At 39.7% G+C, this 72089-nt stretch overlaps 3 protein-coding genes and 1 pseudogene across 24 annotated transcripts in view; 2 read left to right on the top strand and 2 right to left on the bottom strand.

Moving 5' to 3' along the window:
- Positions 1–17243: 17243 nt before the first annotated feature.
- On the bottom strand, positions 17244–43160 carry SLC19A2 (solute carrier family 19 member 2). The gene is made up of 6 exons (XM_004269738.4): positions 42717–43160; positions 35929–36531; positions 23167–23389; positions 21879–22071; positions 21402–21543; positions 17244–19203 (listed from the first exon to the last, which is right to left on the bottom strand). The coding sequence occupies exons 1-6, from the start codon at positions 42915–42917 to the stop codon at positions 19075–19077; spliced, it is 1491 nt and encodes a 496-aa protein (XP_004269786.1). The 5' UTR covers positions 42918–43160; the 3' UTR covers positions 17244–19074.
- Positions 29009–32486, top strand: LOC125965625 (putative POM121-like protein 1). The gene is made up of 2 exons (XM_049716069.1): positions 29009–29097; positions 29328–32486. The coding sequence occupies exon 2, from the start codon at positions 29394–29396 to the stop codon at positions 30177–30179; it is 786 nt and encodes a 261-aa protein (XP_049572026.1). The 5' UTR covers positions 29009–29097; positions 29328–29393; the 3' UTR covers positions 30180–32486.
- On the top strand, positions 30807–30912 carry LOC125962824 (uncharacterized; annotated as a pseudogene).
- Positions 43161–69265: 26105 nt separating the features above from the next.
- Positions 69266–72089, bottom strand: part of F5 (coagulation factor V) — an 86193-nt gene continuing 83369 nt past the window's right edge. For all 22 annotated transcript variants that reach the window (XM_049715232.1, XM_049715274.1, XM_049715233.1 and 19 more), the window contains 2 exons: positions 71481–71663; positions 69266–69771 (listed from right to left, as the gene is read on the bottom strand). In XM_049715232.1, the coding sequence (XP_049571189.1) occupies positions 69628–69771; positions 71481–71663 (327 nt within the window). In that variant the 3' untranslated portion in view covers positions 69266–69627. The remainder of the gene's footprint in view (positions 69772–71480; positions 71664–72089) is intronic.

Raw genomic sequence — 72089 nt, 5'->3', positions numbered from 1 at the left:
CAAAAAAAATTTTGGGGGCGCAGTGGTTTAGAGTCCACCTGCCGATGCAGGGGACATGGGTTCGTGCCCTGGTCCAGGAAGATCCCACATGCCGCAGAGTGGCTGGGCCCGTGAGCCATGGCCTCTGAGCCTGTGCATCTGGAGCCTGTGCTCTGCAATGGGAGAGGCCGCAACAGTGAGAGGCCCACGTACCGCAAAAAAAAAAAAAAAAAAAAAAATTTTGGTGGCTGCCCTAGAGTTTACAGTACATTTTTAACTAATCTAAAATTAATTTCAAATAACACTACTGCTTCATATGTAGTGCAGGTACCTTATAAAAGTATTCCCAGTTCCTTCCTCTGATCCTTGTGACATCGCTGTCATTCATTTTACTTATCCATATTCTATAATCACTCAATACATTGCTTCTATTATTACTTCTATTATTACTTCTATTATTACTTTAGTTTTTAATAAATTAAGATTAAATAAAAATTTATTTTACCTTTATTTATTCCTTTTCTAACATTCTTTCTTTCTTTATATAGATCCAAGTTTCTGACCTATATATCATTTTCCTTCTCCCTGAAGAACTTCTAATATTTCTTGCAGGACAGAACATTTTAATACTTCTTGCTTGCACTGAATTCTCTCAGTTTTTAATTTTCTGAGAAAGTCTTTATCCTGAACAAAAGGATAATTTTGTTGAATATAGAATTCCAGGTTGATGATTTTTTTCCTTCAATATTTTAAATATTTCACTCAACTTTCTTTGTGCTTCTATGGTTTCTGACAAGAATCTGCTGTAATTCTGTAGGTAAGATTTTCCTGCCTCTGGCTTTTTCAAGGTTGTTAACTTTGTCTTTGGTTTTCTACAATTTGAATATGACATACCTTAATGTAGTTTTTTCTTTCTTCGTGTTTTTTTTGTTTTGTTTTGTTTTTTATCCTGCTTGGTATTCTCTGAGCTTTCTGGATATGTGGTTTGCTGTCTTTCATTAATTTTGGAAGGTTATTCGGCTATTATTACTTTGCATATTTCTTCTGCTCTATTTGTTCCTTCTCCTTCTGGTATTCCAATTACATGTATGGTACATCTTCTATAATTGTCCCACAGTTCTTAGGCATTCTATTCTTTTTTAAATTCTTTTTCCTCTTTGCCTTAAATTTTGGGAAGTTTCCACTGACCAGTCTTCAAGTTCACTGGTTCTTCTGCTGTGTCAAGAGTAGTGATGAATGCCTTTTATAGAGTCATCAGTTCTGTTACAGTGCTTTTGGTTTATAGCATTTCCTTTTGATTCTTTCTTAAGAGTTTCCATATCTCTGCTTATATTACCCATCTGTTCATGCATGTTTTCTTACACTTTCCATTAGAGCCCTTAACATAATGACCATAGTTAAATTCCCAATCTGATAACTCTAATATCTCTGTCAAGCTGGGCCTGGTCCTGTTGCTTTCTTTGTCTTTTCAGACTGTGTTTTTTCTTGCATTTTAGCATGACTTGTAAATTTTTTTGTTGAAAGCTGGACATGGTATATCAGATAATAGGGACTGAAGCAGATAGGCCTTTAGTGTGAGATTTTATGTTAATATGGTTAGAAGTTGGGCTGTGTTTAATGTTTTCCATAGCTGCATGTGCCAGGGGGTTCAAATTTCTCTAGTGTCCTTCTTTTTCTCTCTCTAGTTTTTGGGCTTCCATAAGAACTCCTCCTCAGAGAGCTTGCATCTCCTTCAGCTGTAATTCACTGTTATTCTACTAGAGTCCTATTGGTATGGTGGTAAAGTATGGAAGAAGAGAATCATTCTATAATCTTATGATTAAATCTCACTCTTTCAGTGGGCCTTGGTCCCTGGGCTGTGACCTTCACAAGTGTTTGTTAGCTTCCCCCTCTATCTATTTAGGTGAGACAGAAAGGCTAGAGGGAACTGGAGTTGAAGAAATGCCCTTCCCTCACATAAGATAAGGCTCTGGGAAAGTCTTTTTCCCTGGAGATTAGGCCTTTGTTATGAAGAATGTCTAGGCTTAGATATTCACAATGGTTACTTTCTGCCTCTAGCTACAGAACTTTTTCATCTTCCCCAAATGAAAATTTGTACCTGTTAAACATTAACTCCCCATTTTTCCCTCTCCCCAACCCCTGGCAACCACCATTCTACTTTCTGACACTATGTAGCCTTTTGCATCTGGCCTCTATCACTAACATAAAGTTTTTAAAGTTCATCTGTTGTGTAGTATGCATAGTATTTTGTTCCTTTTTAACACAAGATAGTATTCATTGTGTGGCTATACCATCTTTTGTTTATCCACTCCGTGGGTGATGAACATTTGGGTTGTTTCTGCTTATAATGACTATTATAATGTTGCTTTAAAAATGTGTGTAGAAGTCTTTGTGTGGGCCTATCTTTTTCATTTCTCTTGGTTAGAGTTCTATGAGTGGAATTATTGGGCTGTGTGTAATTTTTAAGAAACTACCAATCTGTTTTCAAAAGTGGTTGTGCTGATACATTTCCACCAGTAATGTATGGGAATTCCAGTTTCTCTATATCCTTACCAACACTTGGTATTTTCTGATGTTTAAATTATACCTTCCTAGAGGGTGTGTAATGGCATCTCATTTTGAAACTGCACAACTCAGATGGGGTTCGAACCCAGCCAAAACTCAGATTGGTTCTTGAACCCACAGGCTTAGACTTTTACTCAGCCAAAACTCAGGTTGGGCCTTGAACCCATGGGCTGAGACTCAAACCCACTGTCTTTTTTTTTTTTTTACGGTACGCGGACCTCTCACTGCTGTGGCCTCTCCCGTTGCGGAGCACAGGCTCCGGATGCCCAGGCTCAGCAGCGGCGGGCTGGGCTCACGGGCCCAGCCGCTCCGCGGCATGTGGGATCTTCCCGGACCGGGGCACGAACCCGTATCCCCTGCATCGTCAGGCGGACTCTCAACCACTGCGCCACCAGGGAAGCCCAAACCCACTGTCTTTTAATTGAAATTGCACACCTGGTCTCAGGACTTAATGAAGCTCAGGTTCTTTATGTCTCAGCACAGAAGGAATTCAGCGAGAGGCAAAGTGGTAGGTAAGAAGTAGATTTATTGCGAGAGATACACATCCCATAGACAGAATGCAGTCTGTCTCAAAAGGCTTGAGAGTGGCCCAAAATACGGTGTGGTTAGTTTGTATGGGCTGGGTAATTCCACAGGCTAACAAGTGGGAGGAGTATTCCAACTGTTTTGGAGAAGGGGTGGGGATTTTGAGGATTTGGGCTACCACCCACTTTTTGGCCTTTTATGGTCAGCCTCACACCTGGTCATAGCTCAGTAGCATGCTAATATATTACAATGAGCATATATTGAGGCTAAAGCTCTACTGGAAGTCAAATCTTCTGTCATCTTGGACCTAGTTGGTTCTAACCAGTTTATGTTGTATCCACAATGGCTATGTCATTTTTTTAAAATGCTCCCTTCCTTCCTGTTTCAATTTGGTATTAATTTTCATTTCCTTAATGCTACTAATTTGAAGTACTTTTCATATACTTGTTAGCCATTAGTGTGTCTTCTTTGGTGATCTGTCTATTCAAGTCTTTTGTCCATTTTTAAACTGGGTTATTTGTTTTAGGATTGAGTTGTAAGGATTCTTTATATATTCTGGGTACAAGTCCTTTATCAGATATTTGATTTATAAATATTTTTCCCCAGTCTGTGGCTTATCTAATCTTGCTTTTGGTTTTAGATTTTCCTTTGTTTTTCTTCATTAATCCACCCACCAGCTCAATCTTCAGATGATTCATAAATCAGCATTACCTCTGATCCAATGGGGAATTTTTCAAGGGAGAATTGAACTCCAGAAACTACTACCTCTGGAGCCAATCTCAGCTGAGTTATAGCCCTTCTTACAGCACGGTGGCACCCATCACAACTTGAGGCAGTGTTCTTTTCTAAATTGTTGATATTTGTACATAGCAGACAATTTAGTAGAGTATGAAATCAAACCATCAGTGGTGGATTGGCATATATTAAGAGCTTCACTAGTATATATTCTATCCCTCCCTGAGAGTAGCTCACAGATTTATCAGTAATAAAGCCAGAATTTTCTTCAGTCACTGGCTTTGAGTGCACAAGATCTAAAGCATATTTCCCAAAGATATTTCTTCCATGAATTCATATCATCTTTAGCAAAAGATATGAACCTTAGAAAAACTTAAAAATCTCCACTTTAATCAATCAATTCAATGAACATTTATAGGGTGTTGTGCTAGGTACTAAGAGACAAACAATGAACAAAACAAGTTTCTCCCCTCAAAGAGCTTAAAGTGGATATATATACATACAAATAACTGTAATACATAGCTGTATGTATATGTGGTAGCGTAGAAATATTGGAGAAGGCTGCCTATAAAAAGTGGCATTTGAGCTAATCTTCACAAATGAATTGGATATCAAAGTCAGAAATCGGGATGAGGGCATCCCAGACACAGGGACTAATATGTGCAAAAGCATAGAATCTGAGGCTCCTGAGTAATGTCAACAACAGCAAGTATTCTGGAATAGTGTAGGATGCCGCTGTGAAACAAAGCTGGAAATTCAGGTAGGGAAAGGCTGTGAAGAGTCTTAAATTCAATCCATTAGAAGTTTATTGACCACCTACTGTTCCCAACATTGCTAGGTAATCTGAGGGAATGGTTCACAAATTTTTGTGTTTGTATTATCCCACAGTTACTATTCTATCAAAAACCATATCTTCCTCTCAATTGTAATCAAATTCTAATTTTTATGAAGACATTAATGAATTCACAGGTACTATATTTGTCATTTATAATTAGTTTAAAAGGCATTAATGTGCAACGTAGCGTACCTGATAGTAAATTTGTAACTGGGTATTTTTGAAAAATTAGTCTTAAAAATTATAAGGAAAATTTTAATATTTTATGATAATTTCCCAGATTGTCTATAAAGAAGGCCCACTTTTTTAGACATTGATAAAGTCTTCTCTTCACATATTTTGCTAAAGAACACTTCAGACATGTTACTATGAGACTGATTTTAACAAAATCTATTAGATGTGTATCAACTAGTTACATACTATATTCATGGTTTTTTGTGAATCATTAGCTTTGTTTAAAAAGATGGCTTTTGTATAAGTACATTTCTGTTTTTGTGGGGGGGAAAAGGTGACATTAAACCTGCCCCAGACAGAAAAAAAATGGCTTGTTAGGAATATGTTTTGTGTTAGTGTGAGTTACTGTTGCTGTATTTGTTTATTGTAAAGGTAGTTGGTTAATATTCAGTGTACTTTACAATAAAGAGTAATAAAAATTTCTAAGTCCTGAAATTCAAGAACATCTCAATGTTGATGAAAAATTAATCAATAGATCAAGAAACAAATGGATAAACACCAAGGTCCTACTGTATAGCACAGGGAACTATATTCAGTATCTTGTAATAAACCATAATGGAAAAGAATATGAAAAAGAATCTATATTCATATGTATAACTGAATCACTTTGCTATACAGCAGAAACTAACACAATGTTGTAAATTAACTATATTTCAATAAAATAAATTTAAAAAATAAAACAAAGCAAAAAGGAAAGAAATGGAAAATTTTGAGCCAAATTTGATGATTATAGCCCAGGAACAGCATCTCATAAAGCTCTGAGAGGACTTCCCTGGTGGCACAGTGGTTAAGAATCCATCTGCCATTGCAGGGGACGCGGGTTCGAGCCCTGGTCCAGGAAGATCCCACATGCCGCGGAGCAACTAAGCCCGTGAGCCACCACTACTGAGCCTGCGCTCTAGAGCCTGGGAGCCACAATTACTGAGCCCACGTGCCACAACTACTGAAGCCCACATGCCTAGAGCCCATTCTCTGCAACAAGAGAAGCAACCACAATGAGCAGCCCACGCACCTCAAAGAAGAGTAGCCCCCACTTGCCACAACTAGAGGAAGCCCGCATGCAGCAATGAAGACCCACACAGTCAAAAATAAAAAAAACAAATTTATAAAACCACAACAACAAAAATCTATTAAAAAAAAGAAAAAGAAAACTCCGAGAACTGTTCTGCCCGTTAGAAATCAAGGCACAGTTATATAAGTTTGTTGCTACAGAGGGCTACACATTAAATAATGTATTATTGACAGTTTACACATTCTAGATCTAAGCATCATCATGGCCCCTTACAAGATCAAGAAAGAATGTTATCTTTTAAGGAGTTGTCTTGTTGATGCTAGGAGAATGTTGCTCTTTATGATTGAGCAAGTATTTCTACCCATGGGGGAGGTTTGGTTGATGCCTAATGCAGATACACAATGCATAGTAGAGGGGGAGAGAGGAGGCCAAAGGGCAGAAAAAAAGTATCTACTTGAGATGTTAAAAAGCAACTAATTTTCAAATAGCCAATCTCTAATTCCATTACTCCTGGGCTCAAACATAAGCAGTTGTTGTTTTCTATATACCTGTTCCATAACCAGATTCAAGAATACTGACAATTACCTCATGTGACAAAAAGTTTAATTTTAAGAGTAGAAATTAATATAAATTTTGCTGTTATAATAATTGTAAAGCACAAAGATAAATAAAATACAGTAGCATTATTAATAAACAAGATTGATAAGAGGTGGCATAGAAGTAGAAATCCTATAGGCTGAGTGCTTGAAATTCGTAACTACTCTTATGCCAATCTTTATTTGGCCTAATATGGCAGTGAACTGAATTAATTTTGATGAGCAGAGAGGAAGGTGTTTTGATGGTTGCCACTCTCCTTTTTTTCTTCTCTTCCTTTTAAGGGAGCAAGAAACATGTAGAGCAAAACAAATCATTTCTGTCCCAGGCTCTAGCCCATTCACTGATTCTAGACCAACCAACTCTCAGGTAACAAGTATAAATGAATGACTTCACAAAGAATTACATAATACCTGAGTTGATGCAATAAGAGAAAGACGGTATGAAAAGATGGGGAGAAATATTGTCAATAGGATTTGCTATCCATAGACTGAGGGGAGAGTGAGAGAAAAATAGGAGTCACGAATGACTTAATGCTTTTGTTTAGCTTGTGCAAATGAAAGAATGAAATGGCACTTTACTGAGATCTAGGACAAGCAGGGTACAAATCAAGAGTTTGTTTCTCCAGTGTTGTTGTGATTAGTTAGGCAATCAAGTAGAGATGGAACTGAGCAGTTGGATATAGAGCCTGGAATTCAGAGAATAGGAAAGGGATATACATGACACACAGGGAGGGGATGTAGATGAGGAGGGAAACAAAAGTTCAGAGAAGTAAGCCTGAGAGTGTTCCAACATCTATCTAGCTGTCAGGAAGAAGAGGAAGAGCCAGTAAACAAGACCCTGGTGCAACCAGTGAGTTACAGAGAATCAAGAGAGAGTTGTGTTCCAGAAGCCAAGGGAAGGTCTTGTTTAAAGAAGGGATGTTCACTGTTTCAAATGCTGCTGACAGGCCAAATACAATGAGGACTGGGAACCACAGTTTTGACAATAGTTGTGTTTTTTTGTTTTTTTTTTCTGTGACCTTGGGCAAGTTAGTAGTGCACTTATGCTCTGGACCCTGTTTTAAAATGGGGATGGACATCTATTAAGGCTGTTGGGAGGAATGACTAATACATGATTGGGGTATAATAGAAGTGGGGCAGGTGCGGGGTTGTTAGCAGTGACTGGTAGCAGTCCCGCTCAGCCATTGGTCGGCCATTGGTCACAGTGGGCCCCTCCCGGAAGCAGACCACCGTTGGTGAGCAGCCATTAGGGAGCAACCCTTAGAAGGCTACCGTTAGCAGTCCCAGTCAGCCATTGGTTGGCATCGCAGTGGGCCCCTCCCACTCCCCTTCCTCTGTATAAAGGAGCCCGAATTGGGACTGAGGGAAGATTTTGTTGGGGTGGACTCTAGTCTGCCATCTTCTTGATCTGCTAGCTTTCTGATTAAAGTCATTATTCCTTGCCGCAACAGTTCGTCTCCCGATTTATTGGCCTGTCTGTCGTGCAGCGAGCAGAGTGAGCTCAGTAACAGTTTTAGAGGAATGATGGGATCCTGAACAAAATAGAAGAGAGTAAGCAGAGACAGCAGCATTGCCAGTTCACTTCAAGGGGTATTGCTGTAAAGGGAAGAGAAGAAAAGGGACAGGCGCTAGAAGGACATAGAAGTTCAAGCAGAGGAGGATTTATCATGAAGCTAATAAAGCTTACATTTCAGGGCTTCTCATCTGCACCGGCTTCTTCTATGGCCCTAGGAAGGGCCCTAACAATGTGTTTCTGTGAAAATATGTTTTTGTAAAATTTCCCAAGATAAAATATTTTAATGACAATGAACCAGTGTCTCCTTCCATTCTAGCTTCCCTCCATCAAGTGTTCTCTACTTTTGTCTGGCTGCAGACACTGCTGGTATTTGAGTAAAGGAGAGTTAAGTTAGGAATACAGGTAATTTGGGTTCATGTTTTGTTTTAACTCTGAACAACAAAAGTGTTTTCAAGTATAACAAAAACAATGATTGCATTGAATTGAGAATTACATTTCTTCTTCTCTACCACTTAAATCCTGAAGAACTTGAGTGAGAAAAAATAAAACTACCTATCCAACCCTAATGTACTGTGAAAATAGAAGTACCAAGACTTGCAGATTTCTGGTCACAAAGTTATAAACCAATGCAGTTATTCTGGGCTCTAGATGCGTTAATTTTCATTTTTTGAAGAAATGTGTAATCATGTGAAGCAAAATAAATTTGAGAAAGAATGTAAGGATTTAAAACAAGAAACGCTGTGAGATAATAATGAGACAGGCTGGGACCTGGAACCTGAGACCCTTTCCTCAGTCCTTGCACCTGGACAAATGTCTCCTTGAGCAACAGAATACAAAGAAACTATAAAGGACTAAAGATATCCACACACATGCACAGTCGGGACAGTTATGAACAATAGGATACAAAAGGCCAAAACCCAGCTGCTACTTCTGAGGTGCCAGGAGCAAAAGCAGGGTACTGCGCATGATGCCTGCACACAGCACCACCAAGAGGGTGGTCAGACCACCTAAGCCACGCCTCAGGCCCCACCCACAGATCAACCTGTACCCTCACCCCATTTAAGGAACCAGCTTACCCCGCCTCAGGGACTGAGCAAGTGAACCTGTTGCTTGTTTTCACTCCCTCGTGCTGCAGCAGTAGTCCTTATAAAGTCTTGCGTGAATTCCTTGTCTGGTCTCGTATCAATTTCTAGTGATTAAAGAGTCCAAGAAACCAGGTCAGTAACAGTAAGGAAGGTGACTCAGCAAAGTATGCATCCTTTTACAGTAAATGCCTACTCGGAGAACCAAACCTCTTCGTTAAATACAGTAAAATAGAAAAGAAGAAACTATCAAGAAGTTATATTTCCATTAGAATTTTTAAGACTTTCTTAAAATAACTAGACAGCCACAATTTCGTTAATGTTAATTTGAACCACTCAGTGGCAAACCAGTATCTCTGTAAAACATAGTATTGTGTGAACACTACCATTTGACTACCACTTTGTTGCAGGAAAATGGGGGGCTCAAGAAGATGGTCATGTCCCAGGTTTTAGGCGAGTGAGTCCATGGGGCAGGCCACCAGGTGAGGGTCCTTGGCCTCCTTTAGGAAAGAATCCAAGAGCAAGCCACGGTAAAGTGAAAGCAAATTTAGAGAGATACACATTCCACAGGCAGAATGCAGTCGTCTCAGAAGTCGAGAGCAGCCCTGGGCTGAGGGTGTGGTTAGTTTTATGGGCTGAGTAATTCCATACACGAATGAGTAGGAGGAATATTCTAACTATTTTGAAGAAGGGGCAGGGATTTCCAGGACTTGGGCCGCCACCCACTTTTTGGCCTTTCATGGTCTGCCTCAGAACTGTCTTGGTGCCTGTGGGTGTGTTATTTAGCATGCTAATGTATTACAATGAGCTTCAAGGTCTACTAGAATTTGAATCTTCCACCATCTTGGGCCTAATTGGTTCTAACTAGTTTATATAGTATCCTCAACAGCTGTGTCATTCTTTTAAAGGTTGTGCCCTGCCCCCTTTCCTCCTGTCTCAACTTGATGCACATTAAGTAGTAATAAGTGTGAAACTTTATTTCCAGAAATATTGAAATAAATTTTCCTAAACTGCTGGATTTGTATACAACACTTTCCTAGTGTAATATACAAATACATGGTCGCTCAGCCTCTCCTAGAAGAACATGAGGGACACAGAACAGCCACTTTCACAGGGGGCCCATATTTTTGTTGCTTACTTACTCTGCTTCACGTTATAGCAAGGAGCTCCAAGACTACAAACATGGAGCAGAGTCTGTAACCTTAGAGAGGTTGCTCCCAAACTCACTCTCCTTTTCGTTGTTACTCTTCTCCCTCCTTTCCTCCCAGTTCTAATCTTTTGTTTTGTACAGGCATTTGGGGGGGGGGGGGGCAGGGCGGGGAGTGAATACTAACATAAATATTTAAAAGAGCATAAAGTGAATGTCCCTTCCTACAAGTGGGCATCTTCGAGGAAATGCATTCCTGAAATCTTGATCACTACAATAGGAGCAAGAGAATAAGACATCTGCATAGCTAGGTGAATTAATTTTGAAATTACCTTCACCTTGCAGTGGTGGGCTTCTTAAAGTGCACCAGACTCCTCCATCTGTATGACACATGTGGATTCTCGATAACCTTACTCAAGTTGTTGCTTTTGGCGCCTCTTCCTTCCTTAGGACCCAATAGATGCATTCTTGAAACTGTTGCAAACCCACAGCTGACAGTTTCCATTTTAAGAATGTCTTTTCATTGTTTTCACTACAAAACAGCCTTTTTTTTTTTTTTTTTGCGGTAGTCAGACAAAAGCATAACTTCTTTTAGATGTATTTTTTCACTTCATAATGTTTTTCATCAGGAAAAAAATGAAATCTATATTTCAATACTGTCGGAGTCCAAACTAGACAACCAGGAGGTATGGATATTTTGTCTCCTTACCCTACAGGATGAAAATACCCTCACTCATTTGCCCACTTTAAGTAATGTGAAGTTTCTATGATTGTAGGTAATTCCACACAAAATTATTTGCCAACTCTAAAAAAAATTACAAAGAGATAAAATATTTTCGTATTTTTGTATTTGTTCAGATACTTTGCAGAATTGCTGCATTAATTGTGGTTTATATTTGGGGGTTAACCAGACATTAGGGAGAAATTAAAAGCTTACAATAAAAGAAGGCAACTATTAGATTTCTCCTACTCAGGAGAAAATGTTTCCTTCAGGGTCTCAACTATAATTGATTTGAATTCTGGCAAGTGATGCAGAAGGATGATAGAAATACTGATCAAAATTCACAGGAAGTTGGCAATGATTCTCTCTCTGAAAAAATATTATATTTGATACACACGAAAGACTATATATACAATATGTATGTATATTACAGTGTAATAAAAGTCACTTACCAAAATAAGAACATTACAAATATTCATGATCTACCTACACCATCTCCCTATCTTACCAAAAAAGGTAACCACTATCACAAATTTTTAGTGCTTCGTTATGTTCTTTTAAAAAAATTTGTTTACCACTTATGTATGTTGTTCTTAACCAAAACATTGTTTCATTTACTTGCTTTTGAGCTTCATTTTTTAAATGGTATAATGCAGCATGGACATGCCAGCTATTTGGGTTTTTTCTCACTGAACAGTATAATTATTTTCTAAAATTTATAAATGTTTTGCACATTATTATGTTTGTATTTTTGCCACTGTATAGCATTGCATTAGTACAATATATCAGAAGTTTTCTATTCGTTCTCCTGTTAATGGCATTTGGGTTATTTCATGTTTTTCTTTTTATGTTTTGTGTTTAAATTGTCATTTAACAATTTAATAATTCTTCATTTTTCTTTCATAGTTGTGATTTTATTCAATCATGTTCAGATATTATGAATAATCTGTAAACAAATCTTTAAATTTAAGTACCAAAAATCTAAAAAGTCATGTAGGCCAAGATTAGGGAGCAGTTTTCTTTAGAAGCAATTCTCTCTCTCCCTCACTATATCTATAAAATGGCCTGGAGACAGACATTAAATAGTTTGAAATATTTCAGGCATATTAAATGAATAACTGTGACTCCAAGTTGCCTTTTAGTTATACTTCAAGGTATAGGATGTGAAAACTGCCCTCCTTATCAAGACAGTCAAAACCTCTCAAATAAATATCCCCACATGTTTTGGTTGTACAAAAAAAAAAAGAATAGCCAGCATGTGAATTCTTCTTTTAAAAAAAGTATGTACACACACACACAATTGGATGTGGTGGTATTCATTCCTTCCAAACATGTGATTTTAGAGCTATTTTTTAAAAACTTGCATTTACAAAGTAGGTGATAAAAATATTTTTCTGGATTGTAAAAAGGACACAGAAACCACCAAGACTTGGTAAATGATATTAATCAGACTGACGTCTCTCTCTCCTGCTAACTCTCCTCATTTCTTTCTTCAACGTCTGCAGGTTATTTGTCTTTAGTTTCCTGGATAGACATTTCAGCCTGTTTCCCTTTTGCTCTCTTTTTTCATTTGTAATTTTTTGGCAGATGATTTATTCTTTCTCACTGCCCTTTTGAGTTTGGTTTCAATGTCTGCAAGAATTAGTTTAGCTGAAAATCTTGCCAGTCTCCTCTAGAGCTCTTCTTTTACTGTCCCTTCAGCTAAATTGATCTTCACCTCGAGCTACTTTGGCAGTGGTTTGTGGTGGGGAGGGCAGGTGTCTGGGTGCCTATGGCCACAGCACTGTGGGAAACTTTACAAAGCCAGCTTGCATGGTTGTTGCTGCTAAAATCATTCCCGTTTTGTTTGCTTTTACTTTATTTTATTTTATTCTCTCAACTGTTTAGTAACTTATACACTCTAATTTTACTCTTTGCTATTCTTTAAACCTTACTGTGATACCTAATTTAACACAATCTCATCTAATCTGTATCTTAATATTCCTCATGAATAACATAAGGAATTTAGAATACTTCATTTCTAAATATCTCTCATAAGAGCTGTCAGCTGTGTTCTTTTACAGATGCTATGTCTTTTCTCTCTGGCTGCTTTTACAGTCTTCTCTTTTTCCTAAGTTAACTGCAATTTTACTACTATGTGTCTGTAAAAGTCTCAGTCATATTGTAGCATATTGCCTCACCTCCATTCTATCTGCTCATTCTTTCTGAGGCTGTGATGTAAGATCTTCTCATTTCCCCCAACATATCTTAACTTCTTTTTACATCTTTAAAGGGCTGTCTGTTTACTGCATACTAGATAATTTTTTAAGTTTTATTTTCCACTTCACTAATTCCCTCTTCAGCTGTGTTTAATATGCTATTTAACCTAGTTATTGAGTTTTTAAAGTGTTTTTAGTGTGAAATTTACTGAACATACAGAAAAGAACATAAAACATAAATGTATAATATAATGAAAAATTATATCGCAAGCACACATGTATCATCTTCCAAGCCAAGAAATGGCTGTGTGCCCCTTAATCATACCTCTTTGCACTCCTCAGCAGTAAATACTTGCTAGACTTTTGTAGCAATCATTTCTTTGTTTTATACTTTTTAAAATCACTTTATGTATATAGATTTAATCAGTATAGTTTGCTTTTGAAAACTGGAATTGTATTGCTATATTCTTTTGTGTCTTACTTCTTTTGCTCAAAATTATGTTTATAAAATTCATAGAGGATTTCCCTGGCGGTCCAGTGCTTAATACTCCACGCTTCCCATGCAAGGGACGTGGGTTCGATCCCTGCTCAAGGAACTAAGATCCAACATGCCACGTGGTGTGGCTATAAATAAATAAATATTCATTGAAATTATTTCTTGTAGCTCTGTTTTATTCATTTTCATTCCTGTGCAGTCACATTTCTATAGGAATGGAATTGCTGGGTCATAGAGGATACAAAATCTTTGATTTTAAAGGGCCATGCCAGAATGCTATTCAAAGGGGTTGTACCAACTTACGTTGCACCAGCAATTTATGAGACATTATTCATTGAATTTTTTTTTATAAATTTATTTATTTATTTTTGGCTGCATTGGGTCTTTGTTGATGCACATGGGCTTTCTCTAGTTGTGGCAAGTGGGGGCTACTCTTCGTTGCAGTGCGCGGGCTTCTCGTTGCAGTGGCTTCTCTTGTTGCGGAGCACAGGCTCTAGGTGCACGGGCTTCAGTAGTTGTGGCATGCAGGCTCAGTAGTTGTTGCACACGGGCTTAGTTGCTCCGTGGCATGTGGGATCTTCCTGGACCAGGGCTCGAACCTGTGTCGCCTGCATTGGCAGGCAGATTCTTAACCACTGAGCCACCAGGGGAGCCCTATCCATTGAATTTTAATTTCAGCATTTCTATTTTTAATTTCTAAAATATATCTTTAGGTTCTTTTTGAAGTCACTCTTTTCATTTTTGTTAGTCTCTTATTACTTGTTCAATTTTGTGATTTCATCTTTTATATTTAAAATTTTATAGATATTCATTTTATACTCTGTATATGATCATTCCAAAACCTAAATCATTAGGACTCTTATCTGTTGTTTTTTCTGCCAGCTCTTATTTGTGGTTGCTTATGTCTCTGGTGATTTTTAAAATAATGTATTTAATTTTTAATAACTTAATTTCTAAAATAAATATTTTATATATTTATTTGATCTGAGCATGATCTGCCACTAAGTGTCTTATTAACTACTTATGCTCTATTGTGGTTTCCTGGGGGGTGTGAGAGGATAAAAATCATGCATATGGGATTAGAGTTGACAGATATTAAGAGTAACCATTATTCCTTAAGCTTTTTTACATTTCCCAAATTTCCTACCATAAATACATAATACATAATACTCTGAAAACCGGGAAATAATGTTAATATAACCATGGAACCAGAATACTTGCCAACCACAAATAAACTCAGCTAGTAAAATTTTATCATACATTATGAGGTAGGATTTTAGGTCACTTCTTAGGAGGCTATTTATTGAAGATTAAGGTATCTTCTCTATGACTTTCTATTCCATAACTCTGTCAGTGCAGGGGCTTAAAAGGGAATGCTATTCTCTAGAGATTATTTTTAAATATTGTTTTTAAAATTCTAATATCAGCCAGGGATTTCTACCCATTTGGGACCACATTAGCTCCCACCTAGATCCCTGACTTAATGCTGGAGTCCTTTCTACTAGACATAGCAGGTCTTTTTTATTAAAATGGATATGGAGGAATGGCTTTGAGTAAGTATGAAATGGTTTATACCTAAGGAAAGGAGACGAAAATGCAAAGAAAAAGTCAGGGTAGGGAGGAGAGAATCAAAAAACTATAATTGTTCATGGGATTTAATTAAAATAGTTGGAGATAAAAACAGATCTTTAAGCCAACTTGGATACTCTCTCACTACGGATACATTCTCTGGCCTACTGCCTCTTAATCAGTCAAACACAAGACACAGGCAGGAATTTCTAGATAGCCTTTTCTGTCCAAGTGTTCAATCTTTAAGTACTGATCTAGAGTTCAAGGTCGACTTCTGGCAACACTCCCAGAATATGGCAGGTGGGTCCTCCAGGATTTTTGGCATCCTGCAAAGAACGATGGTCAACTCTTGCAGTTTGAAAAATTAGAAAGAAGGGGTGGTGGCTTCCCAGCTTGGCTGGGAAGTTCTGATTCATCCACCGTATTCACTAGATATTGCACCTTTGGATTTCCATTTATTTCAGTCTTCACAAAATTCTCTTAATGGAAATTTCCATTCCCTGTTAGACTGTAAAAGGTACCTGGAACAGTTCTTTGCTCAAAAAAAGTTTTGGGAAGATGAAAGTATGAAGTTGCCTGAAAAATGGCAGAAGGTAGTGGAACAAAAGGGTGAATATGATGTTCAATAAAGTTCTTGGTGAAAATGTCTTTTATTTTTACTTAAAAACCAAAGGCACTTTTTGGCCAACCCAATAAATGGTGAGGGGGAAGGGAACTGATTTCTCAGTCCCTTATTGTGTCTGATGTGCTAGGTGCTTTCACATATGTTCTTTCATTTCTTCACACAATCTTGTGAGGTAAGTATCATCCCCACTTGCCAATGAGGAAACTGAAGCTCAAGAGTGACTTCCCTAATGTATCAGAGCTTTGAGTGGCAAACCCAGTATTTTGAACTCTCTTCTATCAGCATTACTTAATGAAAAAAGTAGAGAAATTAGTCCTACTACAAGATGCTTTTTCCAGAATCAACGGAGATGATGTTCACAAATACCTTTTCCAAACTAAAACATGTTAAACAAGTAAGGTACTAAGTATGAGGATGCCATAATAAGTAAAACAAATAGATATCCAGTTTCTATCATTTGAGCATAATGCCTTGAATAAAGCATCCAGTGGACTAGGGATCATTGATAGGCATTTAAATCTTAATGTTTTACGTTGATGTACCTTTTTCAAAATAGCATTTAGCTGTTGTATTGGCAGGTGGCTATGTTGAGTCCATATCATTTGTATAATTCAATATTCATAGCGCACAAACACATCACAGGGTGTGTTTTGTAACAAAAGACAAAAATAAGGCATGGTCCCTGCTTACAGCAGGCTTACAGTCTGAAAGGCCTTAAGATACAGGGGATATAACTATAGGGAGAGAAAACTTTATCTTTAAAAAACGTTTTTGCATGAAAAATTTCCAAGTCTTTGGTGATAATCAATGAAATGCCTTAATGAAGCAGGTTTTGGAATGGGAATTAAAGAGAAGGTACCCATTTGGATACTGTGAGAGAAGACTGATTTGGTTTCTAGGGTATAATGAACAAGTGATTCTCAACTAATGGCAAGAAGATGCTTCCCTGGGTATCAGAATATTTGGGGTTGGAACAAAAAGGCTATGATTTTTCAAAACAAGATGGTACCTTATGCCTTTGATTCAATTTCATTTCGTTTACTTAAAAAATCCAGTTAACACTGAAGGGAATGTAGGTCTTTTTGGTTTCTAAATGGGAGAATGCTTTAAAAAAGTAAGAGGTACCAAGATGAAGACCAAGAAAAATAAACAGTACAATGTGGTGTTAGAAGAAAATTGGAAAAACAGAAATGAAAGGGAAGAGTCAAAAGTAAAGATCACAAAGCAATGGAAGAATTAACAGGATGACTCTGGGTTAGTTAGTAAAGTCAGGTGAGGGGAAGGCTTACTCTGAAATTTGTCCTAGTCGAAACAACTAAAAGATTTAAAGAAGTAATCCAAAGCTCCTAATACAGCAAAAGATAAATTAAAAACAATTCTGATTAAAAAGGAAAAATATACTGTAAAATATTTATTTAATAAGTTTATAATCTATACAGAATTGAATAAAAAGTACAACAAATTATTTTCACTTCTTTACAAAACTGCATACAGTACAACTTGCAAATTGGGTTCAGCATTCTACAAATAGGGCCACACACCAAGATGTAAACTTATTATTGTCTTAAATAAGTAAAGGCTCTAACTGTGTACCACAAACTTTGAATTAAATTCCAGGGAAATACTGCTTTAGTATTGATTGTACCACAGTCTATTTTATTTAAAAAATTAAATAAAATTCCTCAAATACCACTTTTCTACTTGTTTCTGAGTAAACAATTCCCTATGTAGCAAAATAAAACACAACAAAGACAAAATATAAAATTAGAGGCTGCTATTTACGATATCACTTCCTCTTCCCTTACTTAGCTAGTGTTCTTTTCCTTTCCCTTATTCAGAAAGGAAGGTGAGTGGAAACTGACTTATTCTTATCATTCATTTGCTTCTAAAATTCCTGCTTACATAAATGAATATGTCAGTTTTGGAATCCTGACACTATTATTCAGTGTTTACCTATGTCGTTCTAAAAAAGTTAACCTATTTTTTTTTTAAGATTAGGCAACAAAATTGGCTTCAAGATAGTTACGTCTCAGGCTAGCAGCCACTTGGTAGACTAACTTCCCAATTAAATGTGCACAGAATAACATTTTTTTCAAGTAACCTGGAAATGGAATCAATAGCAATTCTTATTTTAAGCAAATATTCAAGATGATCCACCTTTAGAAACAAAGGCAGATTTAATGTACAAAATACAGGAACTAAGTCTATCCTAGTTCCTGTCCCACCAAAATAATTAATAAGAGTCTCAGTTTGTGAAAAAGACCTTGGAATGATCCAACTCTTAACGACATCTTTATCTTGAATAAGAAGGATAAATAATATAAAAGCTATAAATGGAGATGAAGTTATTTTAAAAAAGACTTTTCCATTTTATTTTGGAGATAAAAGTGCAAATACAAAATGGGTTAGTTGTATCTTTAGCCCATTTAGTAACTTTTCATCATAGAATTAATAGTCCTTCATACTGAAGAATAAAAGACAAGCAAACCTGCCTTAAGTTTTCTGATTAGGTCACTTAGATTTTTAGCAGGCCTCAAAACTTGCCTTACTATTTAACTAAATTAGCTTCTCTAGGAAGCATATGAATAATGTAAAAATGAAAAATCCACACAAATACATAATTGTCAAGATGGGAATTGAGAATATTTACACAATGAATTTTTTAAAATAAATTATTAACGACACATATTCCTTATAAAACACCAAACCAGAGCACATATTGTCAGTGATAGGAACAACTTTCATCTGCAGAAACACAAATGCACATGAATAACACAGAAATAAGAATTAAGTTGAACAGAGGCAGGTGCTATTAGAACATATTTCTGTTCTGACCTGTAACACCTGTGGCCCCTGTGAAGCCCTGGTCCCACCAGGCCAAGCATCTGGCTAATCTGATACAGAAGTACTTGACCTATGAAACACCAGACTCACTTGCTAGCAAGTATACACCACCACGTGCTGCTTGATTGCTCTTGATTACTTGGTTTTCAAAAGCAAGCTCACTTTCAAATCAGAAAAAAGTCATCCTTATATTGGCTCTCGTAAATAATCCATGAAGTACACTTCACTTCTGAACAGTATTCTATTACTCTAGGAGGACAAGGTATAGTCAATTGGCTGCTTTGAAGCCATGAAATGCACACTCATAAATATGTGTCTACACTTTAAAAAATTAAATACATCCAGGCACAGCTGCTGTGCAGAGTTCTTGTGATAAGAAGCTCATTAGCAGTGTGTTATGAAGTGGTCACTTGAGAACTTGATTCTGGATCTTGGGGCTTTCTGTATTTCTTCAAAATATTGACTGCACCATTAGTCAGGAAAACCACAGCAATGAGTGCAAAATAACCAGCGTAGATGAAGAACTAAAGAGGGGGAAAGAATAATTTATAGAATTATCAATTAGAAGGTAAGCTCTTTTATTACATATATGTGAACAGACTCCATAATTAAAGGTATATTCAGTTTCTCTATAAAACTTGAAAAAACATTGTGTGCTTAAACAATGTGCCAGGCACTGAGGATACAAAGAGGCAGCACAGCATGAAGGCTGATTCTTGGGTGCAAATCCCGACTTCCCCCTTACTAGCTGTATGGCCTGGATTGAGAGACTCAGTCTCTGAACCTCAACTTCATTTGCAAAACATTTTGTAATTCATAATATTTCCTAATTGCAGAGTTGTTGGGAAAGGATGAGATTATGTATGCAAATGTTTATTAGCACAATGCTAATGCTGTTAATACTATTGTTTTTATTTTTGTTGCTGTTATAACTGAATCTTGGTCTCTACCCTCAAGCTGATATGATTAACAGGCCAAATTCTGAATATCAAGACCTCTACTCTTGCCCAGAAGAGGGCAGTAGAAGGTCAACTATCAATATATTCCATTATAAGATTACTTTTTATAAGAATCTTTTCTAAGCCAATTTTTTTAAAAATTTTATTTATTTTTTGGCTGTGTTGGATCTTCGTTGCTGCATGCAGGCTTTCTCTAGTTGCGGCAAGTGGGGGCTACTTTTCATTGCGGTGTGCGGGCTTCTCATTGCGGTGGCTTCTTTTGTTGTGGAGCACGGGCTCTAGGCACATGGGCTTCAGTAGATGTGGCACGCGGGCTCAGTATTCGTAGCTCACGGGCTCTAGGGCACAGGCTCAGTATTTGTGGCACATGGGATTAGCTGCTCTGCGGCATGTGGGATCTTCCTGGACCAGGAATTGAATCCGTGTCCCCTGCATTGGCAGGCGGATTCTTAACTACTGAGACACCAGGGAAGTCCCTCCGAGCCAATATTTTAATGTAACTATGTTGTTTATCAACATCATCATCATTTTTCTTCTTAAAATAACTTACTAACTACTGATAAGCTAACACTCTGAGCCAGGTCCTTTAAAATTCTGTTTCATTTTCCTATAGGAAACTCATTAATTAATCATGGCAGTTACAAGTTTCAGCACAGCCCACAAAATTCTATTATTCTATACATTTAAACCTACCACTTCTATAGCAAGATGACAAGCACCTAGTTACTCTTCTACCCTCCACCCCAAATGAAAGTACCTAGCCCTTGAGAGGTCTTCTCAAGGTTTTTATTGCAGGTAGTAACTGGGAAATACTTAAGTAATTCTTACTTAAAAGAAAGTAATAAGTTCCCATTCCTCTGCTCTGTCCACCCCCTCCCCCATCCTTTTGTGAGGCAGCATGATGCAGTGGGAGATGCCTAAGCTTTGGAGTCAGATGCTGGTTTGAATCCTGGTTCTGCCATACTATTATTGAGTGTGACCTTAAACAACACAACATCTCTCAGACTCATTTTCTTGATGTCTAATCCTGATAACAACGCTGCACAATTCTATATAAAGTACCCGGCACATAGAAAGCACTCAATGCACATTACCTATTTCTCTTTTAGACCTCCTCAGTAAAAACAAAGTTACTTACTGCTAACATGTTAGGTCTTTGTATTCTAAGAAAACTAATATGTAAGGAAGGAAGGAATAATGGAGATGGAATCATTTGGGCTGAGATGAGGTAGGGTAGGCACTTTTTTATTCAATTGCCCATTTTGCTGAAGTACAGAACAAGCCCTACCTACAACTCACAATCAAGAAGGCATATACAACTATACAATTCCTGAGTGAATAAAATTATTCACACTGTCTCTGTTTGTGCAGGTGTTTTCTCAATAGGTCATATGTTAAGAATCATAATGCTATTCAGCAACAGGAAGCCATTACCTTGGTATTTGGGTGAGGGGTGTTTTAAATAAAGAAGCAGGAGACTTAGAGAGCTCTGAGGTGAAGCATGGCATCTCAAACATGAGATGTAGTATTCCAGGCACAGAATTTAAAATGGAGGGAAATAATGGATGAGGAAGCAGAAGGGCTTGGCCTGGAAGGAACCAATATTACCTCTCAGCTCCACCAGGCTGGTTAATTATACACAGAAATGTTCTAGGGCCTCATCAAAAAGATGATATTGTTTGAATTTGTTTCCATGAAGCATGCTCCACTTCTGTTACCCTGATCAACTCATAACATCTTCAGTACCGAAACAGAGATCTTACCTGAGGGGTAATTTCCAAGCCAAGGCCACTGGCATCTACCACAATTAGAGTGAGCAGAGTCTGCAGTGCCAGAGCGATGAAGGTATTTACACCAAACACTAGGGCGTAGCGCTCCATGCTGAGGTTTGCAGCAATCTGAAAACTTAAAAAATAAAAAGAACGCATAGACAAGAATTACTTCCAGGATAGTGTGAAGAGTAGCCCGTACTTTCTACTGTCAATTCCCTTCCCAACCAAGTGAAGAATATTTTGTTGCTAAATGATGTAAACCCCATGCAAACATCTGAAAACAGCAGGAACATTTAAACAAGGAAATAAAGAACCTTGCCTAAATGCTTCCTCAGGAGAAAAACTGGCAATACACATATAATGCTTCCTCCCATTTGCCTCTTTTAACCAGAAAATTTAATTTGTAAAGAAACCAAAAAGCTAATCCTGTCAGCTCTTCCTAATGGTTCTTTGAATCAAAATACATACGTTGCTATAGTGATGAGTAACATGTAGATGATTCTGAAGACAACGTAGGATGCGTAGCACACCCAAATGTTACCCACGGTGTCCATGATGTACACTGCAGCAGCAATCAGGAGAGAAAACAGAGACAATGTCAATTCTCCCCAAGTGGACCAGGATAATTTTATGTAACCAACTGCAAACACAGCAACAGCACCTACAAAACAAAAAGAGAAAATTTGTCATTTTGCTACCCAAATACTATTTCAATAAATTAAAAATTCATCTTAGATTATTACATTTTAAGATCTTTTAACTTTTAAACAGGGTAGCTCAAGATTATGGAGGGCCTTGAAAGACAGGCAGAGAATTTTGGACTTGATGGAATAAATAGTATGGAGCCATGGAGAGATGATGAGAGACTGAACTAGGGCAGCTGGTAATGAGAAGGAAAAGGAGGATACAGAGCCAGGGACGCTGCTAAGGAAAAACTACTGAGGCGGACACAGAGGCGAGAATCAAAAAGAACCACTGCTTGTAGCTTGGCAACACGGCAGGATGGCTCATCTCTCTTCCCAACTGAGGGGCAGTTTATTATGTGGTAAAATGATGATGATTATGATAACGATAGCTAAAATGTATGGAGTGCTTTCTAAGTGCCAGTCACAGTTCTAAGTGTTTACAGAAATCATATAAAGTTTTCCAAAACCTTCTGAGGTGGGTCGACAAATTAGAAAGGGACAACAGAATAAAATGGCCAAAGACACAGGCTCTGAGTTCAAACCGCGACTTTACCACTTACCATCTATATCATCTTGGCCAAGTGATTAACCTATCTGTCCACAGCTTCCTTAACTGTAAGCTGGGGATAATAATTACACCTATCTTAGGAATTCTGTGAGGACTGAGAGAACATACATAAAGTCTTTAGAGCAGCGCTTGGCACATATAAACAATATATTTGCTACTGTTGTTATAAAGTATTGTATAGGTTACTCCAAGTTTTTCAACAAGTGGCAGAAGAACCCAGTAAATCAGAGATAATGGAAACCTAGATAAGAAGACAATTTAGAGGACCATTATATTAGGTTTCCCAAAGGTTAAAAGAATTTAAGTTTGTTAGTCATAGCCCTCCACCTCATGTGCAATTCTAAATTGTCCTCCTAAATTATAAAATCAGAGCTCAAAATAAGTAATCCATTCTCTGGGGTTACTTCAAACTTGGGAGGGGAGAGAAAATCTGATTATGGTTGACTTCACTACCAGAGGAATCTCCCCCTCCCAAGCTGCCCTACCACCCTGCACTGCTTACCCAGTAAGGTTGAAACGGCCTCCACGCCACCGTTATAGATGGCAGCATGACGAGAAGGCATCACCTGCTCCCACAGGCCCTGTGCATAGTTCACGACTTGAAAATAGCCGCAGGTGGAGAGGGCCCACCACACGGACCAGCAGAGCAGAGGGCGAGAAGAGTAGCACACCAGGAAATCATTCCACAGGACCTTCAGCACAAGGAGACGGTCTGGCTTGGATTCCTACACAGAAAAAGGGAAGAAGCCAACTGTACAGAAAGCAATTGTATAGACTCAATTTTCTATTCAACAGACTTTTTTCTTGTTCCTTGTGAAAACCAATTGCTTATTTCATATATGTGTGTGTGTGTGTGTGTGTGTATGTATAAACTTCTTAGCAATTACATTTATCCCCCTGGGGAAAAAAACACATTCTTATATAATTTTTGCTTTGAATGCTCTATAAACATTAGTACATCCAGCAAATGATATACTGTTTACAAAATGAAGGTAGAAAGATGGTCAGAAATCGCGTACTTTAGCCAAAGGGAGATGACATTCCATATCTCCCCATACAATGGCAAGCAACATTAAGAATAAGCAATAATTTGGGCTTCCCTGGTGGCGCAGTGGTTAAGAATCCACGTGCCAATGCAGGGGACACGGGTTCAAGCCCTGTTCTGGGAAGATCCCACATGCTGCAGAGCAACTAAGCCTGTGTGCCACAACTACTGAGCCTGCACTCTAGAGCCCGTGAGCCACAACTAGTGAAGCCCACGCGCCTAGAGCCCGTGCTCCGCAACAAGAGAAGCCGCCGCAATGAGAAGCCCGCTCACCGCAACTAGAGAAAGCCCACAAGCCCAACGCAACCAAAAAAAAAAAAAAAAAAGGCAATAATTAGCAACCCTAGTAAATCACTGTTCAGGTAGAATCCATGAATGAGAACCTATCAGATTCACTGAAAGATAATGGTTAAGACAGAAATCTTAGAAAGAAATAAATCAAAATATTAGCAGCAGTTCTCTCTGACTGATGGGGTAATCAGTGATTTTAATTTTCTTCCTTACACTTTTTCTGTTACCCAGTATTTATGGGAAATATTACTATTACAATGAAGTAATAAAGCTACTATGCATGTAACTGAGTGAATCAAAACATTACTATGTACCATCATCCCTGGACTATGCCAAGAAGTCAATATGAGATTCCAGACATCCTGTGAAATAGCTATCAAAGGTTGCCATAATTCCGGAGCCTCGCTCAGAACATAGGAACTTTTACTTTTGCAACTAACATGGGAAGGCAAAATGAGAGAATCCAAAGGGACCAAGAGGAAGCTAACTGTGAATTAGCATATAAGAGCCAGGATGTGTGACAGGAGCCATGTTACACATTATTAACACCAATGGCAGCAGCATGATTCAACCCGCTTGCTGGCTGGAACCCATATCTTGCACATGAGAACCTACAGATGTAAAATGACTACTCCCACCTGCTGTCAGCCCTTTCTCCTTTATTTTTAAAAACTGAGGTATAATTGACCTTTAACTTTATACTAGTTTTAGGTATATAACAATGACTTTATATTTGTATACAATGTGAAATGATCACCACAATAAGCCTAGTCAATATCTGTCACCATACAGTTATAATTTTTTTCCTGTGATGAGAAGTTTTAAGATCTACTCTCTTAGCAACTTTCAAATATGCAATATGGTATTACTAATTATAGTCACCATGCTGTACATTACATCCCCAAGACTTATTTACAACTGGAATTTTTACCTTTTGACTCCCCTTTACCCATTTTGCTACCCCCTACCCCCTTCCTCTGGCAACTACCAGTCTGTTCTCTGTATCTATGAGCTTGGGGTTTTTGTTTTGTTTTGTTTTTAGTTTCCACATATAAATGAGATCATGCAATATTTGTCTTTCTCTGTCTGACTTACTTCACTTAGTATAATGCCCTCTAAGTCCATCCACATTGTTGCAAATGGCAAGACTTCATTCGCTTTTTAATGGCTGAATAAATAGTGTTCCAGTGTGTATATAAATTTGTCCGTATACCACATTTTCTTTATTCATTCATCCACTGATGGACCCTTAGGTTGTTTCCATATCTTGGCTATTGTAAATAATGCTGCAGTGAATTGGTGGGTGCCTGTATCTTTTTGAGTTAGTGTTTCCATTTTCTTTGGATATATACCTAGAAGTAGAATTCTTGAATCATGTGGTAGTCTGATTTTTTAAAATTTATTTATTTTTGGCTGTGTCGGGTCTTCGTTGCTGCATGAGGGCTTTCCCTAGTTGCGGCGAGTGGTGACTACTCTTCGTTGTGGTGCACAGGCTTCTCATTGTGGTGGCTTCTCTTGTTGCGGAGCATGGGCTCTAGGTGCACAGGCTTCGTTAGTTGTGGCGTGTGGGCTCAGTAGTTGTGGCGCACGGGCTTAGTTGCTCCGTGGCATGAGGGATCTTCCTGGACCAGGGATCAAACCCATGTTCCCTGTACTGGCAGGCCGATTCTTAACCACTGCGCCACCAGGGAAGTCCCTGATTTTTAATTTTTTGAGGAACCTCCACACCGTTTTCCAGTGACTGCAACAATTTACATTTCCACCAATAGTGCACGAGGGTTCACTTTTCTCCACATCCTCACCAACACTTATTTCTTATCTTTTTGATAACAGTCATTCTAACATGTGTGAGGTGATATCTCATTCTGGTTTTGAGTTGCATTCCCCTGATGATTAGTGACACTGAGCATCTTTACATGTACCTGTTGGCCATCTGAATGTCTTCTTGGGAAAAATGTCTATTCAGATCTTCTGCTCACTTTTAAATTGGATTCTTTTTTTGCTATTGAGTTGTATGAGTTCATTTTATAATTTGGATATTAACCCCTTATCAGACATATGATTTGCAGATATTTTCTCCCATTCAGTAGGTTGCCTTTTCATTGTTGATGTTTTTCTTTGTTGTATAGAAGCTTTTTAGTTTGACGTTGTCCCACTTATTTTTGCTCTTGGTGTCAAATTTAAAAACACATTGCCAAGACAGATGTCAAGGAGCTCACCACGTATGTTTTCTTCTAAGGCGTTTTATGATTTCAGGTCTTACATTCAAGTCTTTAATCCATTTTACGTTAATTTCTGTGCAGCCCCTTCTTTAAATAGAACCTTTTAATAGGTATAGTTAGGTGTTTATAATACCAAGTTAAATGCTACTCTTTTCTTAGCTCAGTTATATGCAGAGGGAGATTTGTCTATTATCAAGCCAATAGCTAGGATGGAAACTTGAGAATAAGTTTGCTTCTTTTATTGTGCTGTTGAAGGACACAATCCTAATTCTTGCTATAAACAATGAACATTTTTTTCATGACGAAAGGAAGACTATCATTATTTTCTCAGACATTGATATTTCATTACCCAAAACATAGTACAAACATATACAATGAGCCTTAACCAATGCGGACAAATATAGTACATCTGGTTTCAAGGAAAAGGAACCAAAATATGTATCATGGAAGAACTGGTGTTTGAGACAGGCTTTGGGAGATAGATAAGATTAGAATAGAGAAACAATTAAGAACATTCAAAGCAAAGGAAACAAGAACAATAGCACAGAAGAAGGCGCTTTCAAGGTGTACTTAAGAATCGGCAATGATAAAGTTCTCTTCCACCATAAAAGGCTTCTGGGACACTCTGTCCTGCTCTGGCCTGCTGTGCACTTATCTTGTTCCAAGAATACTCATTCTTGCCTTTGCCTGGTATCTCGTAGAGCCCTAGTTCATAAGCCCTAGTTCAGGGGCACTGGAAACCTTTTAAGAGTTGGCACAGAGACCTGCCTTTGGCTACTCTTTTTCAGGGGAGATAACACCTATCTGAGCTTCAAGGGCATTAAGCTGCCAAAGGTAGGGGGCACAGCCATATACAGCTACACACTCTCTCCCTCCATCCCAACTCAGACATATCCATTGGCAGGGGCCCAACTGGAGATATCCAGAGGGAAAGGCTGTGACCACAAATGAAAAAAAAATGGGGAGGGTCAAAAGACAGACTTTGTCCTTCACACAAGTCTTTCTGATCCTGACTTTTAGTGCTCAGGGCCAGCCTGGTGAGAAAGACAGAATACTGCCCAACACAAACCTCCCCCCAGTCACTTTCACCATTATGGTTTCAATTCTTTGGGTTCTGAAGGCTATTCTGACATGAAAAGAAAGAAAGATCAGTCTTGAATTAACACTGAGTAAAAAACCATAAAGTTATAAACCTACATGTAGGTTATAATTTCATTTACTATAAAATCTGTACAAACAGAGATATTTAGAAAGGGCACTAAAATATTAACAGTGGTAATCTTTGCACCCAGCAGTTCAGATTATTTTGACTTCTTTTTATGTAGTTTTCTGTATTGTTTACTTAAAAAATTAAGTATGAATCTTTTAAATAAAATCAGTAGAGCTCCAGTTCCCTCACCTGTAAAATGGAGACAGTGATACCTATATCATAGAGTTTTAATGATAGTAGTTTTAATAAGAATGAGATAATGAATATAAGATTTTTGGCACAGTGTCTGGTACCCAGGTCAAAATAAATGGGAGCTGAGATGATGAATCAGCAGCGTACTTGTCTACACTCAGATGAGAAAAATTTCTGAATCTTAGGCTTTTTACAGTAAAATGGAAATTAATGCTTACTTCAACAGGTTATTGCAAGAACTAGATAAGCATTATTCAGTATGTAGCAAGTGCTCAATAAATGTTGGTTTTCCTTATATTCTATTTACCATGACTCATTAACATAATCAACAAATAGGTCCTGAGTGCTGTTATTCAACTTTGGACTTCCAGGCCCCATCTGCCTGTTAGCGTTCACTTCTTAGAGTTTCAACTGCATGCTGTTTGTCCTCTATCTTGCTCCATGCGGCTCTCAAGCCCTCGTAATATGACCACATTTCTCGTGCCACATGTAAAAATTCTAACATTTTGCAGATACTGAATTAAAAATCTATTATTTACATTGACTCCACCATTTTCATTTTCCTGGCGTGTTCATTAGAAAATTCAAAATTACATATGTGCCTGGCATTATGTATTTTTTGGTGAGCAGTGATCCAGAGGATGGAAATGTATGCCTCCTTCGACTCCTTAAACTTAACCCCACTCTGGGGCAATGTCCCAGCCAGGCAGAAACTGCAGGTGGAGCTGGAGACCTTGAAGAGTTTGGCTATACTTCCAGCTCAGCCCAAAGCCCAAGGATGATTCTGGACTTTCATTCTGACTCGTGCATTTCAGATCTTTCTGGGTTTGGACCTGGTATATATGTCCCTCCCAGTCCGCCCTGCCTGCCCCTTCAGTTGTCACCCCAGCAGGATCTCGGTGGCTTGGGCACTTCTGGGTTTTTTGGGGTTTTTTTTTTTGGCACTTCTGTTCTCAGCGGCTCTCTCCTCCAATGTTACCAGGTGGGAGGGCAGGCGGACGCACAGGCGCTGATGCCAAATCTGCCACCTCGGGCGGCGGCTGCTGAGCCAGGTACCCTGCTCTCCAGCTTTCCCGCTCTGGTGGCCGGGGACCCAACCTGTACAGTTAGAGCCGGCCGGAGGAGAAGGGACAGCTGCCCTGCCAAGAAGCTCATCACCCTCAAGGCAAACACCTCCAACCCTCAGACCCCCGGGAGATTCAGAAGCGCTAGACGGTCCAGGGGCGCACATCCTCACCTGCGCGCCCCAGGGCCTGACGTGTACTCTGCGCATGCGCCACCCCTCCCTAAACCTTTGCGCCCTGCGAACACACGCCCATTGTTCGCTCACAGGTTGCAGAGTATAAAAAGGCAACAGGCCAAAGAGAGCGCACTCCGCTTTTGGCCGAGTTGACAGCTGAAGGAGAGTGCTCGGAGCCCAGCTCTCTATCCAAGGACCGACCTCACCCAAGTTCTCTAGGGGCAGTTACTTAGGTAGGCCCTGCCCCTCACCCCCGCCCCGGGCACTGGGGGACCAGCACCTGCCAGGAGGGTTCGGCTGCCCCCAGCCCGCTCCCCGCGCCCACCGACTTCCCGTGGCCGGCCCGGGTCACCCAGCTGTCTATGGCCAGCTATCCACTCGCAGGCCAGCCCACAAGTGTCCAGTGACTCTGCATCTGCGCTTTGCCACAGAGTCTCTGAGACCCCATTCTACCATCCCGCAGACCCTGCGCTCCTTTCTGGGGGTCCTTATCTCCATCTGCAGTCGAGGCCATCGGAAGAAGGCGGTGATGGGTGCTCGCACCTCCACGACATCCCGCAGCTCAGTGTCCGCAGTGGACACAGTCACTGTCAGTGTGGCGCGGGGGCCCACGACACCCAGCTGTGTCCCGAACTACAGCACAGATAAGACGGTGTTGAGGGCCCTGGGAGAGAGCGGGCAAGGGATGGCCAAGCAGGAGGAAGTCCCCACAGTCACAGGGAGGAACGAAGACCAGAGAAGCAGCCCCGATGACACCGGGGGCGCACGATCTGCATTTAGGCCCCTGGGGGGCTCCTTCTTCGTGCCCAGGCCTGGACCTCTGCAGAGAGACCTCCACGCCAAGAGGGCAGAAGACAGATCCAACAGGAAACTGCAGACCTCTTGTATGAGCTCCTGCCCCCAAAGAAACGCCATCACGAGCTCATATAGCTCCACCCGAGGTTTCCTGCCAGTGAAGAGAAGGAGGGGTCCCGCCATACCGCAAGGGCTGCCCCAGAAGTCTGCAAAGAAAGGGAGCAAGGAGGGCCCTCCGTCGCCCTCTGCAGCTCCGGTGGTTTCCCAGAGGAAAAGCCAGCCTGACAAAGATGCAGAGGCAACAAGAGGGCAGAAACGGCCCTGGAGGAACGTCTCCCTCACACCTGACGGTCCCAGGCCCCGAAAACGCAGGATTCCTCTGCTGCCGCACAGGCGAGGGGAGCCTCTGAGGCTGCCCCCAGCCCCTAAGCTGGGTTTCCGGGTCACCAACGAAGACCTAGACTCGGAGAAGGAAGCAGCGTTCCGGCGCATCAACAGTGCGCTGCGGGGTGAGACCTAGGCCATCGGAGGCCTGGGCGCCGTGCAGCCTTCCTGTCCCTTCCTGCTGCCTGCCGCAGGGGCTGCTTCTCCGCAGAAAATGTTTCATAGTTATTTCTATTTTAATATGATCATGGTACATTAAAATATATTAGTGCTTGCCTGTGAATACTAAGGTCGCTTGACTTGTAATTTTCTATATTGTTCTATATTTTTGTGACTAAAGGCATTACATGGGGGAATTAAAAGAATATCTTGAAGCGATTTTGGCTTTTGATCTGCCACTAATTCCTATTTAACCTTAATTCAGGGGTCGGATTCTTTGACCCAAGGAAACAGAATAGTATAAAAAGAAAGAATGTGAGTGTCAGAGGGTGGCAGTGATTAAGTATAGCAAGAGACGCCTTTGCAAAAGTTACTGTTGGTCCCAGAAGACTCTCACTTAGCTGTGTGACCCTGGGCAAGTCACTTCACCTAAATATCTGAATTATAGGGCTGTGCTGATGATTTAAAAGTGACTGGGCACGGTGGACGCTCATAAATCCTGGGTTCTCAATAAAGCCACTGCCCTGCTCCTTGGTCCTTTGGAATTACTATATTAGTAAAATTTATACTTGACAGTAATTTTAGCTTAAAGTTTATTTTGTCTATTTCATCTCAGCCTTTTGGCTAAGATCAAGTGTAGTATCTGTTCTTGTCAATTTAAATAGCAAGAGAAAAGAAAGAAAAATAACGGGCATGCCCCCACACTCTTCAGACAATAGGAGCCTCTTAACCTGTTCCTTTGTCCAGAGACACAGGCCATTTCTCAGTGAAGACCTCTGCCATCACTGAGGTTGCAGGGGAGATGTGGTAACTGGGGAGAAAAAGACCAATGGGGATGACCCCCTCACTCCTCAACATGCAAGCCCCCCACTTTCTCACTTGTCTAGCTAGAAATAAAAGGTTGATCCCATGGTTTTAACTTTCAGCTGCTGCTGGACTTTGCATGCCTTGCGTAAGCTGGGAGACAGAGGCAGGAAAAAACCCACCATAATCACCCTGTTAAGGCCATGAAATTAACTGCCCTGCCCTTATGAAATTAACACTGGAGTAAGAGAGACAGATGATAAACACACACATAAAAGAGAGCTTATAGTAGGAATAATACTATAAAGAAAGTAAAAAGGGTAATGGGCTAGCAAGTGACTTTGGAATGGAGTAATGATTGCTAAGAGTGTTAAATGGCTTTCTGAAAAGCTGATGTCCGAGCTGTGACCTGAGTGACATAAAGGAACCAGCCATGAAGATCAGAATGAAGGGCAGTCCTGACTGACACAATCTCCTGATTTGAAGTTCTGAGGTGGGAACAAGCTTGATGTGTTTCAGCCCAATTGAGAGAGAAGGTCAGAGAGGTTGGCAAGCAGCCAAATTGTATGGCGTTTTGTAGGCCATGATCAGAATTTTTCATTTTCTTCTATATACAATAGGAAAATGTAGGGGGAGGGGATAACTAGGGTTTAATGCCTAGACTATGAAGATTTAAGTCAAGGGCTGATGATTTCAATTAAATTACTTCTGTGTATCCCTACATATGTGAGGGACTGGAGAGGAAAGGAGAAGTTGTTCATGGTATGCCTGGGAAACAGAAGAAAAAAGAGAGTACCTTCACATCAGCTCACAAAACTCAGGATTCTAGAGTCAAGTAAAGCTTAGTGATCATCTGATTTAACACTCTACATTTAGGGGTAGCCTAACTCAGTTAAAGAAAAAGAATTTGTGGGACTTCCCTGGTGGTCCAGCAGTTAAGACTCCACACTTCCACTGCAGCGGGCACAGGTTCCATCCCTGGTCGGGGGAACTAAGATACCGCATGCCACGCGGTGTGACCAAAAAGTAAAAAAAAAAAAAAGAAAAGAAAAAGAGAAAAAAAAAGAAAAAGAACTTGTGATGGAATTAGTACCAGACTCTCATAACTCTTCATAAGGCCCAGAATACCTTCAACAAATTCAAAGGGAAGATGAGAAATTATTTACAGCCTCACAAATAAAGATCTACAGTGAAGGTACAAAGCTGTTCTTGATTATTCATATCTAATGATAAAGATAATAATAGAAATTACCGTGTATTGATTACCTACTTATGTATACTAATTTGAAAGCTCTACATGGCTTTATTTAATACTTGAAATAGCCCTATGAGGTAGGTATATGAATGAGGGAACTAAAAGTCACAAAGAATTAAGAAACTGGCCCAAGGTCACCCTGCTGGTAAGTACTAGTACTGGGGACTGCCTCCCTTCTTCAAAATCCGCTATACTCTGCTTCTATAAATGATATTGAGTACAAGATAAAAAGTTATTTTGCTGCTGTCTGTGTTTTATGGAACTCACACACACACACACACACACACACACACATACACACACACACACACACACACACACAAAGAATGCTTCCTAATAGTAAAAGGTGTCAGTCTACAAATAAAAGTATAGTTTTATTAACAGATATTTATTAAGCATTAATCTCATGTCAAGCCCTGTGCTAAAGAGTTGGTTTAATTTACATCATTTCTAATGGATAAGCTACTTAAAAAAAATCATGTCCAACTATATGCCAAGCACAAAATGAGTCCAGTTGCCTGTTTGGGAAAGAAAATCACTGGCTTTGGCAGCTCCTCCTCCTGCAATGTCAGCACCCTCTGCCCCAAAGCAGTAGGACTCATTCTGAAAATCAACTTACAAATACTCTAAGATAACTTGTGGACTGGGCTATCACTTTGACTTCTACCTCATTTTCCCTCTTTTTAAGTCAAGATAAAACCACCCACTGACCTAGAACTCTTCTTTACTGTAATTACCACGATTATCATTTATGGTTCATTGATGGGCTTTGTCAACTTAAGATGGCACTGTGATCTCCAATATCCACATTCTAATTTTCCTTCAAGCTCGTCAAAGAAAAGCAAGCAGTATTTTAGGGCTGTACAGCTGCCAAGCAGCACTGCTTGCCTGTCCTGGTGTCGGTAGCTGAGCCAAGGAGACCATGAAACTGACTTGAATCCTAATTTTACCTCACCATGGCCAACATGATGGTTCTGACCATGTTGTTATCCCACCGAAAGACTTCACGGAGCAAGGTACAGATTGAAGTGGATTTCATATCTGCTCTAAAATTATGTCTAGGAGTACATGTGTGTAATTTTGCACGACTCACTAGTGTTGGATCTGAATCCTTATCTCTAAAATGAAAGGGTGATGTGACCTAAAGTCCCTTTAACATGCTCTGATTGTTATATGATTTGTGGTTAGAATCACTTCTAACTCTAAAAGTTTATAATTCTTCACCATATCAAGTACTGACATTTTGCATATCTATAAATAACAAATATCAAGGTGGTCTAGGACAGAGTTTTTTAAATTTTAGATTTCACCTCATTAGTTGGTAATAAAATCAGTTTAGTGGGCAGTGATCACATTATAAAAAAGTAAACGAAATGTGTCAGAATAAACCATTGTGTTGTAAAACTTTTGTTTCATGGATGACTTTGAGGGGTTCAAGACTTCAGTGGAGAAAATAACTGTAGATGTGGTGGAAATAGCAAAAAAAACTAGAATTAGAAGTGAAACCTGAAGTTGTGACTGAACTGCTGCAATTTTATGATAAAACTTGAATGGATAAGCAGCTGCTTCCAATGGATGAACAAAGAAAGTGGTTTCTTGAGATGGAATCTACTCCTGGTAAAGATGCTGTGAAGACTGTTGAAAGGACAACCAAGAATTTAGCGCATTACATAAACTTAGCTCATAAAGCAGGGTTTAAGAGGACTGGCTCCAATTTTCAAAGAAATTCTACTATGGGTAAAATGCTATCAAACAGCATTGATGCTGCAGAGAAATCATTCCTGAAGGAAGAGTCAATCGATGCGGCAAACTTCACTGCTGTCTTATTTTAAGACATTGCCACAGCACCCCAACCTTCAGCAACCACCACCCTGATCAGTCAGCAGCCAACAAGATCGTGGCAAGACCCTCCACCAGCAAAAAGATTACGACTCGCTGAAGGCCCAGATGACGGTTGGCATTTTTTGGCAATTATGTATTTTTAAATTTAGGTATGTATATTATTTTATACATAATGCTATTGCACACATAATAGACTACAGTATAGTACCAACATAAATTTTATATGCACTGTGAAACAAAAAAAATTGTGTGACTTGCTTTATTATAATATTTGCTTTACCTCAGCGGTCTGGAACTAAACCCACAATATCCTTGAGGTATGCCTGTATCACACATAGCTGTCAGCACAGATGAGGAAGATAACTTCCTATCCTTACATACTGTGGACTTCAATTCAGAAACTGGAAGTAGATATTCATCATTTATTGGAATCATTTCACCTATTCATTTAGAAAATTTTTTCTAGAGCTTCCTTTACATACCAAGTTCTGAGGATAGAAAGATGAAGAAGAGACAGACATTGCTGTGGCTTCTAAGACATCTCCAACATGAGCAATATAATGTTGTGCCAGCAACTCAATAACAAAAAAAACAAACAACCCAATCCAAAAATGGGCAGAAGACCTAAATAGACATTTCTCCAAAGAAGATATACAGACTGCCAACAAACACATGAAAGAATGCTCAACTTCATTAATCATTAGAGAAATGCAAATCAAAACTACAATGAGATATCATCTCACACCAGTCAGAATGGCCATCACCAAAAAATCTAGAAATAAATGCTGGAAAGAGTGTGAAGAAAAGGGAACACTCTTGCACTGCTGGTGGGAATGTAAATTGGTACAGCCACTATGGAGAACAGTATGGAGGTTCCTTAAAAAACTACAAATAGAACTACCATATGACCCAGCAATCCCACTACTGGGCATATACCCTGAGAAAACCATAATTCAAAAAGAGTCATGTACCAAAATGTTCATTGCAGCTCTATTTACAATAGCCAGGAGATGGAAACAACCTAAGTGTCCATCATCAGAGGAATGGATAAAGAAGATGTGGCACATATATACAATGGAATATTACTCAGCCATAAAAAGAAATGAAATTGAGCTATTTGTAATGAGGCGGATAGACCCAGAGTCTGTCATACAGAGTGAAGTAAGTCAGAAAGAGAAAGACACATATATATGGAATTTAAGAAAAAAAAAATGTCATGAAGAACCTAGGGGTAAGACGGGAATAAAGACACAGACCTACTAGAGAATGGACTTGAGGATATGGGGAGGGGGAAGGGTAAGCTGTGACAAAGTGAGAGAGTGGCATGGACATATATACACTACCAAACGTAAAATAGATAGCTAGTGGGAAGCAGCCGCATAGCACAGGGAGATCAGCTCGGTGCTTTGTGACCACCTAGAGGGGCGGGATAGGGAGGGTGGGAGGGAGGGAGACGCAAGAGGGAAGAGATATGGGAACATATGTATAACTGATTCACTTTGTTATAAAGCAGAAACTAACACACCATTGTAAAGCAATTATACTCCAATACAGATGTAAAAAAAAAAATCTAAAATAAAATTTAAGTAAAAAAAAATAATAATAATAATGTTGTGCCAGTCCCGGAGGTCATTTACTCCAGAGGAAAATACATTTGTCATCCCTAATATAAATCAACGTTATATTGAATGAATGAATTAATGAACCAATGAAGCAACTCAAGATAAAACCAGAATCCAAATGAATTGAGGGACTTTCCTGTCTGCTTTTCACCATTGGTCTAGCCCCAGAGTAGCAACCACCAGGCATTTAAGGCTGTGCTTACCTGTCCCTCCATGGGAGGCTCCTCTGTATTTAGAGGGATTTTTGATTCAACGTCTTCCCACTGCGGAAGGTGGTTAGAAGCTGAGGTATCAGTAGCAATGCCACCATTGTGTACCTTGACGCCATTTGCTCCTTGGCAGGAGGGAGGAACGTGGTGAAAGAAAAGACTCTTCTGTGGCATAGGGAGAAACCAGGCTACAGCGAAAGCCACAGAAACACAGGTAAGAGAGATGACATTCAGGCTGAATAGGGACCAGCCTGCCACTGAGACGAGGATCTGCCCTAGGACAGAGCCCACTGTGAAGCCCACCAAGGTGGCACTTCGACAGTAACTCGTGACTTTCTGGTACATGCTCAGGTCTACCACACTGTAGATGTAGGAGTAATAGGCAATTTCAGTGGCTGTGGCGATGCCATAGAAGAATTCCAAGAACTGAATGGCCAGCAGTCCCTGGGCATAGAGCAGCATGAACCATGTAACAATAAGGCTGAGTCCCTGCAGCAGAACAACAGGTTTATAACGGAGGAAGTCTGTGGCAAGGAACACAGGAAACAACAGCACCAAGTAAGAGTAAGTCCATACTGGATATATTTCATTGAAGACCTGGTAGAAAAAAGATAAAATCCCGTTAGTGATCTCAAAGGACCGGGAACATTCGTAACAATTTATTCTCATGAAACAATCTACCAGTACCTCAAAGATCTCATTTTTATCAACCAAAGAAATCTTGACAACAATTCTGATAATTGTTTGGAATATACTTCTCCGTTTCCACCCCATCGTCTTTTTCCTAATAAAATCTTCCCTATTCATCAAAGCCTAGTTCAAGGCCTTCCTCATCCTGGAAGACTTTGCTGCAGTTGATAGTGTTTGTATCCCACCACCCAAAAAGCTCTCCTGATACTGCTTTGTATGTGTCAGTCTCCTCAGTTACCTCATGGCACTGCTTCTTAACCATGGCTACACATCTCCCAAGGAGCTTTCAAAAATGTGGATGCCTTGCCGCAGGCATTTTTTAGAAACCTCCCAGGAGATTTTATTATGAGCCAGAGTTTAGAACCATTGCTTTATAGGTTCTTTCAGGGTGGACTTGACTTTCATTTGCACAACCTAACAGCTCGCACACTGTTTGGAAGATACTTGGCTCAATAAATGCTTTGGAAACAAATAAATGTTTTGGAATCATTGTCAGTTCTTACTTCTAGCCACAGAACAGGCAGCCATGATCCTACTGTTTGATTAGGTTTCTCTGATTTTAAGTTTCATTTCTTTGGGGTAACATGAATAGATAAAGAAGGTAAATCTGTCCTACAGTCTTAACAGAGTAACTATCTGTGGATGGTAGCATTATAAGCAACTCTGTTGTCCTTCTTTTTGTATGTCTATACTATGAAAAAAAATGGAAGGTTTTTTTTTCATTAATTTTTCATTGGAAGATAGTAGAAATAATATTTAAACCACAAAGACCCCAGCTGGAATTTCTGTTCCATCATTTGCCGTATGATTTTAAGCAAGTTTTTTTTCCAGTTCCTTTTAGCCTTAATCTCCATTATCAGTAAAAGAGAAGTAAAACCTATGCCACAGGGTGGTTTCTTGCAAGGACTAAATGAGAGAGTACATGTAAATCACTTACTCTTTTTTCATACGTTTAAAGACTTAAGGACTGAAGCTGAAACACAGACCACTAGGGACAATACAAATTAAATTAACTGAACTGTCGTCCCCATTCTTCGAATAACAATCATTGTAGGAGACTTTTCCCTCTTTTTACACCTACCCCATAGCCTAGTAAGTTCCTGGGGCTTTAAGCGAGTCAGTTTTATAAGTGATCATTTCAAAGTTTGGATCAGTGGCCTCAGTTTTTAAGTGCGTTCTGAAAGGTAGTCTTACTAACAGTCTAAATACTTTGTGATGGAGCAATCTAATCCTTGGGTTTGACTTACTTTTTAACTCTCATGTATACCTCAGTTCACCCAACTAATTGTTTTAAGGTTTTAGAGGAACAATAAAGTAAAAATTTTATTTTTAGTAAATTATTATAAAATAATTGCCAATGCAGAGAACAACTATAAAAGGAAAACATAATCTGAAATACATTCCAGACTTGATTTCTGACTGGCTGAATATCAAAAGTGATTTGTCTAATAGCCTCGCCTTCATGAATTCCGGTCTAATTTGTGTTTGCAAATCATCTAGCAACCTCCATTTACCAGGAAACTTTCTTGTGCCTGAATGTGTGCGTGAAAGAATAATCGAGAACTGTAGAAATGATTCTTATTCACAAGTGTGTAAGTTTTATCAAATGAGGAACAAAGTGCACTCGGCTGACTTAACACAGGGTCAGAGGCTTCTCAGTAGAAAACCAAAGGGTATAAGGGCAACCTTGAGATGAAAGCCGTGAGGAGTGAAGGCTTCCCTACAGACTTCACAGGTGTGCTCCATTAGCAACTTCCCACTCCTTTTTTGCCTATAGTTTTATTCATTCTCCTACAGTTTTCTTAAGTGTGAAACTGCCTCCTCTGTTTGACTCTGCATATTTCTTCACCTTCACATTTTCCCCAACATAATACTACAAAGCTATTAGCCACCACACTTCCCCTTTAAAAATACCTTCCTTCCATACCCAGTCTTCTTTGTTCTCCACCACACCGCTTGGGACTTTCACTGATTCTTCACTCCAGTAATACTGTCTGCACTTAGACATGTTATATACCCTTCAATACTAGTTGTCCCCAAACGATTAACTGTGAAGTTTTCGTTATATAAACCTCATCCTTTCAATTATCAATTTAAAGTGTTTATGCTTATGAGTCTAATTCCACTCCTAATACAAAAACCACAGTTTACGTAATGAAGATAAGGAAAAGCAATGCCAAGTAGAAACTAAAATAAAGGCAAGCAGGGGAAAAAGACCAGATATGTTCTCTTTAACTTATTCTCAATGAGAAATCTGAATTTACTCCTAGGAGAGACATCAACCCAAGAGGACCGTCCCTCCCACAGCATTATCAGCATTATAATAGTACATCTCTACTGACACCACACGCTATGCTAATCACCTCACCTATATGACCTCATTTAATCCAAACAACGCTAAGCGGTAGATGCTTTTATCATCTCTATCTTACAACCAAGGAAACAAGGCCTTATGTGAATTGCCCGAAGTTATCCCAGCTAGTCACCGGCAGAGGGAGTATCTGCACCTAGATATTCTGAATCCACCACCCTAAAATGCCCCATTTCTTCAATCAGAAAACTATTGTTGATCATCTACTATGTTCCAGGCTTACTTCTAATGCCATAAAGCAGCTTTTTCAACCTGCGTAGGGGTGCTTTTATGGGGCTTTCATGAAGAGAGAAGACCAGACAATATGCAGAGCTTAGCCACTGTGTCTCCAAAAGTCTCCATAAGACCCCTTCTCTCTCAATGCCTCCAAGCAGAAGCTGTCACACCAGGAAATGCTTCTTTGATGGATACTCTGAATCCTGAAGCAAAACTTCCTACCTGCAAAAATGTACAGGTTACAGACTCTTACTGGCCACACCTGGACGATACCTTCTTATCTCAGGTAAAAATCTGCCGTGTGAGCTAAGGGAACTGATTTTATTCTAAAGTGCCTTTCACAGTTCTTTGGATCAGAGCTTGTTTGTGCTTTCTTCTGAGACCCAGAGTCAAGGGAAAACAGCTGTTCAGTTTTAAGCTCTAATTCAGATTTACACTTTATTTTAGAATCACATTTCAATTAGACAACTAGTTAGTAAGCATTTATTTGCACAACACTGTTTTCAAACTGTATGGAGATTACGAAAACAAAAAAAGAATAAAATGAAGCCTCAGTTCTCCAGGAGTTCTGAACCTAGTGAAGAGCACATACACGTAAATTATTGACAAGGGAGTTAGGAAATATGGGGGGTTGCTCCTTTGAGATGGACCTTGAAGGATGAGAAAGTTAGATCCACTGGATTTATAACTATAAGATTAACGTGGATGGAACTTGGGCATGTAGAAGGCAAGGGGAAGAAGGATGTAGTGGGAGATAAGGGTGTTAAGGAGATAAGAGCCAAATTCTGTAAGGCTCTCAATATTAGGCAGAATAGTTTTAAATTTAATGTCTTAAAAGTATCAAAGAAAGGTAGTGAATATCAAATCCCATGCTGGAAAAGATAAAAATAAAAGGATAAAAGGATATATAAAGGATAAAAGGATATAAAAATAAAGGATAAAAGGATAAAAAATTTTTGGTGATAAAGAGCTCTATTTTATTAAAAGTTTGGCTTTCAACTACTGAAAGACAAATTTTAACCTGTTTAAAATTTATAAAGTGATACAGGTTAATGGTTTTCCTGAAATCTAAGAAAAAAAAATCCTTTGAGTGGAAAGAGGAAATTCTGACCTTCTTTTCCTCCTTTTGTCTTTGGCCTCGGTTAACAACAGCTCTATCTAAGATGACTGCGGGAAAAGTCATCTGAGGGAAGTCTCCTGAGGGAAATACAAAATTCAACACAAATAGACTGACCATGATTTGGCATTTGCTTTGCCTAAAAATCATGTAATATTAAATAAATAAATAACTGTACCTTGGTGAAAACAAGCAGTCAGAAAGGAGAACAACTTGTCCTATTTATTTCAGTTACTAGAGATTTTTAAAAACCTAGGGTTCCAGAGAGGGTGGACAGAGCCATACTTTGCACGACCATCAGAATCGGCCATGATTCTGAGGTCCTCAGACACAAACAACATCCCTTTCCAGACTTCTGGATTTTTCTTCAAACCCTGCCCTCTTCCTCATCTAATTTGCAGTAACAGAAGTGTGCTATGTTTTTGTTACACATTCAGCAAATGTTTCCTAGGCCTGGCCCCTCTACTTTATTGCTATACGCCTCGAACATATTTCACTCACCTAGGCAGCTTTCTGATAAGACAGGACACATGATGGCACATCACACAGCAATTCTGCCCAGGGCACTTGTACAAAACAGTTCGGCTTTCAAATATCAACAATGGGAGCATGTTTCTCTCCCCGTGTGCTTCTCTTTCAGGCAAGGTGCACAAACTGTGCAGATCACGTGGCAGTTCACATGAAATTTTAATTGTTAGCAGCTCACAGACAGTATCATTTCTGCTTCAGTGGCTACAATTCAGATTTGGTGTTTGCTGTGGGTCTCCAGAATCATTCTCTCTTGTATTTACTGAAGTAATTGTCTTCTTGGAGAATCATTCTGTTCACAAGAGTTGGCCCTTTCCCCTTTATTATTGTTTTTAACCAATACTATAATTCAAATAGGTAATGAGTAACTCTTACAGTTCCTTGTGGAGTGGTCCATAAGACTGAGAAGTAGATCTGAAGTTGGGTAAAAGTGCCACTTGCTAGGGGTGAGATAATGTGGGAAACTCAAGTGAAATCCTCAACCAAGAGTTCAATCCCTTCCCTGTTAAGTGCCCTTGAAAATGGAGGAGCAATGCAACAACAAACTGGATTATGAGTAATTACATCCTGCTCTGACCTGTTATGCAGGGATACTCAAAACAGGTGACTACTAATCACAGGGTAGAGAGTAAGGTTTAAATGGGAGGAGTACTTCACAGCAGCTGGGACAGGAAGGCAGGGTGGGAGGAGAAGTAGACATAAGAAATAAGAAACAGCTAACAACTGCCCACTCAGCTTTCACCCTTTTGTTCCAGAAAGGAATACCAGACCTCAGCTTTCTTGCTTTGTAGTGTTCAAGGAAGAGGATGCTGAATCTGCTTTACTTGGGTTTTGTGGTAGCAGCTTGAGTTTAAGTCCTTTTTCAGTTAATATAATGTCTTTCTTTTTCAAAAAACTGGTGTTGAGATTGACCATACACTTTAAAGAGTTAAACACATTTTTAAAGTACACAATGCACTCCAAGTACTTTACTTATAAATCCTCCTGGGGAAGTCAGTCAGCAAAAAGTTCTTGATCATGGACTATGTACTCTTAATTACTCTCAACGTCGCAGCAGAACAGAAAGGAGCAAAACTAACATCCGTGAAGCAACAATTCACAACGCAAGAAAAACTATAATTAAATGTCAACTATGTGATACCATCTAAATATCTGCTTTTATCCCGGGAGGTGGGGTTGGGGGAGCGTGTGGGAAGCGTATTCCTGGACACAGTCTCGCCCAACCAAAAATCAAGACAAGATGATGGGTTCTTGTTGTCTTGTACAGTCCTTATTTGAGCACTTCCATCTCTCAAGGGTAAACAATGCAAAGTAGGGGAAGGAAGAGGGTGCAGCAGGTAGAGGGAAGATCCTTTCAGAAAGCAGGAGTTACTCAGCATCTGGTTCCTTACTTTCCGGCAGCAAATATTTATTTAAATCTTTACCATGTCCAAAGTACAACCTGCTGTTTTCCCTTTTATTCTCCAAATATTCTCCTCCCCCCCGCCCCCGTCCCCGCCCCCAAGCAGGAACTGCTGGATCAGTCGGAGCAGAGTGGGGCTAAGTTCCATTACAGCATCATCAGCACATCGCCTGAAGCACACGTGAACTGGGGCTCCCGAACCGCGTTTCGAGCCCTTCACCTAAGACACGGCCTATCAATCCAACGCAGGAGAGAAAAACAGCGTGAATTAAGGCAGCGCCTTCCAACTGAGAAAAGTCAGCAATCTCTGCTCAGAATGGCTCCCGCGTTTCGAGCGCCTTTCTCACTCCTCCTTTCCTCAGCTACAGCCCCTCCGCCCGCTCTCACCTTTTCCCGCACATCTCGGCGCCCGCGCCCCGCGCCGGCCGAGCCACCTCCCGCCCGCCCCCCGCGCCTACCTCCCTCTTCGTCAGGTTCTTGTCGGGCCCCAGCAGGTACGGGGTCAAGAAGGGCTCGGACGGCCTGAGGCTGGCGAAGAAGCCGTAGGCGCAGAGCAGCGCGGTGGGCACGAACCAGCACTCGCGCGGGACCCGAGCCGTGCGCAGGAGCATGGTGGCCGCCGCCGCCGCCCGCCGTGTCACCGGGCCAGGCACATCCATCTGGGGCGCGAGGGGCGGGGACCCGGCCCGGCCCTTTCCTTCTCCTTTTCCTCCTCGGCCAACCGGAGTGAGGTTGAATCGCTGCCCCAGCGCAGGAACCTGCAATTGCGAGTGGCGCCTCCTCCCGGCAGGGCCAAGCAGTTCTGAGACAGTCGCCTCTGATCGCAGTGACTCCCAGCCTTTCCTGATTGCGGGAACCTCACGAGTCGCCACCCGCCCGCTGAGCGGCAGAAAACCGTTCACGCCCTAAGGCCCACCCTCCGCCACCACCTCCCTGCTGAGAGCCAATCACAGAGGACGCCAGGCACTGGCTTCTGTCCCATTGGTCGGTGGCTCACAAGATGCGAACTCGCGGCGGCGGCGGCGGTGGCGGCGGCACGCAAGAACGCAGCAGACGTACGCTGGGTCGGGCGCAGAGGACTTGTAGGACTCAGGTCAGACCGTGGCTGTTCTGGCGTGCGCTGCTCAAGGGGCGAGCCCTCCGACCCCGCTGGAGGTCGACTAAGTCATCCCTCGTGCTGCAGCTCACCTGTCGGGAATGCTCCGCGTGGGCCTTATCCCCACCAAGAGAAACGCGCTGTTACACACAGTCATTTTCTGATTCTTAACCACGGTCCATTCAGATTTTCCTTCCCAAGTGGCCAGCTCCGGGCAAAGATTTAACCTTGGGACGGGGAATGCTCTACCTTTCTTCCAGCAGCTTTCAGGTTTTAAATTGTATTCATCTGCAGTAAAAAGACATTAGAAGCCCGGGATCTAAACGCTCCGAGGCGTTTACCAAGAGCTGGAGCAGGAAAAAGTGGATAAAGTGCTGTGAAAAGAATGAACGAGCTAGTTGCTTAACAGAAGGATCGTAATGGAGTCCTACTGAAAGGGTTTTAGCTTTATGTCGTTACTTTTTGTAAGCGGGATACAAAGAAAGCAAACATAACGTAACTGTAGATACAGGCTGTTTAAAACGTAAGGGGGAAATCCCGAGTCATTAAAGCAATCACGAAATATCATCGATCTCTTTATTAAAAAAACCAAAACAGAGGTCTTGGCATAGTGTTCAAGGGCAAAGCATGACAAGAATCCGCAGTGCTTTCTTTAATTTTTGTCTATAAACCTCTTTCTGCCTGACTCAGCCTGACTGTAACCCAATCCTTCCACTGCAGACCAGCTCCACCATTTAAAGCAATTTCCCCTGTGCAGTATTTGCAGACTTACAGATCCTACCAGAAGCTCACAGAAAACATTTTTGAACTCTATTTTGCTTTAATGTATGTTACGACCTATCTAGCTCAATTTTCTTCCTGGGTCAGCAAATGACACTTGTTGCAAAAAGGATACTTTTTGCAATCAGCCACGCAACTCTACCAGATGGAACGACATACTAGTAAAGGGAAAGGAGATTTGTTTCTAAGACTGCACAAGTGGATGAACCAAAATATATGAGTTGATTGACCGCTGAAGAAATGCAGTTGTTGGTATTTACATCTATCAGTGGGTCTCAAAGTGAGGTCCAGGAAGCCCAAGGGAACCTTGGGATCTTTTCAGAATTCCACGTGGTCAAACTACTTTCATAATACTAATAAGACTTTATTTCCTTTTGCATTCTAGAGACTACATGATATGTGATGACATTGTCACTCTAAAGACCAAGAGAATGTATGTTTGTATATTTTTGCATTTAAAAACTTTTCAGATTTAATTTCTAATATGGCAACTATGAGTAGGTATAACCCACAAAAATAAAGTCTTTAGGGTCCTCAATAACAGGTGTCTTGAAGCCAAAAAAGTAAGAACTTTTACAATTATCTAGTCCTCTAAACTTCAGCCATAGTATCTACCTCTCATTATGACTACAGAGAGAACATCAGTGGTCCTCTTGGCAATTGCTTCCCTTCACATTTATTGATACATTCAGTGCTTTAGTAGAAGAGAAGGAAAGAGAAAAACAAAAGAGGCCTCAGAAAGAGAAGCCCACTTATTAAGAACAGCTTTCCATCCCTTCCCTGAGTCTTGGAGACCTAAATTGTTTTCACCTGTAAATCATTGGTTCTGAAATTTTTCCTTGGTATTAATCATTTAGGCAATGTTGGGCATTAACAAATAACAATTGTTCTTAAATTAGGTAGAAACTGTTCTATTATTTTTCTCTAAGAGGTCATGGCAGAATTCTAAGAATGACTCCCAGTGAGCCTGCCCTTCTATAATTCCCACCCCTTCGAGTGCGGGGTGGCACCCCTGAATTTAATGAGACAAAACAACTGCTTGTTACATTGTATGGCCAACGTGAGATTATCCAGGTGGGCCCACGTGAGATTATCCAGGTGGGCCCATCTAATCACACTAGCCCTTTAAAAGCAGAGAATTGGGTCCTGCTGGTGGCAGAAGAGGTGGGGAGAGATATTTGAAGGAGAAAGTTAGCCATGCCATTGCTGGAGGGAGCTGTGTGCCAAGAATGTGGGTACCCTGTGGCAGTTGAGACTGACTCTTGCCTGACAGCCAGCAAGGAACTGGGGATTTCAGTCCTTCAGTCGTAAGGAACTGAACTCTGCTAAAATCCTAAACAAGCTTGGAAGTGGATTCCTCCTCAGAACCTCCAGATAAGAGCACAGCACAGCCAACACCTTAATTTCTGCCTGTCAACTTTAGAGAAACCACCCAAGCCCACCTGAACTTCTCATCTACAGAACTGTAAGCTAACTTGTAATTTTTTAAGCAGTTGCGTTTGTGGTAATTTGTTTTACAGCAATAGGAAACTAATACAGAGGTAAATAGAATATATTTTTTAAATTGAGGTAATAGTCACATAATGCGAGATTACCCATTAACCATATTTAAGCGTACAACTCCGTGGCATTAGTACATTCACAATGTTGTGCAACCGTCACCTCTATCTAGTTCTAAGATATTTCACCACCTCAAAGGAAACTTGTACCCGTTAAGGGATCCCTCCCTTTTCTTCCCTCCCCCCAGCCCCTGGCAGACACTCATGTGCTTTCTGTCTCTCTGGATTTACCTCTTCTGGATGTTTCCTACAAGGGGAATCATACAATATGTGAGTTTCTGTTTCTACCTTCCTTCATTTCGCATAGCATTTTCAAGGTTCACCCACATTGTAGCATGTATCAGTACTCCATTCTTTTTACAGCTGAAAAATATTCCACCTGACATAACACATTTTGTTTATCCATTCATAAGTTGATGGACATTTGGGTGTTTCCCTTTTTTGACTATGTGAATAGTGCTGCTGTGAACATTTATGTGTAAGTATTTGAATGCCTGATTTCAATTCTTTGGGGTAAATAGGAGTGGAATTGCCAGATCGCCTACTAATTCTATGTCCTGCTGTTTAAGGAATGGCCAAACTGTTTTCCACAGAACGTACACCATTTAACATTCCCTCCAGCAATGTATGAGGATTCCAATTACCCCACATCTTTGGCAACACTTGGTTTCTTTTTTCCTTTTTTAAAATATCCATCCTAGGGATGTGAAATGGTGTCTCGAAGTTTTGATTTGCATTTCCCTAATGACTAATGATGTTGACCATCTTTTCATGTATTTGTTAGCCATTTGTATTTCTTCTTCAGAGAAATGTCAGCTCAAGTCTTTTGTCCACTTTATAATTGAATTGTTTATCTTTCTGTTGAGTTGTAAGAGTTCTTCATATATTCTGGAGAGTAGAGCTTTGTCAGGTATATGATATGCGAATCTTTTGCCCATTCTGTAAGGGTAAATAGAATATTGAGAGACGTTTTTCTCTATACACATGGTCTCCAACTTAATGGTTCGACTTAATGGTTTTTCGACTTTATGATGGCGTGAAAGCGATAAGCATTCAGTAGAAACTGTACTTGGAATTTTGAATTTTGAGCTTTTCTGGGGCTAGTGTGGTATGATTCTCTCTTGCCATGCTGGGCAGCTACTGACGCCACAGTCCAAGTCAGCCAGGTGATCATGCGGTACCCAGACAACCATTATATTTTTCATTTTCAGTACAGCATTTAATAAATTATATGAGATAGTCAACACTTTTATTATAAAATAGGCCTTGTGTTAGATGACTTTGCCCAATTGTAAGCTACTGTAAGGTGTTCTAAACGTGTTTAAGGTTGGCTAACTAAGTTATGATGTTTGGTAGGTGTATTAAATGCATTTTCGACTGAAGATATTTTCAACTTACAATGGGTTTATTGAGACATAGCCCCAGTGTAAGTCGAGGAAGATCTATATATGAAAGCATGAGCGAATGTGTGTTTTGCAAAAAGTAGAATTATATTATGTACCCTTTCGAATCTTGCTTTTTCTCACTCAGGAATAATCCATGCAAAACATTCCATGTAATAAGGTTAAGCTCTAATTCTTTCTAAGGTTGCATTGTGTGGGTGTGCTAAAATTTATTCAACTCTTCCCTTTTATGGCCACTCTGGTTTTAGTTTTTTGGTCACTGCCAACAATCCTGAAGTTAACATCCTCGTACAATATATGTCTACGTATTGTTTTCATTTTATGGGATTTATTCCAAGGAGTGGGATAACTGAGTCAGAGTTATATATTTTTTAATAGGAATTGTTCAGTCACTTTCCATAAAAGCTATAATAACTTACAGTTTTACTAGCCACATATGAGAGTATTCTTTCTGCACTGCATACTTGCCAACAACAGGTGTAATCAGTTTAAAATTTTTGCTCGTCTGATAGGTGAAAATCAGTGGTTCTCGACCTGTAATGATTTTGCCCCAGCCCAACCCCCAGGATACTTGGCAGAGTCTGGAGAGATTTTTGATTGTCATAACTGTCAGTCATAGTTGGGGAGTAGGTGCTACTAGCTTCTAGTGGGCAGAGCCAGGGATTCTGCTAAATATCCTAAAATACTCAAGGCAGCCTCCACAACAAAGAATTATCCAGCCTAGAATGCCAGTAGTGCCGAGGCTGAGAAACCCTGGTGTAAAGCGATACCTCATTTTGTCTTCAGTTTGAAAATCTTTATGGATGAATTTGAGTATCTTTCCATATGTTTGTCAGGTATTTGGATTTACTGTTCTGTAAATTACCTGTTCCTGTCCTTTGCTCATTTTTCTTTTGGTTGTTTATTCCTCTCATTAATTTATAAGAGCACTTTGTCTTATAAATGCTCTATTTATCCTCTTCATTGAAAATATTATTTTTCAAATATATTTTTTATTGACCTGACATAAAAGAAGGTCTGAACCAGTGGTCAGACATATTATGACCTTGGGTAGGAAAATAACATCATAAAAATGTCCCTTTCCCTTAAGTTAATTTATAACTTTAATGCAGTTCCAATTGGAATCCGGACAATATTCAGTTAAGAATCCAAAACCATTTTAAAGTTCAGGTAAAATGATAAATGTACAAGAAGAGCTAATAAAATTTTGCAAACAAAGACTAGTAAGGGGGTACTTGCCTAACCAGGTATCAGAACATACTTTAAAGGCTCTAGAAGCAAATCAATTTGGTAATATAATTGGAATAGAGAAATATATAAGTGAAACAGACTAGGAAATCCAGAAATAGAGCTCACTATATGTGAAAAGTTAATAACTGACAACTATTTTGTTCAATTAAATGAAAAAAGGGTAAATAATTTAATAAATGTTACTGGCCAAACTGTTGATCCATATGAAGGAAATTAAATTTGAGGCAACTTTATACCATATGTAAAAATAAATTCCAGATATAGAAATGATTTAAATTTAAGTAATAATAATAATCTTCCCCCCAAATCTACGAGACTACATGTATACTCTAGGAGACAATGAAACCCTTTAACTAAGACTATAAATGCACTAATATGAAATAAAATATAAAAAATATAAAGAGAATAATAAAATGATCATACTTACTAACTTGACCTTATTGAGGAGATTTCTGGACTGAAAACAGAAACCTTTTTGTCTTAATGTTTTGTTTTTCTGGCACAGTATCTGACTAGTTGAAGGAGCTTAATGAATCTTGGTGAATGAATGGCCCATCGTTGGTTCTAATCCCTTAGTGACCCATTTCAAAAACATCAAGGACAGCTTCCAAGCAAGCAGTGATCTACAAAGCATGAGTGAGTTAAACATTTAGAATCTGTGGTGTAGTAGCCCAGGCAGGAAAGGAGCATGGATTCATACCCATGGTATGGCATATAGAACCTTAGAGCAAAAACAAGAATTAAGATCAGTTTGCCTATTGCATTACTTTCCAGGGGAAGACTCCAAGTTACAGAGAAGTTAAGAGATGTGATGTGATGAAATTGGAAACATGCCTGTTGGCCCAGTTTGAACTTTCTTCTGCAATAGAAATAATGATGTAATTCAGAAGAACATAATTATAATCATAGACTGTTAATTTTGGAAATAATATCAAAGCTGAGGCCAAGAAATGTAAATCAGTCTACCAAGATCACCAAGAGAATTAGAGGCAAAGTCAAAACAGTCTTTGGTTGTGCAGACTAACAGTCCAATATTAATCCTTCATGCCATGCAGCCTTTTAGGTTCTCTTTTATTTAATATTTCTTTACTTTTCAATATAATGTACCACAAATCAGTTCTCCTTGAAAGCATTGAAATGCCTTTCAAATGTATTTACTCCAGCTTACAGTCTTAATTCATTCTAATAAGTATGATATGTACAAATAGACGTTTCCTCAGTTTATAGAGGGGAACACTGAGGGGCAAGGAATCTCAGTCCTTCCAAGTCACATTTATTCCCTCAACATGAGTTTATTAAGAGCCTGTTGTCCAAGCATTGTCCTTGGTGCCGTAGTAAACAATGAGAAGACAGTCTCAACCTTGAAGCGCTCATATGATGAATCAGCAGTGAATCAGTCATCCAAGTTCTGCTCTAGGCTGTGACCCTGAATTGTCCCTAAGTCGATGACCTATGTCACAAACAGAAGCATGATGTGTTGTCCTGACAATAATCATAGACTGAATGACTATGCTGTGCTATCCAGTAAAAGGCCAGCTCAGCTCACAAGTGACTCTCCTGCCTGTATGTAGTCATCAAAACATTGCCCTACAGCTCAGCCATGTCATGGAGCAGCCCATTCAAAGGCCTGCCTACTTATCAGCCTGCTCAGCCACACTAGCAAGGCCCTTAGGGAAAGTGCTTTGGGGTTTGCCCAGTATATATGTTGTGGAAACATGCCTCCCTCCTGCCTCTGCCTGTCTTCTGCCATCCTTGACATCTAAATGGGAATGCCACCATCACTCCCTAATCTTAAAAAATTCCGTCCTGTGTGAAAAGTTAGTGTACCCTATGAGAACAAACCTATCGTTAACCATAACTCAGATATTATTAAACCACTACCTTTATCCTCTGACTTGCATTTATTTGATTGTAGTTTTCTTGCCTCTAGTCTCTTCCTAGCCCAGGCCAGTTTCCATACCACAGTCAGAATAATCTTCCTGGAATCAAATATTACCCTTGTCCTTAATTCTGATTGTTTAAGAATTTTGGGTGTTTACTCAATAAAGCCAAAACCTCTTATTTCTGACTTTTGCTAACGTCTCCAGTCTCATTCTTCACTACTGGCCTGTGCACTCTCTATGTTCAGCTACAAGTGGCTCACCGATTTCTCAAGATGGTGTTCAGATATCTTATCTCCTCTACTCCTACAACCCCAGTCCAAGCTATCACCATTTCTTCTCTGAGATACTACACTAGACTCCTAGCTTGTTTTTTTGACTCTAGTCTTCCCCGAGTTGTAGTCTGTTTGCACAGCAGCCAGAGTGATCTTCCTAAAGCCTAGATCAAATCATGCCATTTTTCTGCTCAAACCCCTCCAGTAGCTTCCCATTCCACTTGGAATTAAATCCTAAGTTTTTACCATGGCCTGTAAAGCCCTGCCTGATCTGCTCGCTCCACCTCAGTATATCTCTGTTCTCATCTCCTATGACTCTTCACCTTCCTGCTCTGGGCCAGCCACACTGGCTTCCTCATTGTTCCTTGTAGATACCAACCACACTCCCACCTCAGAACCCTTGCACTTGCTGTTCCCTCTGCCTGGAACAGCCTCTTCCTGGATACTTGCTTGATGTCCTCTCTCACTACTTTCAGCTTACTGCCTAACTATCACCTTATCCTACTTAAAATAGCACATATCCTCATCCGGGCACCACTCTGTCCCTCTACCCTGATTTATTCATCTTAGTACTCATCCCCACTTGCAATATTATGTAATTATTTGTTTGCTTGCATATTTCCTAGAGCACTAGAATGAGTGTTCCATAAAAGAAGTGACTTTGTTTTTCTTTGCTGCTCTAGAACAGTGCCTGGCAGCAATAGGATCTCAATAAATATTTGTTGAATGAATGAATGAGTGAATGAATGAATGAATAAAATGTCAGCTTCTCTCTGCACACTTCCCTAACACCTCCAAGTTACTGGTTTTCTTCTCTGTTCCATTGGAGCTATGTATATACCTCTATTAGAGCTATCACATTTTTATTGTAATTTTTGCCTCTTCTCCCTTACAAGTCTATAAATTCCTCAGAGACAGATGTCTTACTTATCTACATATACTTCATGGCATCCAGCACTAATTTGGTGAAAACATGTGGAATGAATGAAAGTGGGAGAAGCAGAATGATACAGCTACATTGGAGGTTCTAGGAGTCAAATGTATGAGCTCTTTATTAATCCCATCTTCTGGAGGCTACACTGGGACTAAGGGCAGGCATTTGTTTGAATATAGATGTCCAAGGCAAAAATGTAAAAATATCTCCTTCCAGTCTACCATTATTTCCCAAATTTCTCTTCGTAAGGACTTCTGGTCTTCGTTGGGCCTCCAATAATGGCTTGGATGGTGATTACACCTAAACCCTTAAAAAACAAGCTAATGTGTAACAGTCCTGACATGAAGGTCATGTTACAAATACCAGTCACCTGTAGAATTTAATCAGAAAATAAAATTGATGGTCTTAGGAACGAGACTAATCTATCACCCACCTGACTGGCATGAGTCTATGGACCTCATACACTCTCTAGGGGCCAATCTAAGGATAAAACTTAACTGTAGTAGAAAACAGTGTTGTTTAAGGAGTTGGAAACCCTAAGTTGTAGCTCAGGTTTTTCTACAAACAGGGTCCATGATTTTGGATAAGTGGCTGCACCCTTGCACCTCTAACAGAGGGATTGGGACTAGATGAGCTCCAAAACCTTTTCCAGCTGTAAAGGTCTATTGATTGATTCAGCCAGGAGGTTGTACCCAAGTGGCTGTACTCAGTGGAATAAACTGAGTCTGGGAAAGGAATGTATTATCTCTCAACACCAGTGACTTTGCATGGGGAGGTATAACGACAGAGTCTGACACCTGGCAGAGCCTGGAAACAGGCCTTAAATCCCATTTGCACTCCCGTTCCTACATAACTGCCTTCTTCAACCTTACAGCAGCTGGGCTTCTACCAAGACGGAAGAGGTGGAGATGAGGGGAAGGGTGGGATGCCCCTCTCGCAGGGTTTAAGCAATATGTATAGCTGAGAAGGGCTTAATCAGGAGACTGCAAACCTATCAGCATTGTGGTGGTTGTCTTAGCTCTGCTCTTGGGTTTTTCCCTGAGAATTAGAATTAATGTGGCCCAGCGCTCAGAGTGTGCCCTTTGGAAATTCCCAGGGGGTTCCAGAGATTACCAGAGGCACACTGGCAGTGGACAGTCCCTTGTGAGGCGGCAGCCCTGCAAGTCCAGTCTGTGGCTCAGCCCAAGAGCCTCCTCATGTCAGACCACACAGAATAGATTTCACCTGAGGCCAGAGCTGCCTAGCCTATTTAGCCAAGCCATGTGGTGAAATACTTTACTTTCTGATATACTTTATCTCTAAAGGAATGCATAGAACTTTTAAGAAAAATGTTATGTCCCGTTTTATAAAAACATGTAGACTCTTATGGCAGCCTCCAAAAAACAGCATTCACAATCACATGGGAATGAGCTGTAAGTTAGGAAATCCTGAATGAAGTGAAATAAGGGTGTGTTGATTTCTCTCATCTAATATTCATTTGTGGCAACATAATTGCCCAAGGAATAGGTGAAATGCTTTTTGAGATTCTTACGGCCACAGTCAGTCCATATCTATTAAAATGTTTCTGATGTGTCACTCTCCTCTCTGCCTCTCAACAATGTATAAACACATGCAAACACACAATCACACACTTACTTTCTCTCCTCTCACTTAGTTATATAGTCTCCATGTGGTTTGGTGAGGTATTTTTAAATACTCTCCAATGGCAAATTAAGGGCTCAAAGCATTTTATGTAAAGTCTACCCAGATAGAAGCGATTAGTAGGGAAATGCTCTTCCCAACTCTTAATCTGAATACTAGTTCAGGATCTCCTGTCCAGGTTCTCATAACCCCGAACTCCCATTGAGATGTTTACCTTTTATTTCTTCCCTATTCTGTGCTTGCTTTGGCAAAACATGTATTTCCTCCCTATTCTGAGGCTGAGAGTTCTTGGCTGGAATCCTTATTAACAGAAAGGACATTTTCATTTCTTGGTAAGGTAGCCAGGCATAGGGTGCCTAGCACTTAATATGTAATCAGTGAATTGACTGAGGACAGATTTGCTCCTGAGAGACTTCAATTTTCATTGAATGCAAGCTTTGATAGACAAAGGAGAAAGAAACATGATTAAAAGGTCATTTTCTCTGCGAAAAAAAGGAAGAGAGAAAATGAAAAAAAGAAGAAAATAAAAACTAAAAAGCTACTAATGTTTACTGGGAGATCCTTAATAGTTCAAAGTCAGACAGAACAAAGGTCAGAGATAGAAAATAAAAGACTAGGATAAGAATTTAAGAAATCAACTGGAACCCTTGCACTCCAAGTATATATTCTAGGAAAAGCCTGCAATCGAATTTAACATCCCTCCACGTTCATACACATTTAGATTGTAAGAAACTGCAGAACATCATTAGAAAGGGTGTTTTTTAAAATGTGGCATTAGGTTTAAGTAGAACAGTACTTTAAAGGGGGCTAAACATAGGATGACAAGATGTGTCCTGGTAAAGCAGAGGGTAAAAATGATTATTTTCAAAGAAGTTCTCTTAGTGTAAAAAAGGGGAAAATACTTACATCTTGTGAATATTGAAAAAGTAGAGTGAATAAAGTGTTAGGGAAACAGGGTTGTGTGTTGGAGAGGAGAATGGGGGAAGGTAGTTAAATATAAACCTGGGTTTATTTGCAAAGCTTTCATCTTGATAAATGGTACCTTCTTAAAGCAAATACCTCGTCCAGGGAGCTCATGACATTATTTATGTTTCAAAATCTAGGCTATAGTCCAAATGATTTCAAATTCTGGGAGAAACTGTTTGTTTAGAGTCCATTGTACTGAGTGTTAATATAACAACACACCATAAAATATTGTTAGCTGTTAAGAAGAGATCAATATGTAATTACTCAAACCAGGCCTTAATAACTGGAAATTTGTAAATAACTCTGTTAGTTCTTTAAATGATTAACAAATAAATATTTGTTTAACTGAATTGAAAGACTCCCAAACATGTTATATTCATTTTCAGGAAAGGCGATTATTAGAAATGATTAATCTGTACTAAATAGACAAATTATGTCTATACTTATGTTTGAATGTTGATGGGTTTACCATAGGTATTCTTCTGTGAGCTAGATTAAGGTGTTCTACTACCAAAATAGAATGGTGGTCTAGTCCAAAATTATAGGAAAAAATTAGATTAATGGAAATAATTTTCTCAATTTTCATTTTTCTCCCATTAATTTTTCTGAAATATTTGGCATCTACTATAATTTGCTTATAATAGAATCTGGTGCAAGAACATAACAACTTTGCAAACAATTTAGTTCAGTGTTTAATCTTGAGGTCATTGTCATTGAATTGCTATCAAAATCATGACTTAGGAAAAACAGTATTTATAATATAAGCTGTTGTCTGAAGGAAAACAATTTTCCTTGAGGAACTATAAAATCTACCAGACCAGGAGAGAGCAACGCAGTTGGATCACATAGTACTGGCCTCTGTAGACTTGCTTTCGCTGAAGTGTGCTTTGGTGGGAATCCTTCAGCCCCTCCTGAAGGATACACAGGAAACAACCTTATAAAATCTGCCCTTGTTAAAAACAAGAGTGCTCTGCACATTATATGGTGGCCTCTTTCTATGGATCTTAGGGCGAAATTTAATTTCAGTATCAAAAAAAAGTGCTCTTTGGGGCATTTTTCAGGGACACTGAATTGTACAGCTGATAAGGCTTTTCTTTTTACATTGGTATTTACAAACTTCCTGGTAAACCCAAGCCCCACCCATAGCAAGGGGAAGGGCTTTATGGTATGCATTTTTATACTTCCTGTTTATGGTCCTACCTCTGTTTTTGCTTTCTCTCTTACTTCTAACATATGTTATCTAGTAGTATTTTATGTTTTCTTTTAAGCGACCTTAAATCTTGTGGAAGAACAAGATGAGAGATACATAAATATATTCATTCATATATACATAAAATTATGCTGTGTTTAGTCATTTGAGTTTTTTTTTTTTGCTAAGAGCCTGGTGCTTTCCAATTATGTTGCCTCCTGAAGAAGTATGAGAATCTTTGATTTAGAATATTAGCTGATAGGAAGGCAGAGAAGATTCTTTATAATATCTGGAAGATATCAAACCACACTATCATCACCAGCTGATAAATTTTTAAAGACCTATTTGGTTCATTACAGAAAAGTACAGCCTTCACAATACATGCTACAATCTAGCAAACTGACTATTCTTCCTAGTTTAGCCTCCGGCATGATATATACAACTCCCTTTTTCAAGCCTTCTTCATTGGCAACCAATTCATTTTTTCTTGTAAATTTTTACTTCTGTTTTAAATTATCTCAGTTTGTGGATAATTTACAGTAATTTCTGAATCCCATACTAAGCCTATGGACTCAGGATATAAACTGCTGTTAAGTAGTCTCTATCCCTGAGAAAAACATAATTAGGTCAGTTAAGTCCACTGACTAAAGTCAACTCAAGCTGTTCAATTCTTTGTTTAACCTGGATAATTAAGGCTTGACCTCCGTGTGAGGTCAGAACTCTGGCTAGGTACAGTCGAACGAGACAAAGTCATTTTATCCGCCTGTGTCCTACTGCTTTTCCTATCTCTAGTCTATAAAACCATAAGAACTTGGAAGAATTAAGCATTCAGAATTTTCCATAAAATAACTCTCTATTAGAAAAAAAAAACCCACACAATAAAAATGGTAGTATGGAACCTTCAGATATTTTTAAGTGTGTGTTAGGCCCACTGCCTTAGGGCACATGCCAATTATAGAACCAAAACCCACTGCCCCGGAACTTGCTCCTTCTTAGTCCATCCAGAGAAATAAATGGTGAAATGTTCATGGCTCTTCGGAGGATCCAAGCTATTTGGTGAATGCTTTTTCCCCGAGTTTGCCAACATGTCCTGAACTCAAAATAGAGGGATTATTCAAAGTTATTCTAAAAAGAGACATGCGGTTTGTAATTTCTTTTAACAATCTGAAAAAATCATGGAGAACTAATTCCATGTTTCCTATGACCCTTTCATAATTGTGATACACTCACAGCCCCTGTTTTCCAATTCTCAATTAGAATAATTAATAATGTTCAGGATATTATCTGTTGGTTTCCTCTTCTGAGTCATGATTCTACTGCAAGTCATGTAACTCCTTTCCATAGCAACTGTAACTAGTTGGAAAAGTATGCAGTCAAATAGCAAGCAGTATGTTTGCTTGCTATCTGTTAGGTCAGTGGAGGATGTACTACATAGCAAAGGTTTAATTTTATCTAAATGACTTTAAAGAGAAGAATAAAAATATGGAAATGCTTATGTCAAAATAAGAGGGGTTTTAATATTTCTACGCAGCATCAGATATAACCCATGGATCATAAACATTATAATTTCCATTGTATGGAAGAGAAACCAGACTGAAAGAGAGACTGGGCATCTGATCATCTGGTTTCTGGTTTCAGCTCTGACATGAACAAACCATAGCATCAGGCAGGTTGTTGAAACTTTGTGGCCTTATTTTATTTTTATTTTTTTGGCTGCGCTGGGTCTTCATTGCTGCGTGCAGGCTCTCTCTAGTTGTGGCGAGCAGGGGCTACTCTTCATTGCAGTGCGCAGGCTTCCCATTGTGGTGGCTTCTCTTGTTGTGGAGCATGGGCTCTTGGGCACGCAGGCTTTAGTAGTTGTGGCGTATGGGTTCAGTAGTTGTGGTGCATGGGTTCAGCAGTTGTGGCTCGCAGGCTCTAGAGCACAGGCTCAGTAGTTGTGGTGCACGGACTTAGTTGCTCCACGGCATGTGGGGTCTTCCGGGATCAAGGCTTGAACCCGTGTCCCCTGCATTGGCAGGCGGATTCTTAACCACTGCACCACCAGGGAAGTCCCTAGTTTTTTCTTACATAGAATAATGAAGCTGGACCTCATGCTCCATTCTCATCTCTTCCCCTATCACTCCTATTATATTCTTGCCCTATTATACTTTGGTAGATTCTAGATTGGAAGAGATCCTGCCCATTTGTTCAGTAGAGGGACCCAGGACTAGCCACGTAATTTGTGGGGCCCATTGCAAAATGAAACTGTCAGACTCCTTGTTAAAAAATTATTAAGAAATTCACGAGGGTGACCACAGAGCATTAAACTAAGCACGGGGGCCCTCTGGGCATGGAGGCTCTTTGTAACTGAACAGATCACACACCCTTGAGGCTGACGCTGGAGAGACCAAAGGAATTTTTCCTTCCCATGTAGACACACTCTTTTGCTCTTAACAGAATGCAAATAAGAGAAATTTTGGTGGAACAGTGGCATGAATCATTAAAGGGAAGCAATAATGGGAATACAATATTAGAAAGCCAATGTTTTAGACTGACCGAAGTGGCGAGACAGGGGGCTCCAGACTTTCCTTCCTCCCACAGATGCACTGAATATACAGCTACACATGGGTCAGTTTCCTTTGAGAGAAATCTGGAAACAAATTGAGTGACTCCTACACATTGGGTGACTGAGAAAATGCCCACATCGAAACGGGTAAGAAGGGCTGAGAATACATATTCACCATAAACCCGACCCCCAGCAGAGTGCATTTCATTCAGGAGAGAACCCCAAAATTCTCAGCTTCTCCCTGTGAGTAAAGGTTTGGATCACACGTCTAGTGCCCCAAATTTTACAACTGCCACCTGAGGAATGGGAATGCCCAAATCACCCAGCTGAGAGAGCCAGTGGAGTTTGGCATTCACAAGTCCCACAGGACCATAGCAAACAGAGAAGAAATGGTTAAAGGAGCGCATGAGCACTCCCTGCAGTTATACCCCAGGGCTCAGTTCAAAGGGAGCAGTCAAAAACTCCCTTCTCCCAATTTCTGCTAGAAGGGATTTGACTGCACACTTTCCTAGCTGCTGCCTGAGGGTCTGGCTTCTAATCAGCCTGTGTCTGGATGCTGACTGGGATCCCAAGAGCCTAAAAGAGCTGGTGGGCACTTCCCCTACATTCTTCTTCCGGCTCACAGCAACAACAACAAAAACCAAGTTAACAGCTTCTCCCTTGAAATCTGTGCCCCAGCTTTTGAAACTGCCACCTAAGGAATGTGAGCTCAAATCACCTAGCTCTGATATCCAACAGAGCTTGGCAGTCAGAGTCCCACAGGACCATATTAAAATTAAAAAAGCAATTTTCTAACAGGCATGCAAGCACTTCTCATAGCTATTCCCTCCCATGGCTCAGCACAGAGAGAACAGCATTCATTTCCCGGTTTCTCCCTAGAATGGATTTGACTGTATACTTTCCCAGCTGCTATTTGAGGTTCTGGCTTCTAATCAGCCTGCGTGTGGAAGCTGACTGGGATCCTCCCAGGAGCCTGAAAGAGTTGGTGGGCATGTCCCCTCCTGTATCCCCTAGCTTGCTACAGTGGTAAACCAAGTCTCCAACTTCTCCCTGGAAGAAACATACCCACCCATGTAGCACATCAAATATCACAGCTGCCACATGAGGGACTGGCTCGCAAATCACCTAGCTCTGGGTACTGATGAGGCTTGGCATTTACAAGTCCCCCAGGACCACAGAAAACAAAGAGGTGGCTCTGTATGGGTGCACAAGTCCTACCAGAGACTGTTGCTTCTGGCTCAGCAGAGTGAGTAGGCAAAAACAAACACCCATTTCCAAGTTTCTCCCTGATAGGTCTATACTGCATATCTAATGTCCTGACTTAGCTGCTGCTCGAAAGTCAAGCTTCCAATTAGCCTTCATCAGAGAGCTGTTGGGGCAGGCAGTTAACAGTCCTCCGGGACCCTGAACAGCCGTGTGGGCATTTCCCATTGCCTTTGGGACAGTGGCAGGTCTTGGCACAACCTAATGTACTGGGAGCCACTAGAAGCAAAGAAGGTGGCTTGGGCAATCACAGAGGTTTGAGAGGCAACCAGGAGCTCAGGTGAGCTGACTGATGAGGTTCATCTCCTACATGAGGCAGTCTGTCAAGACTGGGAGAGGTGGCTGTTTTATCTAATGCACAGAAACAGATGTAGAGAGTCAAGAAAAAGGAAGGAACAAGAAGATATATTCCAAACAGAAGAACAAGGTAAATATCCAGAAACTGACCAGATGGCTTCACAGTTGAATTCTACCCAACACGTAAGGAAGAATTAATACCAATCCTTCTCAAACTCTTCCAAAAAAATTGAAGAAGTGAGAATATTCCTAAACTTATATTACAAGGCCAACATTATACTCATACCAAAGCCAGATAAGGACACAAAAGAAGATTACAGGCCAATATCCTTGATGAACATAGATACAAAAATGCTCATCAAAATTGTAGCAAACTGAATTCAACAGTACATCAAAAGGATCATACTCTGTGATCACATGGGATTTATTCCTGGTTTGACATATTCAAATCAAAATATGTGATATACCACATTAAAAAATTAATGATAAAAATCATATCATCTCAATACATGCGGAAACAGTATTTGACAAAATTCAACATCCTTTCATGATAAAAACTCTCAAGTTGGGTATAGCTGAAATGCACCTCAGCATACTACAGAGCATATCTGAGAAGCCCACAACTAATATCATACTCAATGGTGAAAAGCTGAAAACTTTTCCTTTAAGATCAGGAATAAGAAAAGGATGCCTACGTTCACCATTTCTATTCAACATATGGAAGTTATAGCGGGAGGAATTACACAAGAAAAAAATAAAAGATATCCTAATCTGAAAGGAACATGTAAAATTGTTATTTGCAGATGATATGATCTTATATGTAGAAAATCCTAAAGGCTCAACCAAAAAACCTTTGGAATTAGTAAATGAATTCAGTAAAATTGCAGGATACGAAATCATTATACAAAAACGAGTTGCATTTCTATACACTAACAATGAACTATTGAAAAGAGAAATTAAAACAATCCCATCTATAACAGAATCAAAAAGAATAAATATTTAGGAATAAATTCTCTCAAATAAGTGAAAGATCTGTACACTGAAAAGTATACAACATTGAGAAAAGGAATCAAAGACACAATTGAATGGAAAGATGTTTTCTATCATGGATTGCAAGAATGTATAATGTTAAAATGTCCATACTATCCAAAGCAGTCTACAGATTCAATACAATCCCTCTAAAAATTTCAATGGCTTTTTTTCACAGAAATAGAAAAAGCAATCCTAAAATTTCTATGGATCCACAAAAGACCCTGAATTGCTATAGCGATCTTAAACACAAAGAGTAAAGGTGGAGGCATCACACTTCCTGATTTCAACTATATTATAAAGCTATAGTAATCAAAGCATTATGGTATTGGCATAAAAACAGACACATGGACAAATGGAACAGAATCAAAGCCCAGAAATTAACCCATGAAGGTATGATCAATTAATTTTTGACAGAGGTACCAAAAATACACAATGGGGAAAGGATAGTCTTTTAAACAAATTGTGTGAAAACTCAAAATCCATATGCAAAAGAATGAAATTGGACTTCTATCTTACACCATACACAAAAATCAACTTGAAATGTATTAAAGACTTGAATGCAAGATCTGAAATCATAAAACTTCTAAAATAAAATATATGGGATGGTTCCTTGACATTTTTCTTGGCAATGATTCTTTTGGATATGACACCCAAAGCACAGGCAACAAAAGCAAAAGTAAACAAATGCAACTTACCAAACTAAAAAGGTTCTATACAGCAAAGGAAACCATCAGCAAAGTGCAAAGGCAACCTATGAAATGGGAGAAAATATTTGCAAACTACATAATCAACAAGAGATTAACATCCTAAATATTTAAGGAACTCATATAACTCAAGAGCAAAAACACCAAATAACTCAATTTAATAATGGGCAAAACCTGAAAAGACATTTTTCTAAAGATGACATAAAGATGGCCAACAGGTATATGAAAAGATACTCAATGTCACTAATCACCATGGAAACGCAAATCAAAACTATAAAGAGATATCACCTAACCTGTTAGAATAACTATTATCAAAAAGCTAAGAAATAACAAGTGTTGGTGAGGATGTAGAGCAAGGGAACCCTTGTACTCTGTTAGTGGGAATGTAAACTGGTACAGCCACTATGGGAAACAGTATGAAGATTCCTCAAAAAATTAGAAGTGAAACTACCATATGACCTGTGACTTGTGTGAACCAATAGAATGCAGCAGAAGGGAGGCTCCAGTTCTGGGCCTAGCTTTAAAAGGACTGGCAGCTTCTGAGGTGGAGTCAGGATGGTGGTGTGCGAAGACGTGGAATGAGCATCTCCCCGCAACTAGGGCACCTACTGGCCGCTGGTGGGGGACTGTGACACCCAAGGAGACGGGAGGAACCCCAGGATGAGCCAGTAGGACATATGGGGACTGAGAGGGGAGGAGAAGTGGAGGCCAGACAGGATTGGCACCCCTGAAGCTGGGGAGATCAGGAGAGGCAGGTGGGAGGGACTCTCCGGGAAGAGTGGGAGAGGAGTGGAGGGCGATCTCCTGGCCCACTTTGGCCAGGAGCCTGTTGAGCTCCCAGGCTGGTACCCCCCACTCCAAGGCCCTATTCAAGATGTGTGGGTCCTGGAGGCATAGGAGAGAGTCTGGGAGATCAGGAGACACAGGCAGGAGGGGCCCTCCAGGAGGAGCGGAAGAGGAGAGGAGGGCGATTGCCCTGGCCACTCGGGCATGGGGAGCCTGCTGAGCTCCCAGGCCAGTCCCCTGCCCTCTAAAGCCCCCTCCAGGCTGCATAGGTCCTTGGGAGCATACAAGGGAGGCTGGGGAGATCAGGAGAGGCGGAGGGAGGGGCTCTACCATACCGGAGGAGCAGGAGAGGAGAGGAGGGCGTTTGCCCTGCCCACTCGAGCCCAGGAGCCTGCTGGGCTCCCAGGTGAGGTCCCCTGCCCTCTGAGACCAGGGGTGGGGGGCACGCCTGGGCCCCTTCTGTTCTTTGAGCATAAGCCCCACCCCCCACAACCCCCAGGGTCTTTTCCAGCCCTGTGGGTCCTGAGCATTGGCCCTTCCCACCACCCAAACCTCGCCCTTACTTAGGCCCCGCCCTCCACAGCCAAGGCCTTCCCCCAACCCCCCTTTTTTTTTTCCCTCCTCCTCTTTTTTACTATTGTGGTACTGTTGTACCTTGTGGTTGTTGATTCATCTATATTTTTATTTTTATATTCTTCCTAACATATCTGTTAGTTTCCTGGTCTAATTTTATTTTTTACTTTGTTATTGTTTTGGGGTTTTTTTTTGCCACCCGAGGCGGGATCCTGGTTCACAAGCCTGGGGTTGGGCCGAAGCTCCTGCAGTGGGAGCTCCAAGTCCGAACCACTGGACTAACAGAGGTCCTCAGACCCCAGGGAATATTCATCGGAGTGAGGTTTCACGGAGTTCCTCATCTCAGCACCAAGACCCAGCTCTACCCAATAGCTTACAAACCCCAGAGTTGGAAACCTCAGGCCAAACAACCAGTAAGAAAGGAACATGGTCCCACTCATTAAAAAAAAAAAAAAAAGTGAGATGGCCAAAATATATGTCACAGATGAAGGAGCAAGGTAAAAACCTACAAGACCAAATAAATGAGGAGGAAATAGTCAATCTACCTGAAAAAGAATTCAGATAAAGATGATCCAGAATCTCAGAAATAGAATGGAGGCACAGACTGATAAAATACAAGAAGTGTTTAACAAAGATCTAGAAGAACTAAAGAACAAACAAACAGAGGTGAACAACATAATAACTAAAATGAAAAATACACTACAAGGAATCAATAACAAAATAACTGAGGCAGAAGAATGAATAAGTGAGCTGAAAGACAAAATGGTGGAAATAACTGCCGAGGGGCAGAATAAAGAAAAAAGAACAAAGAGAATTGAAGACAATCTCAGAGACCTCTGGGACAACACTAAACACACCAACATTTGAATTGTTGGGGTCCCAGAAGAAGAATAGAAAATGAAAGGGTCTGAGAAAATATTTGAAGAGATTATAGTTGAAAACTTCCCTAACATGGGAAAGGAAATAGTCACCCAAGTCCAGGAAGCACAGAGAGTCCGATACAGGATAAACCCTAGGAAAAAGACACCAAGACACATATTAATCAAACTAACAAAAAATTATTCAAAGAAAAAATATTAAAAGCAGCAAGGGAAAAACAAAAAATAACATACAAAGGAATCCCCACCAGGTTATCAGCTGATTTTTCAGTGGAAACTCTACAGGCCAGAAGAGAGTGGCAGGATATACTTAAGGTGATGAAAGAGAAAAACCTACAACCAAGATTACTTTACCCAGCAAGGATCTCATTCAGATTCCATGGAGAAGTCAAAAGCTTTTCAGACAAGCAAAAGCTAACAGAATTCAGCACCACCAAACCAGCTTTACAACAAATGCTAAAGAAACTTCTCTAAGCAGGAAACACAAGATAAGAAAAAGACCCACAAAAACAAACCCAAAACAATTAAGAAAATGGTAATAAGAACATATGTATCAGTAATAACCTTGAATGTAAATGGATTAAATGCCCCAACCAAAAGACAGACTGCCTGAATGGATACAAAAACAAGACCCATATATATGCTGTCTAAAAGAGACCCACTTCAGACCTAGGGACACATACAGACTGAAAATGAAGGGATGGAAAAAGATATTCCATGCAAATGGAAATCACAAGAAAGCTGGAGTACCAATACTCATATCAGATAAAATAGACTTTAGAATAAAGACTGTTATAAGAGATAAGGAGGGACACTACATAATGATCAAAGGATCAATCCAAGAAGAACTTATAACACTTATAAATGTTTATGCACCCAAAATAGGAGCACCTTAATGCATAAGGCAAATGCATTAAGAAGAAGAAATTGACAGTAACACAATAAGAGTAGGGGAATTTAACACCCCACTTACACCAATGGACAGATCATCCAAACAGAATATAAATAAGGAAAAACAAGCTTTAAATAACACAAAAGACCTATAGATCTAATTGATATTTATAGAACATTCCACCCCAAAGTGGCAGAATACACTGTGTTCTCAAGTGCACATGGAACATTCTCCAGGATAGATCACATCTTGGGTCACAAATCAAGCCTCAGAAAATTTAAGAAAATTGAAATCATATCAAGCATCTTTTCTGACCACAATGCTATGAGATTGGAAAGCAATTACAGGAAAAAAAACTGTAAAAAACACAAATACATGGAGGCTAAAGAAAGCTACTAAATAACCAAGAGACCACTGAAGAAATCAAAGAAGAAAAATACATAGAAACAAATGACAATGAAAACACGACAACCCAAAACCTATGGGACGCAGCAAAAGCAGTTCTAAGAGGGAAGTTTATAGCAATTCAAGCTCACCTTAAGAAACAAGAAAAATATCAAATAAACAATCTAATGCTACACTTAAAACAACTAGAGAGGGCTTCCCTGGTGGCGCAGTGGCTGATGCAGGGGACACGGGTTCGTGCCCCGGTCCGGGAAGATCCCACAAGCCATGGAGTGGCTGGGCCCGTGAGCCATGGCCGCTGAGCCTGCGTGTCCAGTGCCTGTGCTCCACAATGGGAGAGGCCGCAACAGTGAGAGGCCCGCATAACACACACACACACACAAAAACTAGAGAAAGAAGAACAAACAAAACCTAAAGTCAGTAGAAGGAAAGAAATCATAAAGATCAGAGCAGAAATAAATGAAATACAAATGAAGAAAGCAATAGCAAAGATCAATTAAACTAAAAGCTGGTTCTTTGGGAAAATAAACAAAATTGATAAACCCTTAGCCAGACTCATCAAGAAAAAAAGGGAGAGGGCACAAATCAATAAAATTAGAAATGAAAAAGAAGAAGTTACAGCAGACACTGCAGAAATACAAAGCATCCTAAGAGACTACTACAAGCAGCTCTATGCCAATAAAATGGACAACCACGAAGAAATGGACAAATTCTTGGAAAGGTACAATTTTCCAAGAGTGAACCAGGAAGAATTAGAAAATATAAAGAGACCTATCACAAGTAATGAAATTGAAACCATAATTAAAAGTCCAGGACCAGGACCAGATGGCTTCACAGGCAAATTCTATCAAACATCTAGAGAAGAGCTAACACCGATCCTTCTCAAACTCGTCCAATAAATTGCAGGGGAAGAAACACTCCCAAATTCATTCTATGAAGCCACCATCACCCTGATACCAAAACCACAAAAGATATCCCAAAAAAAGAAAATTATAGGTCAATATCACTGATGAACATAGATGCAAAAATCCTGAACTAAATACTAGGAAACAGAATCCAATCATACACCATGATGTATTTAATCATACATCATGGTGTATGATTAAAAGGATCATACACCATGATCAAGTGGGATTTATCCCAGGGATGCAAGCGTTCTTCAATATACGCAAATCAATCAATGTGATACACCACATTAACAAATTAAGGAATAAAAACCATATGATCATCTCAATAGATGCAGAAAAAGCTTCTGACAAAATTCAACACCCATTTATGATAAAAAAAACTCTCCAGAAAATGGGCGTAGAGGGAACCTACCTCAACATAATAAAGGCCATATATGACAAACCCACAGCAAGCATCATACTCAATGGTGAAAAACTGAAAGCATTTCTGCTAAGATCAGGAACAAGACTCTCACCCTCTTATTCAACATAGTTTTGGAAGTCCTAGCCACAGCAATCCGAGAAGAAAAAGAAGTAAAAGGAATACAAATTGGAAAAGAAGTAAAACTGTCACTGTTTGCCAATGACATGTTACAATACATAGAAAATCCTAAAGATGCCACCAGAAAACTACTAGAACTAATCAGTGAATTTGGTAAGGTTGTAGGATACAAAATTAATGCACAGAAATCTCTTGCATTCCTATACACTAATGATGAAATTTCTGAAAGTGAAATTAAGGAAACACTCCCATTTACCATTGCAACAAAAAGAATAAAATACCTAGGAATAAACCTAAGGAGACAAAAGACTTGTACTCAGAAAACCATAAACACTGATGAAAGAAATCAAAGATGACATAAACAATGGAGAAATATACCATGTTCTTGGTTGGGAAGAATCAATATTGTGAAAATGACTATACTACCCAAAGCAATCTACAGATTCAATGCAATCCCTTTCAAATTACCAATGGCATTCTTCACAGAATTAGAATTAGAAAAAAAAAATTACAAGTCATATGGAAACACAAAAGACCCCGAATAGCCAAAGCAATCTTGAGAAAGAAAAATGGAGTTGGAGGAATCAGACTCCCCATCCTCAAACTATACCACAAAGCTACAGTAATCAAGACAGTATGTTACTGGCATAAAAACAGAAATATAGATCAATGGTACAGGATAGACTGCCCAGAGATAAACCCACGCACATATGGGCACCTAATTTACGACAAAGGAGGCAAGAACATACGATGGAGAAAAGACAGCCTCTTCAATAAGTGGTGCTGGGAAAACTGGACAGTTGCATGTAAAAGAATGAAATTAGAACACTACCTAACACCATACACAAAAATAAACTCCAAATGGATTAAAGACTTAAATGTAAGACCAGACATTATAAAGCTCTTAGAGGAAAACATAGGAAAAACACTCTTTGACATAAACCACAGCAAGATGTTTTTTGACCCACCTCCTAGAGTAATGGAAACAAAAACTAAAATAAACAAATGGGACTTAAAAGCATTTTCACAGCAAAGGAAACCATAAACAAGACAACAAAAAGACAACTCTCAGAATGGGAGAAGATATTTGCAAATGAAACAATGGACAAAGTATTAATCTCCAAAATACACAAACAGCTCATGGAGCTCAATATCAAGAAAACAAACAATCCAGTTAAAAAATGGGCTGAAGACTCAGACATTTCACCAAGGATGATATACAGATGGCCAAGAGGCACATGAAAAGATGCTCAACATTACTAATTATTAGAGAAATGCAAATCAAAACTACAATGAGATATCACCTCACTCTGGTCAGAATGGCAATTATCAACAAATCTAGAAACGATAAATGCTGGAAAGGGTATGGTGAAAAGGCACCCTCTTGCAGTGTTGATGGGAATGTAAATTGATACAACCTCTATGAAAAAACGTATGGAGGTTCCTTAAAAAACTAAAAATAGAACTACCATATGACCTAGCAATCCCACTACTGGGCATATACCCTGAGAAAACCATAATTCAAAAAGAGATATGTACCCCAATGTTCACTGCAACACTGTTTACAATAGCCAGGACATGGAAACAACTTAAGTGTCCACTGACAGATGAATGGATAAAGAAGATGTGGCACATATATACAATGGCATATTACTCAGCCAGAAAAAGAAACAAAATTGAGTTATTTGTAGTGACGTGGATGGACCTAGGGACTGTCATACAGAGTGAAGTAAGTCAGAAAGAGAAAAATAAATACCATATGCTAACACATATATATGGAATCTAAAAAATAAAATGGTACTGATGAACCTAGTTGCAGGGTAGGAATAAAAAGATAGACATAGATAATGGATTTGAGGACGTGGGGAGGGAGGGTGAAGCTGAGGCAAAGTGAGTGTAGCATCGACATACACGCACTACTGAATGTAAAATAGTTGGCTGGTGGGAAGCAGCAGCATAGCACAGGGAGATCAGCTCAGTGCTTTGCAATGACCTAGAGGGATGGGATAGGGAGGATGGGAGGGAGGCTCAAGAGGGAGGGGGTATGGGGACATGTGTATGCATATGGCTGATTCACTTTGTTGTGCAACAGAAACTAACACAGTATTGTGAAGCAATTATACTCCAATAAAGATCTATTAAAAAAAAAAAAAGGACTGGCAGCTTCTGCTTCCTACCTCTTGAACACACTTGCTTTTGGGAGCCTGTATCACCCTATAAGAAGTCTAGATCACTTGTTGGAGACACCAAGTGAACAGACCACGTGAAGAAGCCATGCAATGAGGAAAGAATCTGAAACTACTTGGAGAGGGACAGAGGACGTGCTTTCCCAACAGTCAGTTGAGCCTCCTGATGACTCTGGCTACAGTCACTGTCTAACTGTAAACTCACTAGAGACCCCAAATGAAGCCAGCAGTAAAACCACCCAGCTGTGCCCAGTCAACCTACAGAATCATGAGAAATAATAAATTGGTGGCTGTTTTAAGCACTAAGTTTTGGGGTGGTTTGTTCCACTAAAATAGATAGCGTCACCAGTGAGTCTCTCCCATGTGACTTAGAGGATACCAGAGGGCTTCTCAGTCTCACAATGTCTGTAAAATTATTAGATGCCAAGTACCCAGGGAAGGGAGTGCTTGAAAGGGGAAGGGAGAGGTGGAGGCTGGGGCCATAAAGAGAAAGGCACTGAGAGAGAATTTCAACTGTTTGCCACTTTGGCCAGGGGCCAGTTCTAGCAAGAACAGCTGCATTTGGGCCAAGGGTTCCAACGCTCTTTATTATAGGTATTCACTTTCCTGTAGGTGAGCCTGTGTTTTGAAACAGTGTGCCATGTACTACCAGCTAGAATGAAGCCAAGGTTACATGTTCAGCCATCCCATGGTTATTTTAGATCTGTTCTATTAATGATCCCTAATCCTGAACATCAATATATGCAATCAGTCCCAAGGGAGACCAGGCCAGATTCACAAGTGCAGCGGGACCACTGAAAACATGCTTACTTGTATCTTTACTCGTGGAGGGTCAGAAAAGTCATTATCGTGTCAGTAAGATAGGGTATTTTAAGCACGTGTCGTTTCATATAGTAAGACTTTTTCTCTCCACTGTCAAGAAAAACAAACCATTGAGAAATACTGTTTGTTTCCTATACTCTTAAATCATAGTTTTTTTTAAAGAAAAATATAGGAATGAAAGTTATCTGGGCTTATAAATGCTTTAAAAGAGTAATATCTCTTTTATTAATGTGTATAGGGTTTGAGAACTATAATGAAGAATGTTAACTACATGAATATTACTTTATATAGCATTTTTAATCAGTGAAAGATAAGCCTTTTCTTGTTGGTTCTTGATATTTTCCCATCTATACTCAAATTAATGCAGAGATAATAGTCATCATCTTACTTAGTGGTTATAAGAAGTTATAAAGGTTTCACATATAAAATTTTATTCTCTAATAGAAAAAAGAGAAATAGTGGAAAAATTTTAATATTTAAAATAGCTCTAAAATACATTGTCCACTCTAAATGGTTTGATATCTTTGAGTCCCTCCTATCTTTTAGAATAATCAATTCTATTAAATATCACAGCCAAAGAGTTCCAGGCGAAGTGCAATGTTTTGATTCCATGTTTTAGGAATGATGCGTATAAACCTGGAAATGATTGGTGGGTTGAAAAAGTTCTTCGCGTGTCCTTTGATATTATTATTTCCTTCAAAAATCTGAAAGCAAAATATGAGAAAATCTTTAAGGATGGCATAATGGGTATAAAAATCTTATACCTGAAAGTAACATAATATTGTATACCAACTGTATTTCAATTTGAAAAACTTATAATTTTTTATCCTTTTAGTTCAAACTGTGGGCATTAATGAACACATACAACAGTATCACAAAGATGATCCTCAATCAATTATGAACTCACACTCCAGACGTACCTCTTTAGTGATATCACCTCATCTGTGATCTGGGAAAAATAAAGAAATCTGATATGGTGCTGTGGGGCAGCCGCAAAAGCATATCTGCGTTTAGCCCCTTTGTAGCTATGTGACTTTGAGCAAATTACTTGTAGTCTCTGATTATCCATTTCCTTATTGGCAAAATGGAGATAATAAAGTTTACCTCATAGAAGTTGTAAAGATTTTAAAGAGTATGTAAACATATGCACGTCTTTATTAAGTGCCAGATAATGGGCACCAATAAATGGTTAGCTATTACTAACTTTTAAAATAAAATACATCATGTATTTTTATTTATCCTTTTTGTCATATGCCCTATATCATCAACTAAACTGTGTTTTAGGTGTGTTTCTGTCATCCCCAGCAAGTTCCCCAAGATTTACACACATCAGAAGCTAAGTCACTATTTGTTTATAAAAATGATTTTTGCCCTACTATGAGGATATCTTGATACGTGAGAAATAAACCAAACCAAACCTAACAAATAAACAACCCAGGGGTTTAGAGAGAAAGAGATTCAAATCCATTAACTGAGATTAAGTGCTGAGCCCATGGTGAGCATAAATGTCCATCCCCTTCTCCCGTGTTGCCCCTCCTACTGGTTTCAGCCCAATTCCCATTCCTGGAATATTAGGTTCCTCTCCTTAGCTTTGCCTCTGGTAGTATTTTAAAACCGTATAACTAGGAATTTAGGAGTATAATGGAATAGTTCATCTTGCAGGAAATTAGTCTCCTCATTCGGAAGGATAACAATTGTTTGAATAACAATATGACACTGAAAGGTATATGGCCATGGGTATGTATGTGATCAGCCATAAATAACAAGTACATCCAAGCTAATGTTAATATGGTAGAAGGTTTTCTAGACCCCTGTTACAGACTGTATGTTTGTATCCTTCCAAAATTCATATGTTCAAACCCTAATCCTCAATGGGATGATATGAGGAGGTGGGTCCTTTGGGAGATGATTAGGGCTAGGATGGGGGTAGGGCCCTCATGGCATCTCTGTGTGTGCACGCACCGAGGAAGGCCATATGAAAGCACAACCAGGAAGACTGCCCTCACTAAAAACCCAACCATGCTGGCACCCTGATCTAGGATTCTAGCCTCCAGAACTGTGAGAAATACGTGTTTTTTGTTTGTCACCCAGTCTATGGTAATTTGTTATACAGTACAAGCAGGCTGAGACAACCCTTTCACCATCTTTCTCAATCAGAGCTAATTAAACTTCACACCACCCGCTGCTCTTTTGTCCTCATTCTTTTATAGGTGGCTCAGTCAAAGCAGAAAGATAGTGTGCATGGTCCCTGTCCCAAGACCAGCTACTTACAGAGCTAGGACTTAGAAGACTTAAAGAGTGACGCATGTCAGTGCATACTTATTGAATACAAAGAACTAGTTGCAAATTTGAGGTTCTGTTCTCATCATAGCAGTTTTCAAATTGTTTTCTTTTTGCCAAGATACCCCTGTACCTTGTCCACCAACGAGGATTTCTCTCTGTAAGGTTTCCATTCAACTCCCTGGTCACTGTACTGGATGGTGTAGCTCTTCACATACATTTCAGAGGACAGAGACTTGCAACCCTGTGTTACAATCGCTGTTATCTTCTTGATTTTGAGCAGATCAATTTGTAACCACTGATTGTTGTTGTTTGCCTATGAAAATGATTAGAACAATGCATTTGACATTAAAACCTTTGCTTTTTTAGACCAAGATACTCAGAAATGCACTGAGCTGGAAGGATTTCTTTTATGTCTCATCCCTGAGGATTCCCTTCCTCCTAGAATCCTTCCCTGTTCCTTCTTGTTTATTGTCAGCAGGTTTATAAACTTTTGGAATATTTCACGCATTGTACAACAGTTATGTGTTTACTTGTGTTCCTTACCCTTTGAGGGCAGGGACTTAGTTTTGTTTTCAGATGTTTACCACGAAGTATGGCACACAGATGGTGCTCAACAAATAAATACATTTTATTTGAGAAAAAGCATTAAATTGCTAAATTACCTGTAAATATTTTTCTCTTAAGCAAGTTTATTTAAATGCTATGGTGATATTACTGAAGAGTTATCTGAGAGAGAATT

The sequence above is a fragment of the Orcinus orca genome, chromosome 1, assembly GCF_937001465.1.
Source record: "Orcinus orca chromosome 1, mOrcOrc1.1, whole genome shotgun sequence".
Classification (NCBI taxonomy): domain Eukaryota; kingdom Metazoa; phylum Chordata; class Mammalia; order Artiodactyla; family Delphinidae; genus Orcinus; species Orcinus orca.
The sequence above is the reverse complement of the archived record's forward strand: the minus strand, read 5'-3'. Positions and strand labels throughout refer to the sequence as shown.

Bases quoted from the DNA above. Each gene is read 5' to 3' on its own strand.
- LOC125965625 (XM_049716069.1), top strand. From the start codon at position 29,394: ATGGGTGCTCGCACCTCCACGACATCCCGCAGCTCAGTGTCCGCAGTG.
- SLC19A2 (XM_004269738.4), bottom strand. From the start codon at position 42,917: ATGGATGTGCCTGGCCCGGTGACACGGCGGGCGGCGGCGGCGGCCACC. The intron at 36,532-42,716 runs GTAGGCGCGGGG...TTTTTCTACCAG, and splicing joins AGAACCTGACGAAGAGGGAG to GTCTTCAATGAAATATATCC. The intron at 22,072-23,166 runs GTAAGCAGTGCA...TTTGTTTTGTAG, and splicing joins GGCCGTTTCAACCTTACTGG to GTGCTGTTGCTGTGTTTGCA.